The sequence below is a fragment of the Panthera pardus genome, unplaced genomic scaffold, assembly GCF_024362965.1.
Source record: "Panthera pardus isolate Hobbes unplaced genomic scaffold, ASM2436296v1 HiC_scaffold_1, whole genome shotgun sequence".
In the NCBI taxonomy this organism is placed as follows: Eukaryota; Metazoa; Chordata; class Mammalia; order Carnivora; family Felidae; genus Panthera; species Panthera pardus.
This window is the reverse complement of record NW_026526654.1, coordinates 89881479-89952800: the sequence shown is the minus strand read 5'-3', so window position 1 is coordinate 89952800 and position 71322 is coordinate 89881479. Positions and strand designations below refer to the sequence as shown.

Below are 71322 nucleotides of genomic sequence, written 5' to 3'. Positions count from 1 at the left end.
GAAATGGAGCTTAACGACATGAAAGTTATTCCCTTTGGAGAGCAACAGGATGGCAGACGGGAGACTGCTAGTTTTCATTATACGGCTTTTAGTACTGCTCCATTTTTAAATTATTTAAATGTGTTACTTAAACATTTTAAATTTATTCACAATAGCCAAAAGGTGGAAACTCTCCAATTGTCTGTCAACGGATGAATGGATAAAAAAAATGTAATCTACGGATACGAAGGAATATCATTCAACCTTAAAAGGAAAAGCAAAATACTGACACATGCTGTAACATGGATGAGCCTTGAAAACGTTATGGTGGAACAAAGCAGACACAGAAGGGCAAATGTCGTGTGATTCCACTTACATGAAGTACCTAGAATAGGCAAATTCATAGAGACAGAAAGTAGAACGGGGTTGCCAGGGGGCGGGGGGAGAGGAGGGCAGGGGATTATTGTTTAATGGGTACAGAGTTTCAGCTTGGAAAGGTGAAGAAGTTCTCAAAATGGACAGTGACGATGGTTGCACATCTATGCGCATGGACTCAATACCACCGAACTGCACATTTAAAAATGGTTAAAATGGTAAACGTCATGCTGTCTATTTTATCATATCAAGAAAGTTCCAATTTCATAAAATTGGTACGTTCAAGATATGGGAACATGTCTTGAAGAGGTAGAACATTAATTCATAGCCGATGACTTGGAATATTAACACCCCCGAGGAAATAATTGCACGTTGGTTTGAGAATGAGGTATTTGGGGAATCTTATTTAATCATTCAGCATGCAAAGTTATCTACCTTGTCTCTATCTCCCACGTGAAATGGCCACCACCTGGTTTCTTCTGCCTCAGTCGTTCCTTCGCTCCTGAGAAAAACGTGCGTATCAAAGAGCCGCGTTCGCCACGCCTTCCACGACTGGCCGAACGGGCGTTTCCACCTCTTTCAAGGACGATTCAAAGACCTACGACGGTTTCGGGCCTGCCAGGCACTGGGTCAACAAAGACGAATGGTATTCCCTCAAAATGTTCCTCATAATCTAACAGGACGGACAGGGAGAAGAAACGAGACACAACGTGAGCGAAGGCCAGGGAAAGCGCGGCGGCCGGAGCCGGGTCTTCCGCGGCGGAAGCGAGTTTGTCGTGCGGCCGCGGGGACAAGGGAGAAGTGGCCTCGTGGGCGCGTCGGGCCTGGGACCGCCTGGCGCGCCCGTGCTTCGCTCTGCTCCGAGTCCGCCACGGCCGCGGGTCGGCCGATCCCGGCCCGGCACGTCCGAGCCGCCCCGTTCACTCGAACGCGGGCTGTGAAACGCCGACCCCCGGGCTCACGGCCGCGGCGGAAGGCCGTCGGGAGCACCGCCGAGTCTGTCTCCGGAAGCGTTCGAAACGGAGCCGCAGGGTCACCGGGGACATTAAACGCGGCGGCGGGGCCTGAGCCAAGCGGGGCGAGGAGGGCTCGCACGGGTGCCGGAGGGCGTGGGCGCCCGGGGAGGGGTGGGGGGGAAGGGAGTGGGGGGAAGGGAGCCCCGGCCCCGGGCCGGCCTCGCGCTCCGACCTCCGGCGGCGGCCGCAGTCGACGAAGAGGCGGACGGAGGGCTGCCTCTCCCGGCCGCCGGCGGGAGGCGGGGGGGTGGGGACGCCGGCAGGGCCGTGGCGCTGGCCCCGGACACGGGGCCGGCGTAGGAGTCAGGCGAGCAGCGCCGGGTGGCGTCACGATCTGGCTGGCACCCCCTGAAAAGAACATTCTTCAAACAGGAGTTACTGCAGACGCTGCCCTGGGAGTGCTGGTGGGTAAACAGGAGGCCAGGAGGGAGGACTCGGCCTCTCGCTGAAGGTCCCCCGGGAGTCCGCTCGGGAGTCCGCTCGGGCCTCCGACTTACACACCGCACTCGGCGGACCAGGGGTCGCCCGGAGGCGCCCTCCAGAGGAGGCAGTCTGGGGGCCATCTGTTGCGGTTTGCGTCTGTCCTTGGGGGGTCGCCTCAAGCCGATCAAATGGCCGACCGAAGCCCATCCTCCCGCCACCCTTGCTGCTCTTGCTGAGAGGCGGTCTGCAAACACCGATTCTCCGTGTGGTCGTGTAAGCAGAGAGAGAGAGTTAGGGGTCCCCCCCCCCACCCCCGAAAAAAAAGACAGACTTAGCTTTTTGGCGATACAAGAAAAAGGCATGTTAGGCCCCGGGCGTCTTGTGAAAGAACGTAAGAATAAAGAGCCCCTATCGGGCCAGGAGAAACCCTAATCACATCGGGGACAAGAAATCGGTGGTAAAACTCCCAGTGCTGATTCAAAAGTGGAGACTGACCTGAGGCACATCCTTGAGTTATCTCTGCAAGATCGAAACCCCTGTGAGCACTCAGATAATGCAGCGACTGGAGCCAGAGACTTGTTGACATTGACCCTTGCTGGCCCTCCTGACTTTGACCTGTATTCTCTCACCTTGGGATGACTTCCATGCTGAATGCCTCCCCCCCCCCCCCCCCTGCACTGCCCCCTCCGTGAATATGTATGCCCCTTAGCCTAAAACTTCCCCTGTTTTATTGTTGGAGGAGACACTGCTTTGGGAAAGATCCCTGGTGCTTTCCTTTACTTGTTGCAAGTAAAACCCTTCCTTTTCCTATTCTTCGGCCTGGTTGTGTCGCTCGGCCTGACACTCACCAAGCACCAAATGCAGTTTCCGGTAACAGTTACATTTCTGGTCATGTTTTAGTGCCCTTTACTGGACTGGCATCCCAACAAGAGGCCGCCTGGCCTACCTTGTCTCCAGTTCTAGTGGCGAGGATGGGCCGTGCGGCAGGCCTCGATGTCCGGCACATGGTAAGTAGTTGGTAAGAGCAATTATTATTATTAATTATTGGAAGTTGACTAGGCTTACGAAATTCTTCAGTTGAAAAGCAAGAGTAGGGGCGTCTGGGGGGCTCAGTTGATTAAGCGTCCGACCTCGGCTCGGGTCATGATCTCACGGTTCGTGGGTTCAAGCCCCAGGTTGGGCTCTGTGCTGACAACTCAGGGCCTGGAGCCGGCTTCGGATTCTGGGTCTCCCTCTCTCTCTGCCCCTCCCCCTCTCATGCTCTGTCTCTCTGCCCCTGTCCCCCCCCCCCCAAATAAACATTAAAAAAGAAAGAAAGAAAAGCAAGAGTAAAACTATGTCCATTTTTTCTGAACCTGAAGGAAAAGGATCTATATTTAAGTGTTATCTGTTGTCACCTGAGCCCAGCCGGGTATACTTGAATTTGTTCCTTTGGGTAAGAAAACAGCATGTGTTGACTTAAGTTGGTGGGTAATTCAAAGAGCTTCATATCCTCACATCTTGAATAGCTTGTGTGTGTTGGTCAGGCATCACGTACAACTATTTTTTTCCTCAAGGTGTACACGAAGGAGAGTTTTCTCTTTGGCAGTGTGTGTGGGATTGCTCTGTTTGAGGGACGTTTCAGCTAGTGATGAGGACGAGCGTCACTAAAGAAAGAATTGCATTTATTTTATAACTGAAGTCTCTATGGTAGCTTCGTAGAAGCCCTCAAGACCTAGCCGAGTTTTGCTCAAAGCTTTTTCTATGAAAAACCGCGCCATCTGAAAGAAGAGGTAATTGTTTAAAGTTTCCTTCTTCTTTCTTCTTCTCTCCCCCCAGTCTGATGATGTTGACCAGAAGCTTCTCCATCCTACTGAATTAAATGTCTGAGACCGTCATGTGGTCAAGCTTTCAGCTAATACACAGCAAAGAACTGCAGGCCACGCACTGACACTGTGTAATGAAAGGCTGATGGAAACACATTCTGGGAACTGCAGGAAGTCGAGGACATGAGGGAAAAAGACATTAAAGACTTTCTGTGTCAGAGATAGTAGAAAATGATTGATTACCTTTTAGAGGTAGGATTCTTGCATAACGGCTTTCTGGACAATTCATATTCTTCTGGGTAAAATACTCTGCTTTGGACTTTTTAATTGTGGGGATCAGATTATTTTGTAAGAGCAGTAAAGAATATTAAATTGTAACCAGGAGGGAGAAACATCTTACCACAACAAATAGATCTGAAATTTGATCTTTTAGCGTGTGATTTCCCCTATCCGGTCCTTATCTGTATGTTCATATTCTTTGTATATAAATACAATTATGTTTATATTCCACATTTTCATTGAAATATGTGTTTTTATATAGTTCCTTTGATGGTTTTTCATTATGTACAATATTGCTGTAGTTACACACTTAAAAATGTTTTTAAGCATAAGGTCATTGGGAAGAGGCTGCCATTCTGTTTTACTTGTTGCTGTTGTCAAGGTGAATTTCATATTTATTAAGGCCCACCAATGAAATTCATGTCTGTGCTAGTCTTTGAAATAAGTTAAAAGATACAAAAAACTTAACCCCCCAAAGACTTTTGTGGATCTTTTCTCCAGAAATGGCAAAAACAATACTCTTCTCTCATTAATGCTTATGTATTTGATCAATACTCTTAATTGGATACACACAATGGGCAAGTCAGTTTCTGCCCTCGGTGAGTTCATTATCTACAGGAGAGGTAACTGGCTGTCTTATAGTGATGTGTCTCAAATACCATGCTTTCACTCATATGTGGAATTGAAGAAACAAAACAAATGAGCAAAGGAAAACAGAGAGAGAGAGAGCAAGTCAGGGAGGGGCCGAGAGAGAGGGAGAGAGAGAATCTGAATCAGGCTTCAGGGCTGTCAACATAGAGCCTAATGTGGGGCTTGATCTCATGAACTGCGAGATCATGTCCTGAGAGTAGGACACTTAACCAACTGAGCCATCCAGGCACCCCTAGACAGAAGACATTTTAGTATCAGAGATAAGTAAAAGCAGTCACTAAAGAAAGGACCCCTAGGCATGTCAGAAGAATAACGAGTGGTCCACATTTGTTGAAGTGTAGAGTTCACATGGGGAAATGGTGCTGAAAAAGCCAACAACAGCGTGGCTCTGGGTTATGGAGGGTCTCGAGGATTTGTTTAAATGAAAAGCCACAGATTGGTTTTCAATAGGTAAATGACTTCAACATGCAGCTTTAAAATGTTAATCTGGGTGGTTTTGCTCAAGATGGGCTGCACAGGGGCCAGTCTGCAGGCAGAGAATACAGTTAAATGGCCAGGAAATGAGTGGCAGAAATAGAAGGTGAGGGTTGCCAGGCAGAGGAGCTGGGAACAGAAGAATGGATACAATTTGGATTGAAGAAGAGGGAGAAATAAACGATTATTCTGGGGTTTTGAGTTTGGGATGGTGAAAGATGCCACAAACTGAAAGGACCCTTAGGACCCTTAAGACCCTTAGTACTCAGTTTGAGGCAGTTCCTAAATCCAGCTTTGGACATGTTGAGTTTGGGGTCTAGATGAAATATTGAAGCTCAAGCGAAAGGCAGGAAGAGACGGGGGTTGATCACAAAGACATAACAGACCTAGAAATGAATGAGTTCTCAAAAGGGGAACTGTATACACGGAAAGGAACAAAGGACAGAAATTTTGGGAATGACCATATTTAAGGTTAATAGAAAGAGACTATAGGGCACAACCAGGAGCCTGGAGGTCAGTAAATACATTGCTGTAAAGCAAGGGTGGGGATTAAAAAAGATGGGGATGTCTAGGATGTCAGAAGCACTGGGGCAAACACAGATGTTGAATTAAAAACACAGACTAGGAACTTGAAATTTCAAGTTCCACTGCCCCCTCCAGAGAATTTTGCTGGTGAAAAGGAAGAGGAGATATTGGAACTCGGTTTCCCTTTTGAGGCTGCCCTGGAAGTAGGCACTTCAGTTGTCAGAGGGTGATTCATCCTGACTCATATTCCCTGTAGAAGAATCCGAGAGGTGGGGCCGGACTTCAGCCGCGCCCCCGCCCCCCTTGGGTTCCCAGCCCTCTGCGCACTTTTGCCTTCTGCCTGTCGTCTGAAGAGCTGAAAGGTTCCACTGGCCACTTCTCATCACAACACAGTCTAGGAACACATTCAGCACACCTTAGAACTGGAAGATGCACCCGTGATTGAAGAAATTTAACAGGAATTGAATTAAAAAAAAATTCAAATGGTAACATCTGAGCCAAAAGAGAAAGGGAGAAAACCCTATGTTTGGCCTCTTCCAACTGGTGGTTTTTACTGGCCAGTATACCGAATCCATTTGCATCTGGAGATTAGCAGAACTTCCCTCTTCCCCACCCTCATCCCAAACAGCAGCCCACGTTGGACAACCCAAATCCAAAATGCCACATGCCCCAGAAGTCCAAGCCCAGTGACAGATTCGAAGAATTTCAGAGTAGGAAAGACTTCAGAGATAAGTAGTAGGTTGTAAACTACTGCCTGGTGGTCGAATCCTGCCATGGCCCTTTTGGGTAAAGTTTTATCGGTACACAGCCACACCCATTGGGTCCCATAGCATCTATGGGTGCTTTCTCGCAACAGTGGCAGAATCGAGCCGCTGCATCAGAGACCGTCTGGCTGGCAAAATCTAAAGTGTTTACTGTTTAGCTCTGTACGGAAAGTTTGACGAACGCTGGATTATAGGGCTGGCTACCTAGCGAGCTGTGCTCTCATTGTGAGCGGACAGACCCCTCTCTTTCAACCTGGGAAAATTGTGATGCTTCTAAAAAGCACCAGGAACACTTTTTGGAAGTCAGAGTTTTCCATCAAGTGGCTTTGGCTAGATTCCAGATAGTTTCTATTCATCCGGCGGTAGAGCTGGACTGGGGCACATGGCATAAAAACAATTCTCAGACCTCACTTTTGTTTCTGCTCAATCCCTTGTCCTTTTAACCAGCACAATAAAAGTGCTTCAATAAGCAGGGTCAAGTAGGATATGCCAGAGAGAGATGTGAACACGAGATTACAGGCTGTGATTAGAGGCTCCGACGTGTGCTGAATGCCCTTCGATCACATGGTCCGAACTAAGGCCACCATTTATTATAAAACAAACTGCCCAGCTCTTGGAGGCATGGAATAGATGACAACTGCATTTTAAAATGTTTTGTGCAAGTAAATGAATAGTCATTTTGGAAAACAGGGAAGCAAAGTTTCAAAACAGCTGAAAGTGTTTTCAAATGTCCATATTTTTGTGTTCTTGGGGATTTTGGTTCTTCTAGTTCTCAAGCGGCATGTGAAATGATGCTCTCACACCAGTTCACAAGCACCAGGGTCTTTTGGTTTTGGACAGATGGAAAAATGAAAGCCCGTTACCTTTTGGGGATTAAGTTCACCGAACTATCCTGAATTTACTTGAATAAAGTCAGGAGAAGTCCTCCCATGTGGTGAGACACGTGTGCTCCTGGGCTGCCGAGAGCGGAATAATTCATTATGGTGTTTTGGGGAAGCAGTTTGACAATATGAATCAAAAATCTTTTTTTTACTTTAAACAAGTAATATTTTATGAGCACATATTATTTTTATAATTTTTATTCATTTTATTTTATTATCATTATTTTTTTCATCAGGACAAATGTACTCTTTAGTTTCCCACCCCTTATTTCACCCATCCCCCCACCCACCTCCCCTCTGGTAACCCTCAGTTTGTTCTCAACAGTTAAGAGTCTGTTTCTTGAGTTGTTTCTCTCTCTCTGTTTTCCTTTGCTCATTTGTTTTGTTTCTTCAATTCCACATATGAGTGAAAGCATGGTATGTGTCTTTCTCTGACTGACTCATTTCTCTTAGCATTATATTCTCTAGCTCTATCCATGTTGTTGCAAATGGCAAGATTACATTCTTTTTAAGGCCGAATAATATTCCATTATATATACATACCACATCTTCTTTATTCATTCTTCTACTGATCAACACTTGGCTGCTTCCATAATTTGGCTATTGTAAACAATGCTGCAATAAACATAAGGGTGCATGTATTCTTTGGAATTAGTGTTTTTGTATTTTGGGGGGTAAACAACCAGTGGTGCAATTACTGGATCATAGGGTAGTTCTATTTTTAGTTTTTTGAGGAACCTCCATACTGTTTTCCAGAGTGGCTGCACCAGTTTGCATTCCTACCAACAGTGCAAAAGGATTCCTTTTTCTCCACGTCCTCACCAACACGTGTTGTTTCTTGTGTTTTTGATTTTAGCCGTTCTGACAGGTGTGAGGTGGTATCTCATTGGAGTTTTGATTTGTATTTCCCTGATGGTTAGTGATGTTGAGCATTTTTTCATGTGTCTGTTGGCCATCTGGATGTCTTCTATGAATCAAAAAGTCATAATCAAGTTTATGTCCGTCAACCCAGCAATCCCACTTCTAGGAATTTGTCCTAAAGAAATAGTGGTGTAGGGGCACCTGGGTGGCTCAGACGGTTAAGCGTCAGACTCTTGATTTCAGTCCAGATCATGATCTCATGGTTTCGTGAGTTTGAGCCCTGAGTCGGGCTCTGTGCTGATGGCACAGAACCTGCTTAGGATTATATGTCTTCCTCTCTCTCTGCCCCTCCCCTGCTCATGCTCTTGCTCTTTCTCTCAAAAACAAACAAATTTTTAAAAAAGTAAAAAAAATAAAGAAAGAAAAAAATAGTGATGTGGAAGATATTTACATATAATATGCATTCTTTAAAATAAACAAAAATTGGAAATAATTTAAATGTCCAACAATTAGATTCTACTTAAACAAATTGTCATACATTTATTTATACGGTGGAATATCGTGGAACCTTAAAATTAGGGTTTTGAAGAAAATGCATTAACATGGAGAAATGTTCATAATATATTAAGAAAAAAAGTATTTTTTTTTTTTGTTTTAATGTTTACTTATATTTGAGAAAGAGAGAGAGACAGAGACAGAGCATGAGCAGGGGAGGGGCAGAGAGCGAGGGAGACACAGAATCTGAAGCAGGCTCCAGGCTCTGAGCTGTCAGCACAGAGCCCGACGCGGGGCTCGAACCCACAAACTGAGAGATCATGACCTGAGCTGAAGTTGGACACTCAACCAACTGAGCCACCCAGGCACCCCCCAAAAAAAACATTAATGAATGTTAGCAAAGTTTATCTCTAGGTAGTGAGATTTAAAATTTTATTTTTATTTTTTACATGTATTTATTTTTGAGAGACAGAGTGTGAATGGGGGAGGGGCAGAGAGAGAAGGAGACACAGAATCTGAAGCAGGCTCTAGGCTCTGAGCTGTCAGCACAGAGCCCAGAGCGAGGCTCAAACCCACGAACTGTGAGATCATGACCTGAGCTGAAGTTGGACACTCAACCAACTGAGCCACCCAGGCGCCCCTAGGTAGTGAGATTTTAAATGTCTTTTATATTTTTCTTAATGCTTTGGTGTTTGTACTTTCAGTATAATGTGAAGATTTTTTTTTTTTTTTTTGGACTTGGGATTTATTGGGATTTTAATCTACGGATCAGATCTTTCATTAATTCTGGCAAATTCTTAGCTGTAATCTTTTCAGTTATTTTCTCTGCTCCTTCTCCATTTCCTTTCCTTCTAGTATATTGGTTACATATAAGACCTTCCCTATTCTTCCTGTCTCTGAACCTCCTTTTCATACTTTCCATTTCTTTGGCTCACCATGCAGCATCCTGGATGATTTCTTCAGCTATATCCATATTGTTCAGATCAGCAATTCTTTCTTCAGTTTTGTGTTAAATCTCTACTGAGTTTTAAATTTCAATTATTATATTTTTAATTTCTAGAACTTCTGTTTGGTCATTATAATTTCTTGTTCTCTGCACATATATTTTTTAAAGTTTATTTATTTTTGAGAGAGAGCATGAGTGGGGGGAAAGGCAGAGGAAGAGAGAGAGAATACCAGGCAGGCTCCACACCGTCAGCATGATGCCAGATGTGGGGCTCAAACTCATGAACTGTGAGGTCATGACCTGAGCCAAAATTAAGAGTCAGATGCTTAACTGACTGAGCCACCCAGGAGCCCCTCTGCACCTATTTTTATCTTGTCTTTTAGTTGTTTAAAATAGTAAATATAGTTATTTTACATCCTGTGTCTGATAATTCCAAAATCTCCAGTCTTTGTAGGTCTGTTTCTGCCATCTGTTGTTGCTGTTTATTGTCACATTTCTTTTGTGCATGTAATGAGTTTTATCTGTGTGCTGTATAAAGGTAAATTAAAAAACGGATTTTTGTGCTGATGAGAGGGAAAGGGATGATTACTTCTCCAGTAGCTACTCATGGGAAAATCATTCAAGGGTTTCTTTGAGACGTAGGATGAAGATAGAGAGATTCCTCTACAAAGGATTTGAAGATGTTTTTCCCAGTTTGAAGACACCGTAAACCCAATTCTCAGTGTGAAGAGGTTTTTTCAAACTGCTATTGTGAATTCAGGCTGAAAATTGCATGAGAACTAGCTGTGACTGTAAGTCATCTGGGGCATGATGCCCTGTCCACTGAGCTCCAAGGACCAAAGCAGACAAAGTTTCTTGTGGTCTTCGAAGAGGGGAGGGATTTTTAATTCTTTTTTTGTTTTCTTCTAGTTTATAATCTATAGTCGTTTGGGGTGCCGAATTTTGGGTACCCATCAGATCCCTTGGATGGACTTTGTCCTTAGCCCTTGTGTTCCCCATCAGGCCGTAGAAATTGAGGCTCAGATGAATCCTTGACCCCTTTCTTTCTCACCGTTTTGCACGATGAATCTGGCAGGATATCATAATGGCTTTATCTTTAATTATAAATAAGATCTTACTACTTCACACCTCCGCGACTGTTACCTCTGGTCTGAGCCACCGTCACCCCTAGCCTGGGTTGCCTGAACCTCCTGCTTCTGCCCTCGCACTCTAGCAGTCTAGTCTCAACACGGTGGCAAGAGTGACCTGTTACAGGTCAGATCATATTACTTCCCTGACCCAAACCCTGAAATGGCTCACTTCCCTTAGAGTAAAGCAAGTTTTTACAAAGCTCCAATTAGACATCTTGCCTCTCCAACCTCATTAACTGCCACTGTCCCCTCCCCCATGTCGTTCAAGCTACACGACCCCTCTGGGGTTTCCTTGGCCGTGCAAACTCGCTCTTCACTCAGCTGTTCCTCACCTCGTTTAAGGCTTTTCTCAAGTGTTAGTTTTCCAGTGAGGCCTACCCTGTTGAATCCATTAATAATTGTGAACTTAGCAACACCACCGGACATCCAGTTGCTTTATTCTGATCTAAGTTTCCTTTTTCTTTGCATGCGCTTGTCAGATTCTAAGTATTGTCATTTTCTCGTGTTCGTGTTTATTTTTTATTATCCATATTACCTTATTAGATTTCAAGTTGCTTCATGCAGGCAAGAATCACTCTTTGCTGAGAAATATAAACCACAAACCCTCATTCACATGGTGTATGGTCAGAATCTACACTATTTGAGTGGTTTGAGAAAACCTGAGCCACCTGAGACACCACGACCACCACCCCCAACGACGGCAAAGAGAACAAAACGTTCCTGAGTTAATAATGACCCCAGAACTCAAAACTAGACCTCAAACTATTCCAACAGAAAAAATTCTAAACAACAAAAGCTCACAAACTCATGTCGCTAAATGTGTGGAATAGGAGTGAGAGCGGAATGAAATTCCTGAAGCAGACCCATGAAAACTGAAGAGACTGGAATTATCATATGAAATCATAAAATGAATGTTTAAAGAAATAAAAGAGAAAGTTAATATATGGCAATCAAAATGGAGTTATAAGGAGCGCCTGGGTGGTTCAGTCGGTTAAGCGTCCGACTCTTGATTTCAGCTCAGGTCATGATCTCGCAGTTTGTGAGTTCGAGGCCTGTGTCAGGCTCCACACTGACAGTGTAGCGCCTGCTTGGGATCCTCTCTCTCCCTCTCTGCGTGCCCCCTTCTCCTGCTCATGCACGTGCTTTCTCTCTGTCTCTCTCAAAGTAAATAAAAAGATGGACTTATAAGACCAGAAAATACATTTTTAAAACCCTTTAGGACTGAAAATCATAATGATTGAAGTTACAACTCAGTGGATGGGTTAAATAGCAGATTAGACACAGCTAAAAATGTACCAGGGGAAACTACGCAGAAAGCCATTGACAGAGAAAAAGAGATGAAAATAAGACAAGGAGTTACAAAGAAGATGTCTGATAGAAGTTTAACTGGAGTTCCAGAAGTTGAGGCAATGTTTGAAGAGATAATGGCTGAGAATTTTCCAAAGTCAACAAGGGACAGCAATCCTCACAACTCAGGAAGCAGAAATCTTAAAGGGAAATCCATTCATTATAATAAATATGCTGAACACCAAAGAGAAAAAATTCTTTTAAAATACATGCGGTAAGGGGCATCTGGGTGGCTCAGTTCGTTGAGCGTCCGACTTCGGCTCAGGTCACGATCTCGCGGTCCGTGAGTTCGAGCCCCGCATCGGGCTCTGGGCTGATGGCTCAGAGCCTGGAGCCTGTTTCTGATTCTGTGTCTCCCTCTCTCTCTGCCCCTCCCCCGTTCATGCTCTGTCTCTCTCTGTCCCAAAAATAAATAAACGTTAAAAAAAAAATTAAAAAAAAATACATGCGGTAAGAGGTGTTCTTAAAGGCCTCTTTACAAAAATGGGGAATGACCTGTGCTTAACTGCCCCAAATTACAATTTGCTTCAAGTGATATTCATGTGCCCCTTAGAAACATATAATGAGAAAATGTCCATAACTTCTCTATATAAACTCTAGAGAATGGTCTTGTGCTTATCTGCCAAAGTCTACACTTTCCTCAAAGTGGGTTTCAAGAGAATCCGTGGAGAAGTGAGGTAAGAAGTTTTTAAAACAATTTCGTATAGCACTGGGGCTCCTGGGTGGCTCAGTCGGTTGAGCGTCCGACTTCGGCTCAGGTCATGATCTCGTGGTTTGTGAGCTCGAGCCCCGCGTCGGGCTCTGGGCTGACAGCTCAGAGCCAGGAGCCTGCTTTGGATTCTCTCTCCCCTTCTCTCTCTGCCCCTCCTCTGCTTGCACTCTGTCTCAAAAATAAACATTAAAAAAATGTATAGCACTAAAAAGTGGCCTTTTCTTTGACTTCCTGACACTGCACAGGGAAGGGAGAACAAGCCTTAAAAGCAGTTGTGAAGAAAGAGGAACTTCAGGGAAGAAGGAACAGTTATGCTTAGAGCAAGTCACTTTTCCCTCAGTAATGGGGGCAGAAGACAGCGGGACGACATTTTCAAAAGTACGTTAGCCTAAGCTTCTGCATACATTGATGTTTTTAATTAGAAGGGGGAAATGAAGATATTTTGGGTAAATAAAAACTGAGAGTTTACCAGCATTAAGTCTTCCCTTAAGGAATTTCAGTGCTTCCTTCAGGAAGCGGGAAAATGTCTGAGATTCAAGAAAGAATGGTTAGTAAAGAAATGATAAATACGATTAATCCAAAAAGTTACAGTATGATTAAAAGAATCTCTTCCATAAATGGTAGAATTTTCCTACGGAGCCATCCTACGAACCTAACTAGAAAACCGGTGTTTTCTTTGCGGTGAGATTTTTAACTACTGGTTCAATGATTTTAAAATGGTTATAAAAGCATTCAGGTTTTCTTTTTCTTCTAGAATCTATTTTAGTAATCTATATTTTTCTAGGAATTTTTAAATTTTATTCTTAATTTCTTAAATGAATTTTTACTTTTCTTAAATAGCTTTTAATTTTCATTGCCAATACCGCTCATTTGTAGCTTGTCTCATTTTGTAAAACAAGTGGGTATTGCCTAATGAAACTGAACGTGTAAATGCCAAGCAAGTTCACTCTCAGATATATAAAGTAGACATACTCTTGCACTTGAGCTCAAGAGACATGTGCAAATATGTTTGTAGCATCATTGCTTAAATTAGCCTACAGCAGAAAACAACCTGAATGCCCACCAACAGTAGATTAGATAGTAAATACAGTGGATACAGCAATATAATACGCAGCGATGAAAATGAGCTTAATGGATAAACGGTATGGATAAATCTCAGAAACAATTTTAAGGAACAAAAAGCAACGTTCAAAGCAATATATGTTCACTGATTCTATTTATATGAAGTCCAAAGTAAAGGAAAATTAAGCAATGTTTATTGTCTAGGGATAGCTACAAACGCTGTAGAACCATAAAGACAAGCAAGGGAATTATTAACATGAAATTTAGGCTAGAAGTTACCTCTTGTGGGGAGGGAGGGCATGGTGATCACAAGGAGGCAAATGAGAGCTTCCCAGGTCTTAGTAATATTGCATTCCTTACTCTGAGGGTGTATGCTCGAGTGTTCAGCTTTTATGATTCTTTACGCTGGATAGACGGAACTTTCACCCCCTCTTCTCTGTGTGTAAAACATTTGGCAAAGTACAAATACCAAGGGGACGAAAGGCGGCTCCCGCGACTCCAGCGCGGGCTAAATTGCTGAACTGTGGATTCAGCTCTCGTAGCAATCAGCTGCGCTGAGATCGACGACCCTGGGGGACAAGGGCGTGCTTCTGCATCCCAGTCCCGGGCCTCTTGATGACTTTGTTTTCTTGAAGGGTCTCTGATTCTCCAGTTGTAGTAAGTGTGATACACTGCGTGTGAAAGATTGATTGCCTTAAGGACCCTGCCTGCAGCTGTGTTCCTTCCCGTGCGAGCCTTTGGTTCTCGCTAAAGAGAGGATGCAGCTCCCCCTCTCCCTGGTTCTGAGTTCGGCTGTGTCACTTGCTTTGGCCGCGGAAAGTGAGCAGATGTGACACAAGCGAGGCTTAAGGAAACGCTTGTGTGTCTCTATTTCCACTCTTACTCCTCACGTGCCCTCAAGGGCATGCCTCGGTTAGCCTACTGGGACCTGGGGCACGCAGAACACAGCAGAGCCACCCAAGTTTCTGCCAGCAAACTTGTCCTACGTCAGCCAACAGCCAGCGACTGTCAACCATCCGAGTGGCCCCAGCAGCGATAAGAAAGCTTTCTGGCCCTACTGGCTGGCCTGATTGACACCAACAGTCCAGCCCAGATAAAGTGAAACCTGCGGTCTCATAAATGAAACAAATGTTTCTTGTCCTATGTCACTGTTTGTTAGGCAGCATTATTGTGGCAATAAATGACACACCCAGGTTCCTAAAAGGTAACTCTGGATTTTCCTTTTCCACTGATTCAACTGCCAAGGATGTAATCAACTAAGTAATGATATTAAAAAAGCAGATGAGGGGCACCTGGGTGGATCAGTCGGTTAAGCGTCCGACTTCAGTTAAGGTCATGATCTCACGGTTCGTGGGTTCCAGCCCCGGGTCAGGCTCTGTGCTGACAGCTCAGAGCCTGCAGCCTGCTTTGGCTTCGGTGTCTCCCTCTCTCTGCCCCTCCCCTGCTCATGCTCTGTCTGTCTCTCTCTCTCTCAAAAATAAATAAACATTTAAAAAAAGCATATGAAAAATCTGAAATGTATTTGTGTACATTTCATGATTTCTCTGCGAGGAAAATATTTATCTTCCATGTTAAGTTACCAAGAATGTGGCAACTCTACCTGAAACTCTCCTACCCTGTTGGCACAGATATAAAATTGTACAACCACTTTGGCAAACACTTTAAAGCTTATTTTAAAAGTTAAATGTACACTCACCATACAGCCCAGCCATGGCACTCTTAGAACTAAAAATATGTCTCCATAAACGTTTGTACACAAATGTTCATAATAGCCCCAAACTTGGTTCAAACTGGGTTGAAAAATGAACTATTCATGATGGTTAATTTTATAAGTCAACTGGACCGGGCCGCAGGATGCCCAGATATCTGGTCAAACATTATTCTGGGTGTTTTTCTATGAGGGAGTTTTTGGATGAGATTAACAGTTAGATTGGTAGACTGAGTGAAGCAGATTGCTCTTCCCAATGTGGGTGGGCCTCATTCAACCAGTTGAAGCCCTGAAGAGAACAAAAACGCTGACCCTCCTGTGAGTAAGAGAGAATTCTCCTGCCTGACAGCTTTCAATTGGAACATTGTTGTTTTTTCTTGCCCTCAGACTTGAACTGGAACATTGGCTGCTCCTGGGTCTCAAAGTCTACTGGCCTTGGAACTAAAATTCACACCTCAGACCTCTCTGGGGTCTCCAACTTGCCAACTGCAGATTGGGACTTGTCAGCCTCTATAATCATGTGAGGCAATTCCTCATGATACACACATACATACGTACATAAATCCCCCCTCTTCCCGGAGAACCCTAACACACTACCCAAAAGTTCATTAACAGGTGAGTGAACAGATAAAGGAATTCTCAGCAAAAAAGGAACAAGCTATTGAAACCTACAACAACAGAGATGAATCTTGAAAACATTATGTTGCGTAAAATAAGACAGACATAGAGAGTTGATTCCCACTGTATAATTCCATTTATGTGCAACTCCAGAAAAGACTATTCTGTGATGTCAAAAAGCAGATCAGTGATTGCCCAAAGTTGGTGGTGAAGAAGAATTGACTAGAAGGAGCTCAAGGGAAACTTTTGCGGTGACAGAAATGTTCTTGAGTGTGGCAGTATACATTTGGCATAAACATGTGGTGGACACAAATTATATCTCAATGAAGCTGGATTTAGAAAAGGAATTAGCTCTGGCAAGGGAATAAGCTTCTCTGATATCTATTCTGTGTCAGTTTAAGTTTAGAACCCAAGTTTTCATTCAGTCATTCACTCATTGGGTCACTATTAAGGGCCTACTATGTGCCAAGCCATGGTTCAGGCAGACACGGTCCCAGCCCAGCACAGAGGGGCGAGGAGGAGCTATCCTCACTGGGTCCACTTCGAGGCTGTAACCCAAAGTTCTTACCCTCCTAAATGACTCATTCTAGAGGCATATGGAACGTTAGAGGTTGGGCTGGAATCAGAAATTGGCCAGTGCTTACCTTTTGGTCTTCTACCAGTCAGCACCATACTTACATACACAAAATCGCCTGGATGTCCGAGTTCAGTTTGGTGTCTATATTAATACAAACTCTGGAGGACACCGTTTCAGTGTGGACAAGTAGGTTTGTACCTGGAAAAGCAGCTGAAACCTCCAAGCAGGTTTTCATTAGAGAATGTTTCCCAACTTTAGCTCAGGTCGTGATCTTGTGGTTCATGAGTTTGCTGCCTACCCGCCCCCTCCCCGCCACCAGTCTTCATGAGTTTGCAGCGCCCCCCATCACCAGTCTTCATGAGTTTGCTGCCTCCCCACCACCAATCTTCATGAGTTTGCAGTGCCCCCCATCACTAGTCTTCATGAGTCTGCTGCCTCCCCACCACCAATCTTCATGAGTTTGCAGTGCCCCCCATCACTAGTCTTCATGAATCTGCTGCCCCCCCGCCACCAATCTTCATGAGTTTGCAGTGCCCCCCCCCTCACCAGTGTTCGTGAGTCTGCTGCCCTCCCACCACCAGTCTTCATGAGTTTGCAGCGCCCCCCATCACTAGTCTTCATGAGTCTGCTGCCCTCCCACCACCAGTCTTCATGAGTTTGCAGTGCCCCCCCCTCACCAGTGTTCATGAGTCTGCTGCCCCCCCACCACCAATCTTCATGAGTTTGCTGCCCCCCAACCACCAGTCTTCATGAGTCTGCTGCCCCACCACCACCAGTCTTCATGCGTCTGCTGCCCCTCCACCAGTCTTCATGAGTTTGCTGCCCCGCCTCACCAGTCTTCATGAGTCTGCTGCCCCCCCACCAGTGTTCATGAGTCTGCTGCCCCCCCATCAGTCTTCATGAGTTTGCAGTGCCCCCCCATCACTAGTCTTCATGAATCTGCTGCCCCCCCACCACCAATCTTCATGAGTTTGCTGCCCCCCCTCACCAGTCTTCATGAGTTTGCAGTGCCCCCACTCACCAATCTTCATGAGTCTGCTACCCCCCACCACCAGTCTTCATGAGTTTGCAGTGCCCCCCATCACTAGTCTTCATGAGTCTGCTGCCCCCCCACCACCAATCTTCATGAGTTTTCTGCCCCCCCTCACCAGTCTTCATGAGTCTGCTGCCCCCCCACCACCAATCTTCATGAGTTTGCTGCCCCCCCTCACTAGTCTTCATGAGTCTGCTGCACCCCCAACCACCAGTCTTCATGAGTTTGCTGCCCCCCCACCAGTGTTCATGAGTCTGTTGCCCTCCCACCACCAGTCTTCATGAGTTTGCTGCCCCCCAACCACCAGTCTTCATGCGTCTGCTGCCCCTCCACCAGTCTTCATGAGTTTGCTGCCCCCCCTCACCAGTCTTCATGAGTTTGCTGCCCCCCTCACCAGTCTTCATGAGTTTGCAGTGCCCCCCTCACCAGTCTTCATGAGTTTGCTGCCCCCCCTCACCAGTCTTCATGAGTTTGCTGCCCCCCCACCAGTCTTCATGAGTCTGCTGCCCTCCCACCACCAGTCTTCATGAGTTTGCAGTGCCCCCCCCACCAGTGTTCATGAGTCTGCTGCCCCCCCACCACCAGTCTTCATGAGTTTGCTGCCCCCCCCCACCAGTGTTCATGAGTCTGCTGCCCCCCTGCACCAGTGGAACTGTTTCCTGTCTGTGCAGACCCTGCTTCAGATCTTCTGTCCCCCACTCTACCCCACCCCCACTCATGCTCATGTAATCTCTCCTTCTCTCTCAAAAATAAATAGACATTAAAAAACCAAATTTTATGAGGTCTTGAATAAAAAAAATAAGAAGCAACTATTTTCCATCTTAGCTGGATTTGCCAAATGGATAAACTCCAAATTTTTAGTATTCTGTCAGCTGCTTTGTGTCTTACCCAAACCAGCCACATCTCTGCCTACTAAAGGCAGTAATAAAAGACAGTCTTGCAGCCAATGTTTGATAGTGATCTTGTTTTTGTAGTTAAAGAAATAGTTTTTCAACAATCCTTTCAGCGATATTAAAAATGCTTCCCAGAATTGAGAACTCACTCAAAGGAACATATCATAGCATTAATAATCTGATTTTTGTCAAAAACACTATATTTAAAATTCGTTTTTATTTTTTTAATTTTTATTAAAACTTTTTTAATGTTTTTATTTTATTTTTAAGAGACAGAGACAGACAGGACCCGAGCAGGGGAGGTGCAGAGTGAGAGGGAGAGAGAGAAAATCCCAAGCAGGCTCCACACTGTCAGTGCAGAGTCCAATGTGGGGCTCAAACTCAAGAACCATGAGATCATGACCTGAGCTGAAATCAAAGATCAGATGATTAACCGAGTGAGCCACCCAGGCGCCCCTAAAATTCACTTTGAATAGAAATGTATTTTTTTGTTGAGGGCTTTATGTCGCACCCTATGGTATGAAAGAGGCCAGGCCCCACCGGAGTGCACAACTCACTTGCCAAAGATGGGACACTTTCCTACGAGTTCTGAAAGGCACCTGTGGGCTCAGACACTGCGGGTGGTCAAGAGAACCAGCTCTGAAGCCAGATCGTCTCACTGGAGTCCTGGCAAGTGTCCTCCTGACTTCAGGTCTCTGTGCCTCAGCTCCTTTCCGTGAAATGGAAGTACCTGTAGGACCCTCCTTATAGGGCTGTGAAAAGGACTCAGAGCAGTGACACTTACGTGGTAGTGTTAGTACTAATGTCTTTACACGTGGTCTAATTTGCAGCTTCTCCCGGGTACATCGGCGATGATACTATCTTTCTCGAATGGTTGTTGTGAGGCGTAAGTGACATGATTCACGTAAGGTGCCTGACACATTCAGTGAATAAAAGTTATTTATTTGGGAAGTTTATAGCTAAGTATATACTTGTAAAAATAATTGGGGGTGGTCATTTTAAACCTAAAATTATATATTTGCCTATTTTCAATTTGGAGATAGAGACATTTGTTTTTTAAAAAACTTTTTTTTTAACGTTTATTCATTCTTGAGAGACAGAGAAACAGAGCATGAGTGTGGGAGACGCAGAATCCGAAGCAGCCTCCAGGCTCCGAGCTGTCAGCACAGAGCCCGACGCGGGGCTCGAACCACGAACCGTGAGATCATGACCCCAGCCGAAGTCGGACACTCAACCGTCTGAGCCACCCAGGCGCCTCATGGAGATGGTCACACTTGGGTTTTACATGTTCTGTCAATTTCACCGCAATCGCACGAAGTAAGGGTCTCTCACAGCTGAGGGAGGGAAGCTCAAGACGTTTAAATACCTTGTCCAAGGACACATGGTGGGTAGTGGTGAGCAGGGCCCGAAGGGTGGCCGGGTCAGTCTTCCCAAACCTGGGTCCTTAGATGGGAGGCCGGTCCGCTTCCACATCACTCCCATGTTTCCACGTGGACAGTGAAAACCCAGAGTTGTCAGATGGCTGGTCCGAGGCCTGCAGCTGGCCGGAGGTGGAATTCAGATGCGAACTCAGGCCTTTCCGGTTCTGATGCCCAAGTTACTCAGCCCTGCCTGGCTGTTTCAGCTAGGATGAGGATAGAAGGGTTGACCAAAAGCTAGAGACAAGACCAAGGAGAGAGGGTGGGGAGGAGCAAGGAGAGAAAGGGAGACGGGAAAGAAGCGGAAAAGGTGAGGCCAGAGATATACCGCTCCCCTCACAGCTGCCTGCGTCAACCTGGGGCGCACAGTGGGCTTGTAAACTGACGCCACGGGTGGAGAGGAGATTAGAATTCACGTTTTTGTCTGAGCACACTTAGGAGTCAGTGTAGCAAGTGGCTCTGATCATCAAAAAGCGTTCAACATTACCCACACTGGATTACTATAGGTTTGTGGTATCTCTTGAAGTCTGGGGTTGTGAAACCTCCAGTTTTCTTCTTTTTCAAGATCACTTCTGTGGTTCCATACAGGTTTTAGGGTTATTTGTTCTAGTTGTGTGAAAAATGCTGTTGGTGTTTTCACAGGGATTGCATTGAATCTATAGATTGCGTTGGGTAGTATGGATAAATATAGACACATAGATCAATGGAACAGGATAGAGAGTCCAGAAATAAACCCACAATTGTATGATCAGTGAATCTTCAACAAAAGAGGCAAGAATACACAATGAGAAAAAGACAGTCTCTTCAAGAAATGGTGTTGGGAAAACCGGACAGCGACACGCAAAAGAATCAGTTTCTTACACTCTACACAAAAATAAACTCAAAATGGGTTAAGGACCTAAATGTGAGACTTGAAACCATAAAAGTCCTAGAAGAGAGCACAGGCAGTAATTTCTACGTCAGCTCTAGCATCGTTTTTCTAGATATGTCTTCTAAGTCAAAGGAAACAAAAGCAAAAACAAAATATTGGGACTATATCAAAAGAAAAAATTTCCACACAATGAAGGGAACAATTAACAAAAACTAAAAGACAACCAAGTGAATGGGAGAAGATACTTGCAAATAACATATCTGATAAAGGGTTAGTATCCAAAATATATAAAGCATTTATACAACCCAATACCAAAAAACCCAAATAATTCAATTAAAATAGGCAGAAGGGACGAATAGACATTTCTCCAAAGAAGACATCCAGATGGCCAACAGACACATGAAAAGATGCCCAACATCACTAACCATCAGGGAAATGCAAATTAAAATCACAAGAGGTATCACCCCACACCTGTCAGAGTGGCTAAAATAAAAAATGCAAGAAACAGCAAGTGCTGGAGAGGATGTGGAGAAAAAGGCACCCTTGTGCACTGTTGGTGGGAGTGCAAACTGGTGCAGCCACTGAGGAAAACAGCATGGAGGTTCCTCAAAACATTAAAAGTAGAACTACCACTTGATCCAGTAATTCCACTACTGGGTATTTACACAAATAATACAAAAACACTGATTTGAAAAGACGTATGCACCCCTATGTCTGTTGCAGCATTATCTACAATAGCTTACATCATGGAAGCAGCCTAAATGTCCGTAACAGATGAATGGATGAAGAAGAAGTCATATACATACATACATACGTACATGTCACGGAATATTGCTCAGTCATAAAAAGCACGAAATATTCCATTATATATACATTCCATTAACATATTCCATTATATGTATATATTATGGAATATTAGTCATAAAAAGCATGAAATCTTGTTATCTGCAACAACATGGATGAGAATATAATGCTAAGTGAAATTAGTCATAGAAAGACAAATACAACATGATTCACTCATATGTGGAATTTAAGAAAGAAAACAAATGAGCAAAGGAAAAAAAAGAAAGAGAGGCAAGAAACAAAAGACTTTTAACTATAGAGAACAAACTGATGGTTACCAGAGGGGAGGTGGGTGAGGGGACGGGTGAATTGGTGAAGGGGATTAAGAGGACACTTATTGTGATGAGCACTGAGTGATGTATAGAATCGCTGAATCACTATGTCGTACACCTGAAACTACCACAACACTGCTGGAATTCTTAAAAAGTGTTAAACATCTATATCAACAATGATGCCGCTTCCTACACCTGGAGGTGGCTTATATGACAACTAATAATCCAGAACATAAATGAGAATCAGACTGAAGCAAGCAAAACAAAATACAACAAGACAGAAAGCCAACTTTCTGAGAAGTTATATTGCATTTGGCCTATAGAAATTAAGGCTACCTCCCTTACCCCCTTTTGAGCCCACCCTTACTTTGGTTCTTTGGATGATGCGGTAGGTAGAAACATGTCCCCCCAAAGATGTCCACATCCTGACCCCCAGAACTTGTAGATATGTTAGCTGAAACAGCAAAGGGAGAATTAAGGATGCTAATGCAATTAAGGTTTCTAACAAGCTGACTTTAGGATAGGTAGGTTATCTGGTGAGCCCGATGTAATCACAAGTGTTCTTAAAAGTGAACGAAGGAGGCGGGAGAGGAGGTTGGAATGATCTGGTCTCAGATGGACTCAACTATTCTGACTTTCAAGATGGTGGAAGAGCCACAGGTCAAAGAACGAGGGCATCTAGAGAAGCTGGAAAAGGCAAGGAGACAGATTCTTCCCCAGAGCTTCTGGAAGGAACCAGTCCTGCCAGCACCTTGATACTGGCTCAGTGAGACTCACTTTGGACTTCTAATCTCCAGAACGATAATAAATTTGTGTTGCCTTAAGCCATGAAATTTGTGGTAATTTGTTGTGGTAGCAACAGAAAATGCATTCGGGTGTCAATGGGAAGAATATATTTCAGAACTCCCAAATTTTACTCTCCCTTTATTTTCTGACAGGAATATTGCCGAGTTATCGAAACTTCCCAAGCTTCCTTTCTTTCAATGAAACAGCGATCCTTCCTTCGCAAGGTTGTGGCGAGACTCAGAGAATATGTAAAATGACTGTAACCAAACTGAAAATGGGGAAATAATATATAATTTTAGGTTTAAAAAAATCACCCCAAATTAATTATTTTTACATTTATATGCTCATAAACTTCCCACATAAATAACTTTTACTTATTGGACATGTCAGGTACCTCGTGTGAATCATCTCTGAATCCTCACGACAGCCACGCAAGACGATAGTATCGTCGCCAATGTACACGGGACAAAGTGCAAATTAGACCACGTGCAAAAGCATTCATACTGACACTACCGCTTAGGTGACACCCACTGCTCTGAGTCCAACAGTCCCGCGAGGGGGGTCCCACTGATACCTCCATTTTACAGAGAGGAGCTAGGCACACGGTGTGAAGTCACTTGTCCAAGGTCACAGAGCCAGGAATCCAGCATGGATCTGGCCTCAGAGTTGGTTCCCTTGACCACCACTTGTATTTGCAAAAGTGCAAATAGGAAGTTAGGTATTAAGCATCACCTGGGTGGCTCGGTCAGTTAAGCCTCCGACTCTTGATTTCGGCTCAGGTCGGGAGATCAAGCCCCTCGTTGGGCTCTGCACTGGGCGTCTCCCTCCCTCTTGTGCGTATGGGTATTTCTCTCTCTCTCTCAAAATAATAAAATAAAATAAAAATAGGTAAAACCTAAATTAAAAAAAGAAGTTAGGTACGAGAATAAGTATTTCTTTAGAAATGGATTCAGTGAGGAGTGCCTTTAGAATGCCCTCCAGCACTCCACGCGCGAGGGAGGGAAGTGTGCTGGCAGTTGAGTGGAAAGAGAAATGGAGGCTGAGCCAACTGTGGTTAAGTACTTTTGTGAATTTTACAAAACATCTGACTATGTAAACAGATTGCCACTTCCTCTTGGAAGGCCTTGGAGGGAACCCAGGCAAGGGAGAGGCCTGAGGTGCATGCTTGATTAGAGCTGCAGGGCAAATCCTTCGCGTAGAGGGTGGGAGGAAGTGTGGTGGGAGGTGGTGGTTAGGAGGTTGTTCTGACCCTGTCAGTCCCTTGGGGTCCCATAGAGACCGACAATTACAATGTATTATTTTGGGGGGGCATAGAAAATTCTCAAGTATATATGAGAATATACTCAAGGACACAGGTTTTCTAGACAAAGCAAATATAAGCAGGAGATTTGCAACGTTAGAAGTTCTGTGACAATGTGGATATGCAACACTTCTTTTCTCAACGGACCCTGAGCCCCGTGGTTGGCTTGCTTAAGAACTGTGGGTGAGGTTCACTTCTGTTAACCCGCCTACTTCTCAGGAAAAGGGAAAAATAATAATTGGGTACCGTAATTCATTATAATTATATATAAAAATATATAACTAGTTAATTGTAATGATTATTAATAATAATGACTTGATGGCCCCGGAGGTTTGAAGAGGTTATTGTACCTGGGGTCTCCCGTAACAGATGTCACAACATCCGTGCATTAAAATCACACTCTTTCTCACAGGATGCTCCCTCTTGGCCACTGAATTTTATATCACAAATATGTATCCTAGTATCTGCCCTTTATATCTGATGTCACAAGTACTTAGTTTATTATAAAACTGTAGAAAAGGGAAGCAGAATTCATCTGTAGTCCCGGAAACAATCACTGTTATTTCCTTCTAGTCTTTCTTTAAGACGTACAATTTATAAACATTGCCGTTTCATTCAGACTTACTTGGACTTGTCCTACAAGCTCACAAGCTGAGGCAGGGCCTTCTGGAAGAGCACTCCTTCCCAGCAGACAGCCTCAGGGCTGGACGCTAGACCGGGCTCCCCAAGGGAGGGGGACTCCGAGCTGATGGGTAGTGCAGCTGTAGAGCTTGGCATTGGTCACTGAAGTGTGGACATTTCACCAGAAAGCTAGGCTGATGCTTGATAGAGCCTCAAACTACAAAGCCCGTGAGGCCTGGTGGCCCAGAGTGCCGCAGCAAAAAAAAAGGGAGGCCCAGTTCCCTTTGGGGCCATTGCCGCCCGGACACGGTCTTTCTCTCTTGCAAGGGAAGGGTGAACCCAAAGCTGGAAGGCTAGGGCAGGGACCATTCCAATGCAGTGAGTGGGACACAGGCACTCTCCTTGTGTCCCAGGATTTGAAATTTTAATACTGGCTTCTAATCCAGAATGGCCAGAGCAAGCCCCCTGAGGATGGGTGTAGCCCATGAGCCTTCAGTTTGTGATCTCTGCCTTTTTTTTTTAAGTAAACTTTTTATTGAAGTGTGATATGCATGCACAAATCTAATAAAGTCATTAGAAACTTTAAAAAAGTATATATATATGTATATGTATATACATATATATATATAGTGTTTGGGTTTTTCTGTTTTTTTAAAAGTTTTTTTAATGTTTATTTATTTCTGAGACAGAGACAGAGCATGAGTGGGGGAGGGGCAGAGAGCGAGAGAGAGGGAGACACAGAGTCCGAAGCAGGCTCCAGGATCTGAGCTGTCAGCACAGAGCCTGATGTGGGGCTTGAACTCACAAACTGCAAGATCATGACCCGAGCCTAAGTCAGATGCTTAACTGACTGAGCCACCCAGGCACCCCAGGGTTTTTCTGTTTTTAAATGTGACCTCAAAATAGATTTCTCTTAGAAATTTTCAGAAATGCCCTACGACCCAGAAATTGCACTACTGGGTATTTATCCAAGGGATACAGGTGTGCTGTTTCGAAGGGGCACATGCACCCCCATGTTTATAGCAGCTCTATCAACAGCCAAAGTATGGAAAGAGCCCAAAGGTCCACTGATGGATGAATGGAGAAAGAAGATGTGGTGCATATATTACCAATGGAGTATTACTCGACAATCAAAAAGAATGAAGTCTTGCCATTTGCAGCTACGTGGGTGGAACTGGAGGGTATTATGCTAAGTGAAATTAGTCAGAGAAAGACAAATATCATATGACCTCACTCATATGAGGACTTTAAGACACAGAACAGGTGAACACAAGGGAAAGGAAGCAAACATAATATAAAAACAGGGAGGGGGACAAAACAGAAGAGACTCTTAAATACGGAGAACAAACAGAGGGTTACTGGAGGGGGTGTGGGAGGGGGATGGGCTAAACGGGTGAGGGGCATTAAGGAATCTACTCCTGAAATCACTGTTGCACTATATGCTAACTTGGATGTAAATTAAAAAAAAAAAAATTAAATAAAAAAATAATTAAAAAAAAAAAAAAGAAATTTTCAAAAATGAGGGCGCCTGGGTGGCTCAGTCGGTTAAGTGTCCAACTTCGGCTCAGGTCAAGATCTCACGGTTCCTGGGTTTGAGCCCTGGTCGGGCCCTGTGCCGACAGCTCAGAGCCTGGAGCCTGTCTCTCTCTCTCTCTGCACCCTACCCCACTGTTCTCTGTCTCTCTATGTCTCTCAAAAATAAATAAATGTAAAAAAAGGTTTTTAAAAAAAATTTTTTTTAACATTTATTTACTTTTGAGACAGGGAGAGACAGAGCATGAACAGGGGAGGGTCAGAGAGAGGGGGACACAGAATCTGAAACAGGCTCCAGGCTACGAGCTGTCAGCACAGAGCCCCACGCGGGACTCGAACTCACGGACCGCGAGATCATGACCTGAGCTGAAGTCGGACGCTTAACCGACTGAGCCACCCAGGCGCCCCCAAAAAAGTTTTTTTAAAGAAATTTTCAGAAATGAAAATAGCCTTTTGAAAACTACGAAAGCAACATAAACTGAGAAAAATTAGAAAATAGAGACAAATATAAAGAATTTTATATCACCTTTAAGTCACAGACACCCGAAGGATGTTAGAATGTAAAGAACCAGGGGCGCCTGGGTGGCTCAGTCGGTTAAGCGTCCGACTTCGGCTCAGGTCACGATCTCGCGGTCCGTGAGTTCGAGCCCCGCGTCGGGCTCTGTGCTGACAGCTCAGAGCCTGGAGCCTGTTTCCGATTCTGTGTCTCCCTCTCTCTCTGACCCTCTCCCGCTCATGCTCTGTCTCTCTCTGTCTCAAAAACAAATAAACATTAAAAAAAAAAAAAAAAAAAAAAAAAAGAATGTAAAGAACCAGATAAAAAAGGTCAGGGCTTTGGGGTCAGTAAAGCAGCCCCGTGTTTGGTTTGAAGCATCGGGATCCTGTGTCCGCGGTCTGTGTGACACGGCTGACGGCGGGGCCGGAGGCTGAGTCGGAGTCCTGTGGGCCGAGTAGGGCCGTCGCCCTGACAGGTGTCCCCTGACCAGGCGGCGGGGCCTGCCGGTCTGTCGCCGGGGCTGATTCGGGGGGTCGAGGGAGGCGGTGCCAGCGGCGAAGGCACCCGTGTGCGGAGCACGCGCAGCGGGCCAGGCCGGCAGAGCGGCCCCGACCCAGCAGGTGGCAGGCAACGTTCCTTCCGGGTGAAGTGGGAAGCAGCGTCCCCTCTGGACGGCTGTGCTTGTTACAAGGACCCTCCTCGCTCCCTCAAGTCTCCTCCCACTTGGGGTCAAACGGCTGAGTGTCACCTTGACGCCAGAACGTCCGACACGAGCGTACACAGGATGGCGATCATCTTTCCTGTGCAGCCTGGCTTCTCAGCTCCTTCACCAGTTTCCTCTATGGTTTCCAGGCCTCTCTAGACTAGCTCAACACTTGCATCGCTCTGGCCGAATGCCCCCCCTCCCCCGACCCTCACGGCCATCTCGTGAGGTCCCGCCGGAACCGAGCAGAGGTGGGAGGCCTCGGGGGCTGTCGCTGATCGCGCCAGGCACGTCGCACCGCTGGCTCCCGGGGGCTGTGTTCCAGCTCGTCACACGTGCTCCTGCCCGAGTCTCTCTTACGCAGCTGGATTTGGGAGCCACGACAAGCTCGTGCCCTGACCTGTACGCAGACTCACGTAGTTGGACGCAGCCCGAGGGGCCAGGACGGCCAGGTATCGCGGGACTCTGAGCACCCCATTCAGCCAGTCCCTTCCATCTCGTGGCCTGTCTATTCCGTAAACTCTCTCTGCATCTTCATCCACTTCCGGGTACAGATGGTGAGGGAGGATGGGCGCTGGGCACACAGCGCTTCAGGTGGGCCGTGAAAAGGGCCGCTCTCATCCCCAACGCTGCCTCCTCTGTGGGGGGCTGATGGTGCTCCGTGGGTGCACAGCCCCGTCCCCGGGGCTTGAGAATGTTACCTTAAAAGGAAAAAGGGACTTGGCGGATGGGACTGCATTAAGGGTCTTGAGATGGCGGATAATCATGGGTCATCAGGCTGTGCCCTCCGTGTCACCGCCTTGTGAGGTTGAGGGGACAGAGGGGGATTTGGCAATCGCTGAGGTGAATGAAGCTGAGGTGCCCACGGAAGCAGATACTGACCGCAGTGACAGAGCCAGGAGCCGGGGCTGCCGCAGCCTGGAGAAGCGGAAGAGACGAGTGGCGGGTTCTCCCGGAACCTTCTGGAAGGGACCGGCCTCGCCAACAGCTTGGCTTTGTCGCAGTGAAACTGATCTCCGACCTCTGTCCTCCAGAACCGTGTGAGGATAAACCTGTACTGTTTTAAGCCACCGAGTTTGTGGTAACGTGTCACAGCAGCCGCAGGAGACGAAGCCGCCCACTCCGGCTCTTCAGGGATGGTCGTCCCCCCCCCCCCTCCCCCGGGCACGCGGGTGTGCGCAGTCCGGTCTCTGACTGGTCCACCAGCGCATCATGTGGCAGCTGGTCCCAAACCGGCTGAAATTCAAGCGCAGTCTTACTTTTCGCTTCTGCCTTTTTCACGCTTGATGAAGAACCACGATCCTTCCGTGGCCACGATTGCTTCCTCAGCTTGGGATTCCCTGTCGCCTCACCTCTCAGACCTACGAGAACTATTTCCAATGAAATATAGAGGTGATAGAATCAATCAAACTTAAGATCTAGTGTTTTGGCGTTAATTTCAGGTTTTGCATTCATTGAGATATATAAGTGTATGTGTGTGTGTGTATATATATGTACATAGTTTCTTTTAAATCAACTTTGTTGGCATATAAGTAATACGCAATGAAATTAATCTGTTTTAAGGGTGAAGTTTAATGAATTTTGAAGAATGTGTGTATTTGTGTCACCACCACCACAGTTCAGATGGAGCAACTGGGCGACTCAATCAGTTGAGCATCCAACTCTTAACGTCCGCTCAGGTCACGAGCCCGGGGCCGTGGGATCGAGCCCTGTGTCAGGCTCCGTGCTGAGCCTGCTGAAGATTCTCTTCCGCTCCCTCTGCCCCTCTCCCCCTCTCACACTCTCTCTAAAATTAAAATAAAATAAAATAAAATAAAATAAAATAAAACAAACAAACCCAATCACACAGAGACTCATTCTCACTTCTTTAGTTTGTATAGTGCTGGACATTCTTATACACTTCATAATTAGTAATTGCATACAGGCCTTCGGATTTCTTTACAGAGCATCAGCTCTCCCAGACTTCAAAGGTGGGGTGGGAGGGGGTGAAGGGGTTGCCTCCTGAAGACAGGGCGGCTCTGAAAGTTGAACTTGAGTGAACATCGTAAGGGAAACCTCCATACTCGTGCTTGGATCTATGATATTAGTGTTGGATTTTTCTTTCTTTCGTTTTTTCTTTTTAGTTTATTTATTTAGAGAGACAGAGAGAGGGAGAATGTAAGTGGGGGAGGGACAGAGAATCCCAAGAAGACTTGGGACAGACAGTGCCAGCCGGATGCCGGCTCCGTCTCCCCGTGAGGTCATGACCGGAGCCGAAATCAAGAGTCAGACGCTTAACCCACTGAGCCACCCAGGCGCCCCAGTGTTGGATTTTTCTTAAGACAAGAAACAAAAATTCTTCCTTTCCAGACCCACTGCCTTTTCTCTGAACATTGTCTTGATTCCAGGCACATACCCTCATCCCCCACCTAGGGGGAGATGCCCTAGGGGAGAGATGTTTTCGTAGCACCTTTGAGCAAGAGACACGGAAGCTCACCCCACGCTGGCGACTGCCGACTGCCGGCAGCTTCTAGCAGCCGTGGGTGGCACGCGAATAGATTTGGTTGTGTACCTCCTCGTGTTTTGCGTGGCTTGGCCCTGAATATTTTAAGAACAAACCCGGAAGTGCAACGAGGAAGAACAGGCCCACACATACACACTCACACACTGATACACAAACACACACACACTTGAGATAAATGCTAAAATAGAGGTGGGGATAATGTACTTTCTGAATGTCTTTTGAGGATCGTGGAAATAAAATTGTTCGTTCAGGGATGCTTTTAAGACCATTCTTCATTCTGTCACAGGGGACCTTGTCTAGGTAATCAGCACCCCCATTTGTCTCCCTGCAGACACCATAAGCTAGGGATGATCTCACGAGATGCAGGGCCCTGAGCCTCTGGGCTCTGTGTGCCCTCAATTCTGCCGTGTTAGGTGGCCTTTGTTTCCTGTCTACCGTCGTCCTGGGTGCTCGCTTCCTCCTGTCCACATGGGCTGTGGCAGGCAGTATGAGTTTCCTTAAGGTGTACTATAAGAATGTATATGCTTCTTCTGATCTCGTGCAAGACATGGCTGACTTTTGAGGATTATTTTTTCCCATTTATTTTGTTTTAAACTTTCAGGGGAAATCAGAAAGAAGGGCACCTCTTGTATTCCACAAAAAAGCATTTGGTTCCATAGTTGGGGCCTCCAACCCAGTGGAGGCCCTCTGAGCCTGTCCATCATGACTGGGGAGGGGGTGGTGGGGCGTATTGTGGTGGGGTGAATTGTAGACAGTACAACCTACAGTTCTGCGGGGAGGCAGAAAACGTCCAGGTTCGTGTCTGGACACATCACACACACACATGAATGCTGCACGTGGGCAGATGAGTACCAACTTTTCTGGGCAAAGTGGGGCCTATAGCCTGTTCATTGAGGGACTCACTAGACCTATTAGAACTGAGAGGAGGTTCTCGCAGAAGGTGTTAAGTTTTGATCCAAGGGCCTGGATGTGTTTGGCTCCTGTGGTGTGTGGTGAGGTAAGCATTCACATCGGTTTGTTCAATACCTAGCACATATTTGCTGAGACCTTATCCAATAAAAACGATAAATCATGAAAAAAATAAAGTCTTTTGTTCTTCCCACTAAAAAGGCAATGAAAACTCATCAAATGGCTCAAAGAAGGTTCCAAATTAGGGGCAATTGTAGTGTTCTGGGGTATGCTCAGAGCTTGCCAAGTGACTTCTTTCTACGACCAGCACTCAACCAGATGGCTGTCCTTCCTTTTCCCTCCCTTGGTCTCTTTTGTTTCCATAAGGAATAATTTTAGCTGAATAGTGACAACAAGAAAAGGGTGAGGAGTGGTGATGTAAAAAAGAAAAAGGGGAGACTTCTGGAATAAAGAAATGTTCTGTTTCTTGCTCTGCATGTTGCTTACCTACGTGTGTTCAAATGCATGTGTTTTATTGTATACCTAGGTGTTGCGTCCCGTACGTGTCTATTTTAGTTCCATTTAAAATGATTTTTAGCTTTTGAAAAAATATATCTAAAGTTCTAATTATGGCAAAATGCACATAACATAAAATTTACCGTCTTAACTTACCACTCAATGGTACTAAGTGCATTCAAACTGCTGTGCAGGTATCTCTACCATCCATCTCCGGACATTTGTCATCTTTCCAACTGCGCTGTCCCCAGTTCTCCCTCCCCATCACAGTGCAATCAGTGCAATCACTCAGTATTAGTCTTTCTGTGACTGGCTTATTCCCTTAGCAAAATGTCCTCAAGGTTCACCCATGCTGGAGCCTGTGCCCGGATTTCTTCCCTTTTTAGGGCTGAATAGTATTCCGCCGTATGTGTAAAACCGTTTTGTTTTAAAATAAAGGCAGAAGGTGAAAGTGTGCAGGCCCCAGAACACTGTGGCGGGGTGACTTTTATTTATTCTCACTGAGGCTGATTAAGTGTTGTCATGGGTCAGGCACGATGCACGTGGTCCGTTCTCACTTCCGCCACACAAATCTATTTCCATTTTTCGGAGGCGAAAACCCGTTAACAACGTCAGAGGCTGACCAGCGTCCCTGAAGTCACGTGGCTGGAAAGGAGCGGTGTGGAAGCCGACCCCGGCCCTGGGGCCCGGGACGGGCCCTCTTACAGGAACTTTGTGTGTCCCCAGACAGAGGCTGCCTGCTAATTAAGGTACCATGTGCTTTATAAAGCGTCACCGAGGCCCGCAGCTGACGGGCGCAGTGTCCCATTCCTGTCCCCGAGGCCTGGCGGCAGCCAAGTCCACACGGCGTGTCTGCGGGAAAGCCCGCCCGCACCGGCGAGGGGACAAAGGCTGCCCCTGGTTGTCGCCCTCTTGGAATCCCCGGGGCACCATCCCTCCCGCCTTCCTGCCTCTTCTCCTCCAAGGGGTGCCACCGGGTGGGGTCGCGGGGTGCACGGTCGGCCCGCCCCCTCCCCCTAGGGCCGCCCCGCGGGGGCCCCAGCACCAGAGGGCAGAGCCTTCTTTCCATAACCTGCATCCAGAACAGGCTTTCGCGTCTATGGCCTGGAATGGGGGGGAGGAAAGAGGGGGGACTTTTCACCAGTTCGTGTTGGGGGGGTTGACTTTTGAATGTTGTGTTACTTTAGAGCCTCGAAAGCAGCCAGGCCCCTCCCGGTTTTTGTTACACTGCGTCCGTGGAGATCATGCCCAGAGTGGATTCATAAAGCAGGAGCCCTGTAAATGGGCATTGCATCTCGGGTAAGGACAGGGTCGGACACATTACAGGTATTGCCAGAGGTCATGAAAGCAAAGACGGCAACCACACGGTTACTTAAATACAGAAAAGTCTCCCCAAGAAGGATAAACTCCAGGCTTGCTAAAGTGACCTCTCCGCTCTTGAACCCCATTACAGCCTAGCAGGACCGTGCACGAAGGAAGAGTGAAGGGGATAGAGTTAGCATGCACATTATTTCTTCTGCCGAACACATAGCAAGAGGTAGCAGCAAAGCTACAAGAACCCTTGGAAGGCACTACTTTAAGTTCCTAAGTACCTGTGAGGCCTGAACAGCCACTGCAGAAATTTCTCAAGCTTCTTTTGTACAAAGAGGTTTTTGCTCCTTGTTCTATGTAGATGAAAATTTTTACTTTGAAAACCTGCTCAAGGATTCTATCAATAAAAACAACCAGGAGCTGGTGATTTAAATTTATGGCCACTTTTTATTTCTTAGCTTATAAAATGCCTATTTTCAGTTACAATCTAGGCTACGAAAGATACTATTATAACACAAAAAATAAAGTTTTAGTAAGAGTTTTGTAAATATTATGATCTAAATTACATTTACATACCAAACATCTTCAAATATCGTACTAGAAACAGTGCACTGCTCTTAGAGTTATTTAAATTCCTCACTGACCATAAAAAGTCTTGCTAAGGCATTCTATAATGCAAAGAGAAGAAAAATATTTTGAGGAATAAGAAATCTTAGAGCTTTGCAGTGCAATAATATAAAATTAGAGTGAGAAATCACATTTTCGGACTTTAATGAACAACGTCTATGTGTTATCCTGTATTTAAAAGTGATTTAGAGGGCTCCTGGCTGGCTCAGTTGGGAGAGCATGTGACTCTTGATCTTTGGGTCATGGGTTCGAGCCCCATGTTGGGTGTAGAGATTGAATAAATAAACTTAAAAAAACATAAAGGTTATTAAGAGAATATCCTGGATTCCATGGAAGTGGGGGTGGGCAGTAATCTCCTGATCTTTACAAAAACACACTTTGAAATCATGCACCACTTTGTATAAGAATTTGTTTGGTGGAGATCCACAAATCCATGTTACAAATATCAGAAGAAAAAGTTCACAAGAAAAAAAAATTCAGAAAAAGGATTCTTCTGAAAAAAAGGAATTATAGTGTTAATAGGAAAAAACTGAAAAGAGACTAAGTCTCACGAAGTTAATTTTTTTTTAAAGGATGCGTGAATTGTATTCATAGTTCTAATTCTAGATGTTCTTGCATAAGAAATCCACAACCTAGTCACTTACTTAACAATCAAGGAAAGCCAGGATGGATCAGAGATATTCTGGCTTGCTCTCTCCCCCTTTCTATTTTCTTTTTAAACTTAAGGTATCTTTTTTGTTAATTTCATGGGAAAATAATAATTCAGTAAAATGAAGTTTAAAAAGGAGAAAGTGAATGATTATATAGAAGAAATGTTTTAGAATTTTAATACATGGATCTGGGGATGGATTAGTAATGATGGACATTTTAGAATTATCACACATTGTGTAGCGTCAACCGGACAACTGAGCTTCTGCAAACACAGATGCAAAAAGGAATTGTCTTGTATACTGCAGATTAAAAGATAACACGTGTTGTGGGCGCCTGGTGGTTCAGTCGGTTGAGCTTCTGACTTCAGCTCATGTCATGAGCTCACGGTCTGTGAGTTCGAGCCCCGCGTTGGGCTCTGTGCTGATGGCTCAGAGCCTGGAGCCTGCTTCCGATTCTGTGTCTCCCTCTCTCTCTGACCCTCCCCCGCTCATGCTCTGTCTCTCTCTGTCTCAAAAATAAATAAACATTAAAAAAAATTTTAAAAAAATGTGTGCACTACTAGGTAATTATCCAAAGGATACAGGTGTGCTGTCTCAAAGGGACACATGCACCCCAATGTTTATAGCAGCGCTATCGACAATAGCCAAAGTATGGAAAGAGCCCAAATGTCCATCGATGGATGAATGGATAAAGAAGATGTGGTATATATACACAATGGAATACTACTCGGCAATCAAAAAGAATGAAATCTTGCCATTTGAAACTACGTGCATGGAACTAGAGGGTATTATGCCAAGCGAAATTAGTCAGAGAAAGTCACATATCATATGCCTTCCCTCATATGAGGAATTTAAGATACAAAACAAATGAACAGAAGGGAAGCAAAAATAATATAAAAACAGGGAGGGGGACAAAACATAAGAGACTCTTAAATATAGAGACCAAAAAGAGGGCTGCTGGAGGACGTGTGGGAGGGGGGACGGGCTAAACGGGGGAGGGGCATTAAGGAAGACACTTGCTGGGATGAGCACTGGGTGTTATACGTAGGGGATGAATCACTGGATTCTACTCCTGAAATCATTATTGCCCTATATTCTAACTTGGATGTAAATTAAAAAAAAAAAAAACAAACGTGTACAATTATTAGGTAGAGCATTTGAGTTTTAAAATAAGCTTTATGGAATTATAATTTATTTCCTTAAATCAAGAAAAAATAATTTTAGTGAAATTTCCACATAATTAACAGGCTAGAGAAAATATATCTGGAATCTTAACCATAGGGAGAGGTGACTTCTATCCTATTGCACTTACTGATGCTTCCGGTGATGGAAATACTTTCTGCTCATGCCCCCAGGGCAGAGAAGGGCTCCAGCCTCCAGGGCCCTGGATACCTCACATAGCCACAAAACGTAACACATGCTTTGATATTTTACGTGAATGGAAATCACAACAGCCCCCTGAAAAAACACCATCGGCCCTGTTGTATTGCAGAATTCTACTTCTTAATAAATTTGTGATTTTCAAGGAGACGAATCTAATTTCACACTCCTACCCATTCACTAAATGGGCCAATTAGACTACGGTCAATTCATAATACTGGCATCTTCATCAACGTATGGTGAAGAAAATCCAATTTTAAAGTGCAGAAACTTAAAAACTTTTTTAAGATGACTGAAATGTAAAAACTATAATTATAGTTCTCATTCTCATCTCCAACCCCACTCAGAATTCAATCCTGGGTAAGTCAGAAGGTTATTACTAACATTTATAATGGTAGGACTTGAAGAACCTGTGGCCACATCCCCTGAATGAGTTGTGCTTTCGCCATTAGCTGCAGTCGCGACCAAAGCTTTTTTTTATCGGAATGCTTTTCAAACTAGGGTTTTCCGGTGCCCTCCTCGGCCAGGCCGGCTGGGCCCTACTGCCTGAGCCTAAGGCGTCCACTGTATGTGACGAATGTCTGCGTCTACAATGGCACTAGCTATGCCCAGCCGAGGGAGAACTGGGAGAGCAGTCACTCAAATAGTTTTGTGTAAGGCTCAAATCTGAGAGAGGCTGAACGCGAAAGTATGGAAATTAGCATTTCTCAAGCCGTGGAGGGGCGATTGTCCACGTCTGCAGCAAGCGTTGACCCTCTAACGAACATGCTGCACCCATTCATCTGAGAATGGGAATCACAGTCTTTTTCATCAGATGCTAGTGGGTCACTCTTTATGATATAAAACACCAAGTGCGTTTAGAGTGTGGCTCCAGAGGGATTGTCAGGAAATTGGAGTTCATTCATATAGAGAAAGGAATCAAGTTGGCGAGTGTTTGGTGTTTTGCTGAATAAGGGCTGACACTACTCAGTGGAAGTCGGAGGGTGAGAAGGACCAGGCTCAGCATGACTACTGTTCATCGGTCTATAAACAGAGACGAAGACAGGACAGCAGAGTGTGCAGTACAGAAAATTCTGCCGCCTTCCAGCCACAGCCCACAGAGAAATAGCCCTGTCAGTGCAGCGATCTGCATGGGTGACAAATGAGGCGAACGCACATCCGAAATCAGCACATGCACTTACACAGGAAGTAAAACCCAGATACTTTTATTTACACTTTAGAAAGCAAACAGGCTGCCCACAAACAATGGTTAGGAAACTCTAAGAGGTTTTTTTTTTGTTGTTTTTTTGTTTTTGTACTCTTAAAAAAATGTAGGTCATTGATTCATCTGTATAAATCATTTTTCTGGCAAGAGTGGTTAACTTTTAACCTCCCATTCAAAAACTTCACAACTTCAAGTATTTGAAATGCACTTAAAATTTCCCCTGCTTTTATTTTGTATCGTACATTCTCGTAGCCATTAGCTGACTCCTGAGGTCGAAGAGTTTCTTTTAAAAGAAAATCCAAATCTTTACTAGTATGTAATGGGACAAATTAGCATTCTCTCAGTCACTATTCATCTTAATGGTACTATTTTTCCTTCATTTTTCCTGAAAGAAAGTCGGGGGGGGGGGCGGGGGGATAGGCATACCTGTACAATTCAGATCAAAGCACAAAATATCATTTAAAAAATAAATACCTAAGGCATACCTGCCACACTTGTATTTCAATTTCCTCAACTGTTTAAAAATTACCCCAAGTGTCGCTGCGTTTCTACCTGCTCTCTTACCAGCAGCCTCCGTGGCTCTCGCCTGCTGGATCTCCGCCCCTGGAGGGTACCTGCTCATCGTCACTCGTCACGAAGCGCACAGTGTGGAATCCTGGGCTTCCCAGGCAATTTCAGAAACTCAAATGACAGTCTATGGACTCGCTCTAGGTCTTTTTTTAGTGCAGTTTGGCAAATATCCCAAATGAAATTCAACTCTAAGTTAAAAGTATCAAACAGAGATAGTGCTAAGGGCATCTGTGACTTTGTGGGCTGCCCAGAGGCTCTGGGGAAGCGTAGGAATGGAAAACCCAATTGCCCCCCGGGTAAAGACACCTGTCGCTTTACCACAACGGAACAGTTACCCACAGAGACGGCGGAGCCCAAGGCTGGACAGCAGCACCTGCAAAGGCGGCCCAGGTTGTTGGACTCTTGGGTGGCCGTGAACATCTTTCAAGGTCAACAGCCCCTGCACCCACGTTGCCCCCACCTCCCCATCTCAGCAAGCACTGACGTTCTCCCCACTCTACCTCACAGTGTTAAGAACAGCAAGCATGGACACACAGAAACCTGCTCTCCTCCTCGTGATCTTCCCCTTCCGCCACTGCAGTGCCCTCTCCCTTCCAGGCTCTCTGTCTACCTGCAGACCGGAACTGCACTTCGGTTTTGGTTGCGAGAAGAAACGGTTATTACAAAGCTGTCTGGAGAGACGCCCGCTAGATGGCCAAGTCATTCGGTCTGGCCCGGCCGCCGCTGGACTTACTGGCCTTGCTCGACCGCCCGGGGTCTGCGGGGGGCAGAGGAGGCGCGAGCATCTCCACCTCGGGGCTCCCCGCCTGCTCCCCGTCCAGGTCGGGGGTCCCCGCCGATTTGCCGTCGTCGCCCAGGCTGCTGCCGGTCCCGTCCGCCAACGGGCCGGGGGCGCTGCCGCCCGCGCCTGCGTCCTGCGCCAGCTGCCCGGTGCTGCCCGCAGGGCTCGGGGAGGCAGAAGCGGACACCGGCGGGGAGGCCTTTCTCCCGGCCGTCTGCTGCTCGGCCTCCTGGTTGGCCCAGTTCTGCTCTGCCGCTAGCAGGTGGTGGTTGCCGTTGTGGAATCTGGCAGGGCGAGCCTTCTCGCGCGCCTCAGACGGGGCGGCCGTGCCGAGGTCGGTGGCCGGCGGAGGGGCCCCGGGGTAGCCCGCGGCGGTGGCCGGTCCCAGGGAAGAGGCGGAGTGCGTGTAGTAAGGCGGGAATCCGATGGTGACCGTGGGCAGGGCGGACGGGGAGGGGAGCGGCAGCGGGCTCACGCCGCCAGGCTTCGCGGCCCCCACCCTGGATTCGGGGGAGTCTGAGCGGTAGTGGTTGGTCATCCCCTGTTTGAGCTTCTTCCAGCCCAGGTGGTAGATCTCCAGCATGTTGAGTACCAGCGACACGCAGGCCACTGCCAGCATGAAGATGATGAATATGGTCTTCTCCGTGGGCCTGGAGATGAAGCAGTCCACCGTGTTGGGGCAGGGCCACCGGTCACAGCGGTAGAGGGGCTTCAGCTCGAAGCCGTACAGAAAGTACTGGCCGGCGATGAAGCCCACTTCAAAGAGCGTCTTAAAGATGATGTTGAAGACATAGGTCCGCAGCAGGGCGCCGGCGATGCGGATCCGGCCCCGGTCGTCGCGCACCGGCGGCCGGTCCTTCTGGCCGTGGCCGCCGGGCCCGCAGCGCGCGGCCGGCCCGGGGTGCGGGCCGTCGGCCTTCGGCAGCTCCTCCTCGCGCTCCTTCTTCTTCTCCTCCATGCGCACGATGTGCAGCACGTGGCCCAGGTAGATGAGCGTGGGCGTGGACACGAAGATGATCTGCAGCACCCAGAAGCGGATGTGGGAGATGGGGAAGGCTTTGTCGTAGCAGACGTTCTCGCAGCCGGGCTGCTGCGTGTTACACGTGAAGTCCGACTGCTCGTCCCCCCAGACCTCCTCCGCCGCGGCGCCCAGCACCAGGATCCTGAAGATGAACAGGACCGTCAGCCAAACCTTGCCAATGACCGTGGAGTGCTCCTGCGCGTTCTCTAATAGTCTCCCCAGAAAGCTCCAGTCGCCCATTGCTTCAGCTTGCTAACCTGCAAGGGAACATCGCAGGTTAGTAGGAAGGAGGCCGCGGGGGGGGGGGCAGGGGCCGGCGGGCGCGGGGGGGGGGGTGGGGGACCCGGCACGCGGCGCTGGGCGGTCGCTCCCCTGCGAGGCCGTCCTCCCGCTGCCAAACGCGGGAGGCGCTGCGGAGCCCTCCACGGCACGCGAGTGCCCGAGTGTGCGTGTGCCTGCGTGCGTGTGCGCGCATGCGCCCGTGTGCGTGTGTGCACGTGCGTGCACGTGCGTGCGTCTTCCCACGGGGGCCCCGAGCCGGGTTACAGCCACGCCCGCAGCGCCGGTGTCCCTCGGAGCTACTGTCGCAGGACACGAGTGCGGCACGAACCAGATGCCCACAGGTGACCGAAGCCCTTAAACCCTGTGTCTCCATCTAAGATGGGACGATGGTCATTGGGTCATGCGCAGTAAGCTGCTTCCTAGATGAGGGACGGAGGGCCCGTGGACCCCCCTGTGGAGGTAGCTGTGGTCCTCGGACGCGGGGGCCCAAGATGAGAAGGGGTCCTCCGTGTCGCTGCTGCCCCAACAGGCCTGACGCTTCCAACCGGAACTGAAAGGCAGCTCCATTCTTTGCGTCAGGAGAGCCGTCTACGCGGTGAGTTCCGGCAGCACTGAAGGACACTCTTCTCATTTTGAATTTTAAAAATGTTTACAAATATTAATTTTTATGAACTGGTGTGAAGACCAATAAAACATAACTTTACTCACCATGATCTAAAGAAACAAATGTTAACGCTCTCTTGGAATAAACTTCCAACCCTTTGTTTCCGTCATTCGAGGTCTTTGGAGAAACGTTACTATTCACATATCCTACCAGCCTCCTTGCCCCTGTTGTGACTGGCGTCTGTTCTATTTGGCATGTTCTTACAAGGGAAAATATTTTAATGTAGAAACTGAATTATTGGACATGAAACAACCCACTCTCGCATGAAGGATGTCCGGTGTCAGGGAACCGTTCTAGATGACATCCTGCTTACCCTAAACCCCGGATGTCATGATGTCTCTGACCGCCCTCTCTGCCCATAGCCATGGCCCTTCCCTCCACTCTGCTGAAGCGTTTCCCCTGGAGCATAGGACAGAAGCCTTGACCGTGCGTCCCAGCCCTCCGTCCCTGATCCAACACCCTGGTGACGCATGCTTCTTGTGATCCCGAGATGGCCTTTATGCCTTTGTATGTCCTGTTTCTGCAACTTCAGACTTGGCCCCAGGCCAGGCGGGGACTGGCCTGTTGACCTCCACTCTCCCTTCAAGAGTGGCCAACTCAGGCTGACACGGGTGCCCTGTGTTTTCTCTTCCCCTTATCATGGCCTGGCTTAACGACTGTTGCCCCCTTTGCATTCCAGGAGGTTCTCTCCGTCCTCCCACACCTCCCACCTTGCTAAGCTGCGAACAGCATCCTCCCTCCTTGCTGTCCCTGGACACACAGCCTCCAGAGTTTCTACAGAAAACCACCTTTAAGCACCTTGACTGCTTGTGGACTTTCTCCCTAATTCTAGTTCTGAGGTTGGGGTTTGCATGTGCACCCTTTCCTCCTTGATGTCTGCAGGCAGAACAGCTGGGCAGTAGCATTTCTGGAAGTCTCTAAGGAAAGGTCAGTGCAGGAAATTTATTCTTCTTCCTGCCACCCTCCCAGATGTGCAGGTAGGTTCTGCCTTGTCCAGCACAGCATAATGTGCTAAATAAAAGGGAGTCAATGCGATGTGCCTGGTGGGTTCTCCCCACAAGGCTGGTGGCACAGAATGCCACGAGGGAGGGCCTGCTTGTCACAGGGCCTGGGAAGTGTTGCTGGCATTGCCCTGCAGGGCCAGGGAAGCAAAATGTTCCATAATGATTGGGGCGTCCCCCACAGTAAAGAGCTGGCCCGCCCCAAATGTCCATTGTGCACCTGTTGAGAAACACGGGGCCAGGGAAACATTTCTTCAATCAGTAAATCAGACGAGGGGGGTACGGCTGCTGACTGTGGCATCTTGTTACTCACCTTTGCTGGCCCAGCCTCTCCAGAGTTCTTTAGGTCCAGGTGCTGCAAACACTTTCAGATAGGTACCCTTAAAAGGAATTGTGACCTCTGGGTGCAGCTACGGAATCACAACGTGTTACCATCTGCATACTTCGCGGGTACTCTGGCATGTGTCAGAGCTCAGGAAATCCTAAAGAGGGGACAACTAAGAATGTGTCCGGTGGGGGGGGCGGGGGAGAGCCCACGGCTCACGCACTGCGTGATGGCACACACTGACAAGGTCTTTCTGCAAAGGAGTTCAGTAATATGTAAGAAAAGATATAAAAAGCATGATACCTTGGGGCGCCTGGGTGGCTCAGTCGGTTAACTGACTTCGGCTCAGGTCACGATCTTGTCATAAGTGATCTCATCTCAATCTCATGAGTTCGAGCCCCACATGAGGCTGTGCACTGCCAGTGCAGAGCCTGCTTGGGATTCTCTCCTTCCTCTCTCTCTGTCCCTCCCCCGGTCGTGCTTTCTCTCTCTCTTAAAAACAAATAAACTTAAGATCATGATACCTCTAACCTCTAATTCTACTCCTGGGACATCATACCAAGGAAATAACCAGAGATTTTGATGAATGGATGAACATGGATATTGACTGTGAATTATTCATAAGAAGGAATAATTGGAAACAGAAGTGCCCACTAAAGGATGAGCAATTAGACACATAGTGCCCAAGGCTGGCATCGGGATCTGGCTGACCCCGCTCCTACTCCCATCCCCCTCTCCCTTGCCTGCCCGTAATGTAATGTGACCGGGAAGGGAAATTCTTGCTTTCCCACCTCCTTTTGTTGTCTCCAGTGGGGAACTTCCGAGAAAGCTTTTGGTTTCCTAATAAAAGGGCAGGTGGCTACCTTTGCCGTCACTTTCCCTATCCGCCTATGGTGAGGACAGATGCGATGCCTGGAGTGGGGCAGTCACTTTGCAGGCATGTATCAATAAGCACGAGGGCATGGTCAAGAAAGTCCCAAGGCACCTGTTGTGACACTGTGGACGTGCTGAATCAACCGCAACACAAGCTCTAGACTTATGTGAAGGGAGAAAACCCTGTTTGTTCAAGTTAGGTTTCCTATTGCTTGCAGACAATTCCTACACTCTCTTAAATTACTTACAGGTTAAGGCCAGCTATACATGAAAAGCTGTGACTCATTCATAACGACTAAAACACAAGGTATTCATCAGACGGAACTTTTAAGATCATTAGTGACTTGAAGATACGTTCATGCCATACTGATAAATGACAAAAACCTAATACAAAACCATAGCCTTTTACCCGCTGTTTCCCACACATTCATACATGCAAAGGAAGAGCGGAAGGATGCTGAAATGTGAACCACGGCGTTTCTAGAACTGGGTGATTTTTATTCTCTTTTCCCATTTCTTTGCATTTTCTGTAACAACTTACTACATTTATGGTCATAAAGGATTAATGACCGTGACTCATGTTTCAAAGTTCTAGTTTTTGAAAAAACCTGATTCTTTGTTCATTGTTCTTTCATTAAGGTGTCTACTCCTTCGACCTCTTTAATCGCGTCCCTGGTAAGCGCTCAAAAGACAAATTGATACATGGGACATCAGCCCAATGTCAGATTGGAGACTGACCCTGGGGTCTCTGAGATGCATCACAGATCCTGACAATGGCTGTCGCCGATGACACGGAGCTTAAACTGGATTCTCCCGCCACGGCGGTCTGCCGAGTTCCCCCAACGCAAGGGCCGGCCTCTTTGTATCCTGATGTTCGCTGCTGGGTCTTACCACTACCGCGCTTCACAGTTTGGGTTTTCTTCCGGAAAATACGTGAATGAGTGAATAAAAACATTCACCAGAGGAGTGTCTATGACAAGGCCTGCAGTGTGGGTCACGGTCAGATCGAGACGGGAGACTCCACGGTAGAAGTGACATCCCCTCCCTTCGGAGTCGCCACAGTCCGCTCCAGATGCCACGCAGACGTTCTTAAGGTGTTTTATCAACACCGCTTTGGGATCCTACCCCTCATACCAGTTCAGTAAGAAGACGCCAGCAGAGGAGTGAAGACGCGCAGTCTGGACAGCAAGCCTCTGCTGCTACGTAAGGGCCAGCAACGGACCAGAGGAAGCCTCACGATCCACTGAGCGTTGCCAGCCAGTGACGCGACCACAAGGTGAGCGAGTGAAGCAGCTCCCTGCTTGAGAAAACGGGTTTCTTCTTAGTGGCAGTGTATTGGGCCATTTCGGGGCGAAAGCAGGGCCGCTGCTGACAGCTCCCAGGGCCGAGCGCTTAACTCCGCGAGGTGCCCGTGAGCTCACCGCAGAGCGTGCTGCACTCTAGGTGACTGCTCTCCCACGGCGGCAGTGGGGTCCCCGATTACCCGGACGTCACTTACCTGCACGAAGTGGCATTTAATTGATTTTTGCTTTTATCTCCAGGGAAACTTTGGTTCTGACACCAACACAGAACAAGAGCTGATGCTGCCGAGTGTACACGTGGCTGCTTCCCCGTTCTTCTGACCGTCCTGCTTTCCCTTTCAGAGGTAAACAGGTTCCCCTCGGCCTTCGGGAGGTGTTAAGTGCCCCTCGGATCAATCAGTGGCTGTCTGTTCAGTGACCGTCCTGTGCTCAACTCTGGGCCACAGGTTCCGTTGAATACAGTGGAAGTAAACACATGGCGTCTCTCTGGGAATCTGCTTGTGGAGATGGGAGAACTCAGGAAAATGGGGAGCTATACAGGTGCGGAGGGATCTCGGAGAAAAAGGAGATTAATATGAGGACATGCAGGCGGGGAAGGCTGGCCAGGGGAGAGTGGAATTTGAGCGGGGATTGAGAGAGGTGGCTTCGGGCAGGGGACAGGAGTGCACTTCAAGGCCAGAACGACGTTCCCTTGGCAGCGGGAATACGTGTGACCTGGTGTTGGGAGGCGGCTGCTTCTGCACAGAAGAGCTGTGTGGCCTGCACACAGTAGGCATTCAGTAAACACGCGTGGGACGGATGAATGAAGGACATCGAGGGCCGCCAAACCACTTGGAGAGCGGGAGATAGGCCGAAAGTGCTGTTCAGGAAAGAAGGGGCCCCTCTAACGGCCAGTGGGGACTCAGGAAGAGTGATAATCTCCAAGTGAGTGCTGAAGGCCTGGGCTGAATGACAGCAGCAGCAAATGGAAAAAGGAAGGACAGAAAGGAGACACAGTCTGGAGACAAAAATAAAGCAGGATGTAGAGTCTGCCGAGAGTCAGTGAAAGGGAGAGGCATGAATTAAAGACAAAGCTCACATTTCTGAGCCTGAGTGGGAAAATCAGGGGGTCGTTTGAAGACAGAAACATTGAGGGAGGCTTGCTAACTTGGGATTGGGAGACAAGGTGAAGACTGGTGGTTTTGTCTTTCCGGATCAAAAGCAGCGGTGGGAGAGATGAGCGAGCTGCCCAGGAGGAAGCTGGAGACACAGAACTGGAAGAGGCTGGAGAGGGTCCGCAGTGTAGCTCCACTCTCCCGGGGGAAGACGACAGAGCAGAGAACAAAGGACGGACGTCTGTGGAAAATCCAGCGAAACGGATGAAGACAGCATGGGAAAGGACTCACCGCCCTCGGCGTGTGTGGTGCGTGTTCGATGAAGGATCGCGGGACTGGCCAACTGGGTAAGAGCCTGAGACTGAGCAATGACGGAGAGCGGCGATGCCCGGACAGTGTGGAGGGAAGGGACCTTCCCCAGCGGGGGCCCGATCAGCTCTGCCAGACAAGTTCACCTTGTCTGGCTTGTAGTTGCTTTTGCTTTCAAAGTAATGTCAGAAGACCCTTCCTTCTTTACCGAATTGACCCCAACACAGAGCCCTGTCTGAGCTACTAAGATGCAAGATTACGTTGGGCGTCAGTACGCAGCACGGCCCACGTCACTGCTGGAGCGCTGTTCGTGTCTCCGAAGGCACATTCTCTGACCGCTGTCAACACGACCGGAGAACGAGGGTGACACGGAAGCGAGGAGGCCGAAGGAGGACTTTGAAGAAGGAGGTGACGACCAGTGTCAGCATTCTTTGTGTGTTCGAGATGGATGGGAATAAAGCAAAGGCTTTGATCTCACAATAAGAAGGCCACTGATGGTCTTTAAGTGCCCAGTCTAGTGGGAGCGTTGGGGCAGAAACAAAAGCCTAGACTGGGAGCTGAAGAGGCAGAGTGTGGGAGGGAAATGGAGGCATGACACAGAGAGTCCTGTTCAGTAAGTCTAGAACCTAAAGGAAGGGCGACACGAAATGGGTAACAAGGCCCAGTGGAGGTGTTTTCAAGATAGGGAAGGCTGTGGGTGCTTGGCATCAGAGAGGCGGAGTCACGGGGACAGGAGGAGGGGGGGAGGGTCAGGCTGCCCAGCAGCAGGACGGGGCAAAAGGACGGGAGGGGGTGCTGCGAGGGCAGACGCAGGACGAGCATCCTCCGCGGTGATGACAAGGCTCTTCTCGGCAGGGTCGAGCAGGCGGTCATCTTCTCAGGCAAGGGCAGGACTTAAGCCCCCGAGAAGAAAAAAGGTTTGATGACCAGGGAACGGAGGGGATGAGAAAGGGACCGGGCTCCCCGAGTTCCCCGCACAGCCAGACCACAGGTTGCGGCCACTCAGTGAGGACTGAGCAAAGGCCACACTACCTGTGAGGTGCTCAGTGCTGAGCAACACAGAGCACTGCCTGGTGCCACGTAGGCTGTGGCGGGAAAGATGTGGGACAGAAGAGAAGAGAGGTCAGGTGCTGCGTGCTGTGGGTAGACGGAGAGCTGGGGCGGGGCAGGGGGAAGCACAGAGGGCAGTGCGGGGGCTGCTGAGGGCTGGCTGAGAGGGTGACATCACAGTGAAGAACTGGGCCTCAGATATGAGGGACGAGTCCAGGCAGAGGACGAGTCCAGAGGAGCAGACAGGTAGACACAGGTCAGGGAGGAAGTCTGGAGGTGGACAGATCGCGGCAGACAGCGATGAGAACTTTGGCTTATGCTCCAAGTGAGACGAGAGGGCACTGGAGGGTTTGAGCAGAAGAGTGACGTAATCCGGCTTCCATCTTCACAGGACCCTTGTGGTTGCTGTGCCGAGAACGGCTGTGGGGCGGAGGGGGTGAGGGTGATCGCGGAGGGTCCAGTGAGGAGGCTGTGCTGTGATCCAGAAACGTGACAGTGGTGACAAACGGCTGAGTTTGCACAGACTCTGAAGGTCGGTCCAGCATGATGTGCTGATGGGTCAAGGATCGGGTCGTGCCGAGGAGAGGCCAAGGTTTCCGCCCCGAACAGGAGGAAGGATGGGGAGACCAGAGGAGGTACAGGTTTGGGAAAGGCATGGAAATCAGGAGTCCTGTTTTGGAGACGGTAAATGTGAGACATCTATCAGACATACAAGTGTCGAGGCCAGAGATAAACATTGGGGAGTCATCACCAAACCCCAAGACTGGACTGAGATCGTCTGAGGGCAGGGGAGAAGGACAGGGGGCTGAAGACCAAGCCGTGGGGTGCTCCAGCATTTGGAGGTTGAGTACGGAAGGACAAGCTTACAGAATAGCTGCTTATTAGGAAATGCAACTTTTAGTTAGCACTCTGGGAGATTAACACCCAAAAGGTGTCATTTGTATTTTTACTTGATTCCCTTTTGTAACAATACATTGACACTAAAAATATTGGTACTTGGTTTTTAAGTTAGAGGTAACGAAACATGAAGCGTGGCTAGGCAAATTAATTTTGTGTTACCTGTGACCGCCTGGAACATTGTTGAGTAGGACCAAGAGGGTCACATACAGGCTTAGCCGGAAAGAGTTCTATGTTCGGTTAGTAATATCTGCTAAGGTTTGGTATGCGGCAGTGTGGCCCAAAAGCCAATTTTTGCCAGCCCTGAGTTGGCACAAATTTAAAAGAACACGGAAGGCTGAACCAGTCACGAATATGATACAATGAAAGTGGCTTATCTAATTATCTTTTTAGCAGGTGGAAAAACTGTTTTCCATTAGCTTTAAACCTTCCCTGCCTATTTCAAGCTTTCACATTTAAAATAGTAATTTCCAGATGCCATGGGGACCGTACCCTACGTTATTAAGTACTTACCACAGTTTTCCATAATTCTCGTCTCTTCAAAAAGGAAACAATTCAAAATAAGTTCACCAAAATAACAAAAGACCCCTTCTTCTTTTACACTATAGCCTCACCTCCAACATTTAGTGTTGTCTGAGCTCCTAAGACTAAAGAGCAAGATGGGGACTAGGCTTTTAAAAGCTGGCTCGGTGCCACTTATAATTCAGTGTCACAGCAACGGGAGAAGTTCAGCCACACAGACAAGCATAACAGAGGAAGAAACCGAACCCCTGAAGTTTCAGACTGGGTAACGTGTGACTTGTTTTCCATCTCCAGAAGAGAACAACCGGTCACACCAACCAGCAGGGCACCAATGGCAACAGTCCTACCTACACGTGACTGTCTGGTAGGACGAGTCCTCAACTTTGTTCTTCACAAAGTTGGCTTTTTCGTTCTTCCCTATGAAATTTAGCTTGTCAAGGTCCACAAAAATCTGAAACGTGATTTTGTTGGGAGAAATGACATTTATGGTGGCATCAAATTTAGCTCTTTGTGAACTAGTTTCTCCGCCAATAAAGCACAACTGATCCACCGCACAGACCTTCTTCATGCCCTTCAACGTGTGTTAGGACACTGGAGCTAAAGGTCTTACACGTCTTTTGTTAGCTTTATCCCTAATTTATACTTGTTCGATTTGTTGTTCCAAATAGTTTTTTTTTTTTAATTCTTTAATGTTTATTTATTTGAGAGAGAGAAAGAGCAACAGACAGACAGAATGAGCAGGGGAGGGGCAGCGAGACAGGGAGCTACAGAATCAGAAGCAGGCTCCAGGCTCTGAGCTGTCAGCAGAGGCTGATGCGGGGCTCGAACTCACCTAGGTGCCCCTTAATTTTTTTAAGGTTTATTTTTGAGAGATAGAGAGCGAGCGAGCATGAGCAGGGGAGGGGCAGAAAGAGAGACACAGAATCTGAAACAGGCTCCAGGCTCTGAGCTGTCAGCACAGAGCCTGACACGGGGCTCGAACTCACCAACCGCGAGATCATGACCTGAGCAGAAGTTGGATGCTAAACCGACTCAGCCCCCGCCAGGCGCCCCTGGAACATTGTTTTTATAAACTGATCTCGTATCCAGAAACTTGTTAGAAAGCTCTTACTAGTTCAAATAGTTACGAGACTCCTTTGGATTTTCTATGTAACATATACATATAACCATTTCATCTGCTATTAAGGATAGATTTGTTTCTTCCTCCCCTAATTCTAATTCCCGTTATTTCTTTTTCTTGTCTTGTTTTCTTGTACTGACCTGCACTCCTAGCACAATGTGATGATGGTGAGATCTTTTCACATTTTTGTCTTAAACATGAACGCTTCTTAGGTTTTAGCATTGAGTATGATGTTTCAACTTTTATCAGGCTAAGGAAGTTTCCTTGTAATCTTTGTTAAGTTTGTTGGGTTTTGTTTTCTAAATCATGAAAATCATGAATGAGTTTCTGAATCATGAATTTACTAAATTGGATTTGGTACTTTTTTCCCCACTGTTGTGAATTTTTTAGATGGTGAAGCACCGTATTACTCATTTTATTTTTAATATACTATCACATTCAATCTGCTACTTTATTTTGGATTATTTGTTCATACCTAAGATTGGTATCATTTTTTTGGTACTACCATTGGATTTGGGTAAGAACATTATTTTAGCCTGAAAAACTAAACATTTCCCTGAATAAGCTTGTATAAGAATGTCCTATAGAAGAATCTGGAATTAATGTCTTTTTTTAAGGGGGTCAGGAGGAAGCCTAGATACAAATTCAGCTTCATTAACTGTTATCGACATAAATAGGGCTGCTATTACTCTTAAGTCAATTTTGATAGCTTATATCTTTTAGAAAATTTTCCATTTCATCTAAGCTTCAAATTTATTGGCATAAAATTATCCATGGCATTTTCTTATGATTTTGAAACTGTATGGTATCCGTACTTAGATCCCTTGTTTGGTTCCAAATATTGTTTATTGGAAGTTTTTAAAGTATAAGTCTTGCTAGAAGTTTTTTTTACAGAATTATGATATGCTTGAAAAAGAATGAGAGTTTATTTTTGTTATTTTTTCCAGTGTCTTATCACATATGCTGTATTTACAGTATACAGAGCAAATCTCCAAAGATCTCCTATGGATCTTTTAAGTAGGGAATGTAGATTTTGGGATTTGCTAGTATTAGTATAAAATACACATATATAATTTAAGGGTATCCTCTATCTTAGTGTAAAATTATTTATTACCGTACAGTTCCAGGGGATTCCTTATTTTAAATGGAAAATGTGCATGGGCTCTATTACTTAACTTTTCACTAATCTAATGCTCTGGCAGGAGACATCACTATCGTACAGACGGATTTAATGAAATCGTAAAACACCGATTTTCCAACTTCTTTATCAATAACTTTAAAGCACCGCTAGAATTATATATTTTTGTTGTCAGAGAATCAATCTCTAGAAACATGAAATTGTTTTGAAATTATACTTCAGGGGCGCCTGGGTAGCTCAGTCAGTTAAGCGTCTGACTTTGGCTCAGGTCGTGATCGCGCAGTTCATGAGTTTAAGCCCTGCGTCAGGCTCTGTGCTGTCAGCACAAAGCCCACTTCAGATCCTTTGTCCCCCTCTCTCTGCCACCCCTGCCCCCCACCGCACATGCCCATGTGTTCTCTCTCTCTCTTTAAACATTTCAAAAATTATTTTTTAATAAAATTATACTTTTTTTTTAAAGATTTTATTTTTCAAGTAATCTCTACATGCAACATGGGGCCCGAACTTACAACTCCAAGACCAAGAGTCACATGTGCCACTGACTGAGCCAGCCGGGCACCCCTTAAATTATACTTTTATTTATTTTATTTATTAAATAAGAATGTATGGAAAACACCTGCCATCCATGTATTATTATTATTATCTCTATATTTTCTCTTGTATGCGGGGATTTTAATTGTTTTGGGGAGGGATTTAAATTGTTTATAAACACCTGAAAAGTCACATGCTCTAAAGTCTTTACTTGGCTAAGGTAAATATGGTCAATACTTTTCATTCTTAGTCAAGCGAAAAACTCAGTTTTTCTTTTGTTTTTGACGTTCTGTAATTTAAAAGCTGAGCGAGAGCTGATTTTAAGTTGGGAGCAACTTAAACAACTGTTATTAGTTTAAAAACAAATGTCTTCAAATTTTATATTCAATATTTTTTTTAACGTTTATTTATTATTGAGAGACAGAGCATGAGCATGGGAGGGACAAAGAGAGGGGGAGACACAGAATCGGAAGCAGGCTCCAGGTTCCGAGCTGTCAGCACAGAGGCCTACAAAGGGCTTGAACTCCTGAGCTGTGAGATCATGACCTGAGCTGAAGTCGGGCGTTCAACAAACTGAGCCACCGAGGCGCCCCTATATTCAAGAATTTTATGTTGGAGAATTTTATATTCAAGAATGACAACACTAAAAATACCCTTAACTTTTTATCCACAGTATTTCTTCTTTAAATACTGTGAATAAAATAAATATTCCTACCAGAAACCAGTATTAAGTCACCATTTCCACAATTAGAGTTCTAATATTAAGCTAGAAAATTAACAGCTGGTTGAGCTTCAGTTCAATTGACAGAAAAATGTACAAAGTCTGGAGCATAATTAGAAACGCGACTGTCTTCCAGCACTATTCATGCCTTCCTGGCTTCCTTTTTAAACCCTCCAAATGTCTGCCCTGTTCTATCACCCTGTGCAGGCCTCCAGTGTCTCCTGCCGATTAGTAGATGGCATTAAAAGTTTTAAACATCACTTCGGTGACAGACCTAAGAATAATACCATTTGAAATTTCGCTTATTTAAACATTTTATGTACACATTTTGGTGTCATTTAGGGTCAATTTTAATGTATTTCCGCATCAGTACTCAACTTTTAATTAGTGAATAATGAAAACAAAAGTCCTACTCTTGAAATAAAGCTGAATTTACCAATACCTCCTGAAGGGTGGCTTGGGGCGCGGGTGAATGACAATAAAGAAAATTCCAAAATATGGAGAACAAACAGAGGGTCTCTGGAGGGGTTGTGGGAGGGGGGGGCGTGGGCTAAATGGGGGAGGGGCACTAAGGAATCTACCCCTGAAATCACTGTTGCACTCTATGCTAGCTAACTTGGATGGAAATTCAAAAAAGAAAAAGAAAATTACAGGGGTGCTTTCGCGAGTGCTCTGAGCAGGCTCTTGTCCTAAAACACAAGATGGGGCACTCTGGACACTATGCCAAGTACTGACTTCCTAGAGTCTGGTCAAGTAAAAGGTAGTCTCCCTAAATAAATCCAAGCGACATCCTTCAGGAGTCTTACTCATCCACCGAGGAGATACGGAATCACGGCATTTTGGAGCCAGAAGAACCTGGGAAGCCGTCTGGTTTATCTATCCTCTTCACTTCACAGACTGGGAAATGCGGGCCCCGAGAGGGTACCGTGATTTGCCGAGGGCGACACAGCCCGCTGAAGCCTGCACGAAAACTCCTGACTTCTGCCTCTGGGTCCGGCCCACCTTCCCCTTCCGCGTGACTTCACGGGGTTATGCACCAGGCAGACTGTTCAGCTGACTACAGCTGCCTTTGCTCTTTTCTCCCAGTCCAAAGTGGCTAAAATTTGGGCTAAATATTATTAACATGCTAACAGTCCCGTTACTCCATCATATAAATTGGAATTGTCATTTAAAAATGTCTTAATGTTTATTTATTTTTGACAGACAGAGAGAGGCAGAGCACAAGCAGGGGTGGGGCGGAGAGAGAGGAGGACACAGAATCCAAAGCAGGCTCCAGGCTCCCAGCTGCTAGCACAGAGCCCGACACGGGGCTCAAACTCACAAACCGTGAGATCGTGACCTGAGCTGAAGTCAGACGCTTATCTGACTGAGCCACCCAGGTACCCTGTAAATTTTTAATGTTTTTTTTTTATTTTTTATTTTTGAGAGAGAGCACGAGCAGGGGAGGGGCAGAGAGAGAGGGAGACACAGAATCTGAAGCGGGCTCCAGGCTCCGAGCCATCAGCACAGAGCCCAATGCAGGGCTCGAGCTCACGAGCCGTGAGATCATGACCTGAGCCAAAGTCGGAGGCTCAACGGACTAAGCCACCCAGACACCCCTGGAATTGTCATTTTGAAGCAAATTCAGATAACTGTCTTTACTCTTGCTTAGTGAACGAAACTTCTCGGCCTTATACTCATGGTATTTTATGGTTACATTTATATTACTGGCACAGATGACATCTGTCAAAATGGTTTCTATTTTTGCAATAATAATTTCCATAGTATAAATATAATTTCCCTTTTATTCAAACCTACTTTTATTAGGATATAACACGGAAATCTCATGTATGTTCTAGAATAAAAGATTCATTTTAAAGCTAATACAAAATGGAGGTTCATGAATAAAATGAGTGTTAGTTCATGGAGATAATCAGGTGTCGTGAATGAAAAAAATTAAGTGATTTTTACATTTTAGTATCATTAGTTAACTCTAAGTTTAGAGCAGACCACTAATTCCTCAAATTAAAGAAACGTCAGAGTGCAGGAACTGCTCACATTAACCATTATGAAGTCATACTTTTGAAGATGCGAGATTTTAAAAAAGGACCAGAGGACGAATAGTAACCCAGTTATTATGATGAAGAATTTCCCACCACTGTAAGAACGAAAATTCAGATTGAACTTTATCTCTATTTTATTCCTTTTACGCATTATATGGAAATGGCAAAAACATAGTGTTTTTAGAGACCCACGCATGCTGTTTAGGGCCATACGCGTTGGACTTTTTTCTGTCTTCGATTTGGCGAACATTTAGCAAACGCCTGTCGTGTGTGTGCAGTGTGCTAAGTAAGACACGGCCTCACCCTCAGGCGGTTCATTCACAGTCTGTGGGTGAGACAGACGTGACAAAACTAATCGAAATATGGTGTGACAAGCGTCACACAGTGCTGGTGATGGCCACACCACATCGGAGTGGGGAGAGACTCCCCAATCCTTGGGTTTGGCTGAGTTTCTTAATACACAGATCCTGAGAGTCATGCTATCTGCACAGGGCGAAATACCTCTCAAGGGCCGTTCCGCTGTCTAGAACGTTCTGGCAATATTTTAGCACGTTACAAAAACCAAGTGTTTGTTCATGCATTTACATGTGATACTGAGGTAAAATCCTAAAAACCTAATCTATCCTATTTACTGTGTTAGGTGCATGTTCAAGCAATGGTAGCATCTGGAAGACTAATTATAGTTTAAATTCTTTACATACATGAGGCCAAAATGGTAGTGATACATACACATAAAGTTTCAAGTGTGTATGTAAAAGTTGTTTTTGTTAAGGAAATGAACACAACTTAAAATTTAAGTAACATTCAAAGAAACTGTCAAAAATAAAAAAAAAAATTTTAAGTTTATTTTTGAGAAAGAGAGGGAGAGAGAAGAGGGAGAAAGCGCGCCCACGGGCGGGGGAGGGGCAGAGAGAGAGGGAGCCACAGAATCCCAAGCAGGCTCCAGGCCCTGAGCTGTCAGCACAGAGCCCGACACGGGGCTGGAACCCAGGAGCTGTGAGATCACGACCGGAGCTGAAGTCCGGCAATTAATTCACTGGGCCACCCAAGAGCCCGCCAAATTCTTTTTCTTATTGGCAAACGGTGACATTTTGTTACATTTCATTATTTCGAGGTGGCTTTAAGCTGGTCAATATAAATAGCACCGTCTAATTTGTTACAGCAGTAAAATTTTCCTGAATTACTTTATGCTACAGGAGCACGTGCACTGCCCTCCCCGGATGCTTATCTCGACATGAATCAAACTGCTGCACCAGCGGAATATGTGCCAAGTTAGCTGTCGTTTACTTTGAACACACCGACCGTTGGAAAACAAAGCCCCCCTTTCCCTCTGTAATCTTTCAATGTTTGTTTTGCAGCACATTTCACAGCACATCGACGGGCCGTCGGTGAAGCGATGCGCGTATCATAAACCACCAATTTGAATTCCCGAGTAACACGAACCGAGGCATAATTCCCGTCTCGGCTGTTTTCACACGGCCATTCTTAAATGACATATTTTGACGCTCTCTTGGCAAAACAAACACTGGAGGACTCCACTTGTCCCTGGAGTCTCGGTCACACATGTTCCTGAGCCGAGAAACCTGGGTGGATTCTGTTCACTAGGGCGTCCACACTGCCACTCACTGTCAGAAGCACCTTCGGGAAGGGGTTACTACAGAAGGCAGAGAAGGGTTTCCCCGCTCTTCCGCGAGTTCTTTCCCCTTAAGCGCACCATCCCAGGCAGAGGGGCCAAGAAATGAGATCCCAGGCCCTGGCCCTTACGACTAAAGCACTTCTTAGGGGAAAAAAAAAAAAAAAAAAGACTCCCGAAAAGTTTCTTGGAGGAAGTAGGCGAGCCAACGCCGTCCCTACAAGACGCCGACGCCCCTGCACAGCGGCACCCGGCCGCCAGCCGCACCCCAGCCCCGCGCCCTGCGTCCGCGGCTCGAGCGCCCGCAGCGGCCTCGGCACCCCGCAGGTCTGAGGCCCCAGAGCCGCGCCTGCTCGCCCGAGGCGGAAAACGCCGCCGAGAAGCACCCGCCGGCCGGCCTTCGGCCGTGCGCCGGCGCTGCGCAGACACCTCGGGGCGCGCGGGGACGCCGACTATTCCCGAAGTTTCCCGAGCCCCCGTCTCTGACCCGGTCACTCCCACAACTCCCCGGACATCCCCCCCGGGGATCCGGAGAGGCCGGGGGCCGCACACGAGCGGCGGGGCTCGCGCTCCGGCCGCTCCGCCCCGGCCCGCCCGGGCGGGTCGGGGCGGTCGGGGGCGCCGGCGTCCCGCCCGTCCTTCCGCCCCGGCGCGGCCCCGCGCTTACCCCGCTGTGCCGCGGCGGCGACCCGGGTGCGCTCCCTCTCGAGCAGGGCTCCCGGCCGCTCTGAAAAGGAGAATCTTCTCTTACACGTGCGGTGCAACTTCACGCGTGCGCCCCGCGCCAGGGCCCGGCCTCCCCGCCCCGGCGGCCATCCCCGCGGCCCCAGCGCGCCCCGCGCTCGGCGCCCCCACGCCGCAGCCCCGGCCGCCGCGCCACGCCCCCCGCCGCCTCCCCCCCGGCCCGGGGGCCGCGCGGGGGCGGTGCCGGGCAGGGCGCGCAGCGGGGGCCCCCGCCCCGCGGCCCGCCCGGCGCCCCGCGCGCTCGCCCCGCACCCGCGCCCCGCCCGCGCTCCCCGTCCGCGCTCCCCGTCCCGCGCCCCCGCGAGCAGCCGCTCCCCGCCCCGCACCGCCTCTCGTGCGCCGTCGGTCGGCACTTGCCCCCGCACCACGCGTGCCGCCACACCGCGCCTGTACCCCGCGCTCCGCCACAGTGTCCGCATTCCCACCCGCACCTGCACCCGTCACCCCGCACCGGGCCCGCATTCCCACCTGCACCTGCCCCCGTCACCCCGCACCGGCCCCGCATTCCCACCCGCACCTGCCCCCGTCACCCCGCACCGGCCCCGCATTCCCACCGCACCTGCCCCCGTCACCCTGCACCGGCCCCGCATTCCCACCCGCACCTGCACCCGTCACCCCCGCACCGGGCCCGCATTCCCACCTGCACCTGCCCCCGTCACCCCGCACCGGGCCCGCATTCCCACCGCACCTGCCCCCGTCACCCTGCACCGGCCCCCGCATTCCCACCCGCACCTGCACCCGTCACCCTGCACCGGGCCCGCATTCCCACCCGCACCTGCACCCGTCACCCCGCACCGGCCCCGCATTCCCACCGCACCTGCCCCCGTCACCCCGCACCTGCCCCGCATTCCCACTGCACCTGCACCCGTCACCCTGCACCGGCCCCGCATTCCCACCCGCACCTGCACCCGTCACCCCGCACCGGCCCCGCATTCCCACCGCAACTGCCCCCGTCACCCCGCACCGGGCCCGCATTCCCACCCGCACCTGCACCCGTCACCCTGCACCGGGCCCGCATTCCCACCCGCACCTGCACCCGTCACCCCGCACCGGCCCCGCATTCCCACCGCACCTGCCCCCGTCATCCCGCACCGGGCCCGCATTCCCACCTGCACCTGCCCCCGTTACCCCGCACCGGCCCCGCATTCCCACCGCACCTGCATCCCGCGCCCCCACCCACGGGAGCGCCCTCCCACTCGGGATGTGGGCCCCGGGGCTTTTTCCCCGCCGCGGGGCTCCCGCGGGCCTCGGGTCTGTTCTCCACTGAAAGTTCTCGGCGCGCGCGCGAGGGGCGGAAGCGGGATCGAAGGGCGCCCGGGTTCCGCCTCGGCCGCCCCCGGGGCACCCCTCGCGCGCACGTGCGCCTGCCCTCGCGGGGCCGACCCGCGGCTCTGGGGGCGCTGCTGAGCCGTGGGGCGCGTGGGCGTTGGGGCGCCGCGGCCCCGCCCGCGTCCCGCCGCCCGGGGACGCAGGTTCCAGATGGCTGGCACGGGACGGGGCCACTGCGCATGGGGTTCCCAGTTAAGCTGGCCACATCGGCCACAGAAAAGCCAGAGCCGCGGCGTGGATGCTGTCGGGGGCCGCGCCCAGGCGCAGGCTGGAGCGCGTCCCGGAAAGGGAGCCGAGGAGCTATAAATAGTGGCCGCGAGCCTGGTTCCCATCAAACACACTTAATTTAGCCGGCGGCCATAGGGATTCTTATTTATTTATTACTTATTTTTAAAGCACTTGTTCCGATGCACTTGAGACTTGGCCCTGCCTGGGGGACAGGGAAGGTGTCCCCCTAGGTCACTCATTCCCGCCGGTCCTCGTGACCAGATGCCAGGGCGAGGCCTAGCCTGCTTGCCCAGACTGGGGTGAAGGTTTTCGTATCTTCTTTCCTCCCCACGGTTGGTATCGCGCACATTTGAAAGCCTACCACGAAAGCCCACTGAGCAAGAAAGGAAGCCCGTCCTTGTCTATGATTGTCTCAGTTTAAGTGTTCTCTCCGCTTCTCAGGATTCGCTTTTGCATCCCCAGGGTTTAGCACGGGACCTGGCCTGGACAGGATATTTAATAAATATTAGTTGACTGAATTTTGTTGACCCTTCTAGAGGCTGAAAATGATCTCGGAATTCCCTTTACGAGTGATGGACTTATTGCGGGAATGTGGCAAAATCAGAGTCTCTGATTGTTTTCAAATTTCCACGAAGCAGCTTCCGATCGCTGCTTTATTGGAGTCCGGATCTGCTCTGATTAGCCATCTTCTTTCCCTGGAGAGATCTGAACTGAAGGTTATATCCTAGGGAAGAAAAAACCCTAAGCTTCTGAAATCACATCTTAAAATATCTTCTCCCTTGTAGAACGTGAAGGTCTATGTATGTAGCAGGTGATGGTCATGTAGACTTAGTTTGTTTTTTTTAATTGAAAAATACTGCTCTACCAGGTCTTCAAATAATTTTCTGTTTAATTAGTTAATTAATTGATAGAGTTTATCCATATTGAGATAGATTGAGAGCGCACGAGTGGGGGAGGGGCTGAGACGGAGGAGAGAGGGAATCCTAAGCAGGCTGGGGGGGGGGGGGGGCAGCAGAGTCCCTGTGCGGCCTTGATCTTACCAACCAGGGGATCATGACGAAGCTGAAATCAAGAGTGGGAAGCTTGACCCACTGAGCCACCCAGGTGCCCCTATTTTTTATCTTCCATTGAACTATGGTTGACATACAGTATTAATATTAGTTTCAGGTATAAAACATAGTGATTTGACAATTATGTACACTGTGAAATGGTCACAGCAGTAAATGTAGTTACCATCTGCCACCATACCAAGGTATTGCAGTCTTATCGACTGTAATACTTTATGCTGTACTTTTCATCCCTGAGACTGGTTTATCGGATACCTGGGAGTTTGTAAGTGAAATAAACCAGTCACAAAAATAAAAGACAAATACTGTATGACTCTACTTGTATCAGATGCCTAGAGGAGTCAGAATCATAGAAACAGAAGGTCGATTGTTGGTTGCCAGGCACTGGGGGAAAAGAGAATGGGGAGTTCGTGTTTAGGGGAAACAGAGTTGCAGTTTGAGAAGATGAAAACGTTCTGCAGACAGACGGTGGTGAAGGTTGCAGAGCAAACAATGTTCTTGGTCCCACAGAACTGTATAATTAAAAATGGTTAAAATTGTAAATTTTATGTTATGTATGGTTTACTACAATAAAAACATTAAAAATGATAGCGTATAAAGACTAGCAAAATTAAGAAAACACTAGTTTGTCTACCTTACCTGTCATATTGTGTATTTTCAGGTCGACAACTAAGATCTTAACGATGTGACTTACTTTTTTATTGTAAAGATTGTTTGCTTCTCATTTAGTGTCAGGAAAGATGGTATTCGGGATAATTTCAGGGGGAAATGTCGATGTGTATGGACATATGCACATACGCCAAACTGATTCGAGCTGGATTTTCAACTGGCAGGTCCTGTTTCCATGTGCTAGTAACCTTTCTTGCAGGAAAGGTGTACCGTGGACAGACACCTGACTGCACAGTGGCTCTCTGAGCTAGGAATGCTTCACACGGGGGTGCTGGAGAGGCGCCACTCGGTCCTCTTTTCCTCTCTACGAACCACTCAGATGTGCTTGCTTAGGGTGCCCCCTGGTAGTCAGGGCCGGAATTACTTTTCTGAGACCTGTATGGAATCTGCCTAAATCTGCACTTTGCAGATGTTAATGGAAGTTCAACAAATATTTGTTGAGTATTTATCTCCTTGCTGGAGGTGGCAGCCCAGAGTGATCTTGTGTGTGATCATGTGAGAGCTCTTCTTAAAGCACCCAAGTTTAAGATGGGTAAAAAACCCTTATTTTTTCTTTTGATTTAAAATTACCAGTACAGGCAGTACCGTTCGTTACCTACTTAAACTAATTGGCAATGCATAGTATTTTACTTCCTCTGTGAAAGTATTTATTTTTGTAAATTAATTCAACTACTATTTATTAGAATTCTGCTCATACAAGACCGTAGGCTGGATGTTGAGGGAGATGAGAACTTTCTCCACCCCAAGAATTGATTGTGCTGAGCTCTATGCCAATCTCTGTCCACTGGAGGAATTGACAGCCTGTTCTGAATTACAAAGTATTAATTGAAAAATGAGACACAATTTACTTCATATGAAGACAGTAGTGAGTAAATAAAAAACATAGTAATTTAAATAGTTTCTGGCACAGTCGTAAATGTTCTGTGCACACTTTTTTAAGAGATGTAATCAGACACCTGGTGGAGGCGAGTGTCCTTTGGACACTTAGGAGCAGGGCTCTGTTTTGTTGTGAAAGCCTACATGTGTGTGAGTTTCTGCTGAATTTCTTGGCAACGGGGTTTGATTCCGTGATTTTAGGGCATTTCTGTTTTTAAAAACTGCCCTACCTTGATTAAGTCCAAAGTTTACAGGTAGCGTCATGTACTGAAATTCTACCCCAGACCAGTATTTTCCCAAGAGCATTTAGGAGCCGAATGCCTTCAGAAACATTACTATCAGTCACCTTGGAGCCCTCCCCACTGCTCCCCAAACACTTTGGGGCTACTTAGCAAGTGACAGTGTCTGTATTTGCTACATAGCATTATTGTTGGTGTTTTAATATTTCTTGAGGATTTCTTAAGACAGAGCCAGAATCTTAGCAGTTTATATATGAGATGACTGTCTTGAATAAACTCTCATCTTAAGGTTTTCGAACCAGCGTGAAGAGTCATAGTGTTGATCTTCTTCTGCCCTTGACTCCACATCCCCCACCTCTCTCACTGCAGACCCCAGCTCAGCGGGTCTGAGTCGTTAACTTCTCATCATCTCTGGTGAGTATTCCCAGCACAGGTTACACTGCAGAAAGGAAGGAATAGATAATGGAGTTTCTGCTTCTGAATTTAGCACTTGACCTGTCTCAGGCTTCGAAGTGTCAGTCCTCATGATTCCCCATCAAACCAGACGGCCCAGGTTTATGATCCAATAACCACATGCTCCTGTTTTGCTAGGTGATTGTTCTTCAGTTTCCTAAGCATCTGTTTTCTTTTTCAATTCTTGCAAGGTTATGAGAATCTGTGAGATAATTTCTATAAAGTTCTTGCAATTGGGAGAAAAGTATAAACGTACAGTTGTCAATTTCTTTTTTGCATTAAAAAAAAAAATAGAGATCCGTCGGTCCCATGCGGGCTTTGCAGGCCTTGGGAATGTGCGTTGTGGAAATTCTCTGAGCAGTTGCATGAGCTGTACATAACTTTAGTGTCAGTACTTTACTTAATTACAGAAAATTTTGGGGTCAGAAGAGAGGGCAGCAGAGATATCAGAGCAAGTCGAGTCAGTAGAAGTAGAGCTTTTTGGAACTACTGGAGTGAATAAAACGTTCAGGGATATGATTTTGCCCAGATTTAAAGTATCAACAATTTTAAACCAGAACACTGGGGTGATAACATTTATTTATCAACATAATACACATTTTAAAGAATGTTTTTACTTTCTGGCAGAGAGTTAAATCTAATAATTTGAGATTCCATCTCCTGTGGGAGTTTGCTTTGTAATCCTAGTGACGATAAGGCAAATAAATTGGACTTGACTCCTGGCCTTATTACTGCAGCATACAATTTCATGAATACTTTAAGAATTACACGATTCTTACACGAATGATTATATTCAACTAATAGACACATCTAGAGTGTATTAACTGAATCCTCTTTGGTGAAATTTGTGTGTTGTAAGCAGAAATTTTAGATTAATCTGCTGAACTGTTCCTTTGCAGCTGCTCTTTCTTTTCTTTGGTTGCGTATTTTCTAAGAATCTATAATCTCTTGGTTGGCCAGTCAGGATAAAGTAAGGCTGGGAAAACCATGCTGGAAAAGATGTGCAGGAAAGGCAAAAGGAACAGCATGCTGTGGAGGAATAGCAGGCTTTGTGGGAGCTGTGCACAAAAGGGCCTGGCGCAGGAACTAGAAAAAGAAGAACAAATTAAACCCAAAGCTAGCACATGGAAGGAAATAAAGGGTAGAGAAGAGACAAGCAAAATAGAAAATAGAAAAGCAATGGAGAAAATCAGTGAAAACAAAAGTCGAGTATTTTAAAAGATATCTAAAATTGACAAATCTTTAGCTACCTTGACAAAGAAAAAAGAGAGAACACTAAAATTACTAAAATAAGAAATGAAAGTGGGTCATTACTACCAAATCAACAGAAATAAAAAGGATTTTGAGAGAGCACGATGAACAGTGTATAAGTTGGGTAACCTAGATGAGATGGAGAAACTCCTAGAAACCACTAAGACCAAATCATGAAGAAAGAAAATCTGATTAAACCGAAACATTAAAGAGATTGAAACAGTAATCAAAAACCAACAAAGAAAGCCCTGAGCCTGACGGATTTTCTGGTGAATTCCACCAAACATTTAAAGGAGGACTAGTACTAAGCTTTCTCAAAATTTTCCAAAAAATTGAAGAGGAGGAAGCACTTCCTAACTCATTCTATGAGGCCAACAGTACTCTGATCCCAAAGCCAAACAAAGACCCTACAAGAAAGGAAAACCATAGACCAACATCTCTTATGAACATGGATGCAAAAATCCTCAACAAAACACTAGCAAACAGAATTCAGCAGCATATTAAAAGGTTTATACAACATTGACCAAGTGGGATTAATTCCTGGAACGCGAGGATGTTTCAACATATTCAAGTTAATCAGTGTAACGCACCACCCCAAGAGAAGGAAGGAAAAAACCCACATGACCATCTCAGTTGGTGCAGAAAAATCATTTGGCAAATGCAACATCCTTTCATGATAAAAAAAAAAAAAAAAGACACCAAAAAAAACGAAAAAATGAAAAACAACCACACAATAAACTAGGCTATGAAGAATCTACTTCAACATATTAGAAATCATATACGAAAAACCCATAGCAAACATCCTACTCAATGGTGAAAGACGGAGAGCATTTCCTCTAAGATCAGGAACCAGGCAAAGATGCCCACTTTCACCACTTCTGCTCAATATAGCACTGAAAGTTCAGGACAGAGCAATTAGCAAAGAAAAAGAAATAAAAGGTATCAAGATTGTAAAGGAAGAAGTGAAGTTATCTCTGTTTGCAGATGATGAGATCTTATATGAGAAAACCCTAAGGATTCCACACACTCACACAACACACATGAACTATTAGAACAGATAATAATTCTGCACATAATACATATATATATTATATATATATATATACATATATACATATGCATACATATTCACGTAGATGTGAATATGTATGCATATGCATATATATATATAGATATTCCACAGGGGCAGCTGGATGGCTCAGTCGGTTGAGCGGCCGACACTTCAGCTCAGGTCATGATCTCATGGTTTGTGAGTTCAAGCCCCACGATGGGCTCTGCTGACAGCTCAGAGCCTGGAGCCTGCTTCGGATTCTGGGTCTCCCTCTCTCTCTGCCCCTCCCCTGCTCACACTCTGTCTCTGTCTCAAAAGTAAATAAACGCTAAAAACAATTTTTTTCCTTAAAAAGTCAACAATTAAAAAAAAAAAAGCAACCTGATTCAAAAATGGGCAAAGGACTTGAATAGATGTTTCTCCAAAGAAGATGTACAAATGAAGTAAGCACATGAAAAGGTGTTCAGCATCACTAATCAGGGAAATGCAAACCAAAACTACAATGAGATAGCACCTCACCCCCATGGGGATGGCTACTACAAAAAACAAAAACAACACGCACAGAAAGCAACGAGTGCTGAGAAGCACATGGGATAACCAGAACCTCTGTGCACCCCTGGCGGGAATGTAAGAGGGTGCAGCCGCTGTGGAAAACGGACGGCAGTTCCTCAGAAAAGTTAAAAACTGCATCATCTTCTGATCCAGTCATTCCGCTCCTGGATACACACCCGAAAGAACCGAAAGCTGGGCCTCAAAGAAGTACTTGTACCCCCGCGTTCATCGCCGCGTTGGTCGCAACAGCTGCAACGTGGAAGCAACCGAGGTGTGCACTGATCCATGGTTAAGCCAAACGCGCCATACACGTCCGATGAACTGTGATCCAGCCTTCGGAAGGAAGGAAATGCTACAACACGGGGGAACTTTGAGGGCATTACGCTATGCGAAATAAGCCAGTCTCAGAAGGACAAATACTGTACGATCTCACTTATAGGAGGGACTAGAATATTCGAACGCATAGAGACAGAAGATGGAAGCGGTGGCCAGGGTCTGGGGACGGCGGAATGGGGAGTTAGTATTTAATGGGAACAGAGTTTCCGTTTTGCAAGGTGAGAAGAATTCTGTGGATGAATAATAGTGATGGTTGAACAACAGCGTGAATGCGTTTAATGATGCTAAACTGTACACATGGAGATGCCTACAATTTACATTTTATGTTTTGTGTATTTCACCACAATTTTTGCAAAGTGGAAAAGACCCCCGTGCTTTCTATAGGACCCTACAAACTGAATGGAGCAGTTACTGGGGGGCGATTCAGACAGAGAGCTTGGACAGCTGTCTTTTCAAGTTGAAGGGAGGCAGCGTGCTTTCGAAAGCAAGTAGGAAATCGGTTGATAAACTTAGCAAACACGTAGGAGGTGCTTTCTGCTCGGTGCATCAGGTAGCATTGGTGTTTGGTGCGGCTCAGAAGTAAAGATGCTCTTGGTGGGAGTGAACTTATTTCTTTAAAAAAAATTTTTTTATAATGTTTCTTTATTTTTGAGAGAGACAGAGACAGAGCACGAGCGGGGGAGGAGCAGAGAGAGAGGGAGACACAGCATCGGAAGCAGGCTCCAGGCTCCGAGCTGCCGGCACAGAGCCCAACACGGGGCTCGAACCCGTGAACTGTGAGATCATGACCTGAGCTGAAGTCTGGCACTTAACTGGCTGAGCCAACCAGGTGCCCCCGAGTGAACTTATTTCTGATAATGATAATGTAACTGTTGACAGCTCCTTGGTGAAGGTGCTCGGTCTTCCTGGAGCCTCACAACGAGAGTGTGAGGCAGACATCGCTTCCCATGTGGCAGAGGAAGAGGTGGAGATGCGGAGGTGAAATGGTTTGCAAACGTTTTCCGCTGCTAGGAAGTAGCTCACAGGCCCAGGCCTTTGGATCGTAAATCTAGTACTTTTGCGGAACACTTGTGAGGCTTCTGAGGTTGACTGGGAATGAACTTAGTTTATAAATTGGGAAGAGTCTTGGTCTCATCTAGAAATATTACCAGCGTTAAGCTGCCAGGTTGTGGTTCTGGGATGATGGGTCTTCCTGTTACCATGACAGGCGTCAGGATGCCGGTACATTTCCGTTTCTTACTTTTTCCTGAAATGTTCTTTATCCTTTCTAATCTTCTGGGGGAGATGTTGCTACTTTTTTTTTTTTTTTTTTTTTTTCTACTTGAAAGTTATGAAACCAAGACAGAGAAAGGATGAATGACCTTTCAGGAGAATGAAATTCTTTCGTGGAAAATGGATCACACGTTTCAGACTGAGGTCTTAAAGTAGAAGAAACAGGGCAGCAATCTGCACAGTGAAGGTGAAACCTTGGAATTGGCCTCAGGCGAGATTTATTTTTAAGGAGTTGGTTTCTGTTTTGGTTCCTCTGGCCTTCCTGGTATAGAGCGGATGGGGTGTTTCATGCAGTTCGTGGGGACAGGGCTGCCCTTGGCGCGTGGGCGAGATACCTCGTTACACGTGAACCTGGATGGACCCTCGTCAAGCCTTCTTACTCAGCCTGGCTCCCGCAGTACTGAGGTCAACACGAGGGGCTTTGAAAGCTGTAGTTGGAATGTGGTCGGTCCCCTCCAAACTACTGGGGCCACCGCGGGTACCACCTGAAGGCATTTGGAGCAGCCGGTCGCGTCTCCCCTGACCACCTGGAAAATGGGGTGCCCACCGGCCGAGGCTGCAGCTTTATGGGGGAGACCCCCTTGGAAAAGCCCAAGGATTTCGTCTCCGCCAGCACCTGGGGCTGCACCTCCTCCCTGCTGTCATTCCCCTCCCCCACTGACCGCACCCATAACAAGCCCCTTCCTGAGCCCTTTGTGACCCGCGGTAAATGTGGCCTCCCTGACGACTTGTGACTTGTCTCGGTGAGACCCACTGTCCCAGGGCGCGGCCTTCGGCTGTGTCAAGAAGGGGACGCCACTCCTTTTCCCCGCACCCGCAGGCCCCAGGGCCTGGAGCCTGCATCTGTGTTCTTGCCTGGTCACTTGTCTGAAACCCTTCACTCTATCCCAATTCCTCACGTCTTCCGAGGCGGCTCAGATCGGCTTCGGTGTTCGATGACGGTCAAAGCACAAAGAAAGGTGCCTTTTAAGAGGTATAAGCATAAGTTCCTCTTTTATGCCATAAAAAAAAGATCAAGGAGGTAATGAATCAAGGCAAAATAGCAGCACGTGGCCATTTGTGTTAATGGGATGGTATTGATGGAAAAGGTCTTGCGCCACAAAGAGGGACTTACAAAAAAGCTGCTATCCAAAACAAGGAGGTGTGGTCCCTCCACTCTGCTGTGTGGACCACATTTTAAGGAGTGTAGTTAATTTTGGACACAATCCAATCAAAAGGTTGTTTAAGCGGGACACCACCCATTTAAAAGCTGGCTGACCCATGTAAAGGGATGGGACTGGGACTGAAAACCACACAACATGACGAATGGTTGAAGGCAGTAGGGATATTTTGCAAAGAGAAAGGACTCAGAGGAGACTGAGTCCATTTGGTGAGTACTTACTATGTGCCAGTCACTGGGCTAAGAGATTTACATATATTCGCTCATTTAATCCTCACAGGATGTCCACTGATGGATGAATGGATAAACAAAGTGTGGCACGCCCACGTGCACAAACCCACACCCCCCCCCCCAGGATGTTACTCAGACATATAGAAAAAAGAATTATCTTGCCATTTATGACAATATGGATGGACCTTGAAGACATTGTGCTAAGTGAAATGAATCAGACAGGAAAAGATAAATACTATATGATCTCATTTAAATGTGGAATCTAAAAAAAAAAAAAAATAAGAAAGGAAAGAAAACGAAACACATGTAAAACAACCCCTTACCACAGCTCAATATAAAGAGCAGACTGGTGGTTGCCTCAGGTGGACACTAGAGGGTGAGCCAAATGAGTGAAGGGGGTCAAAAGATACAAATTTCTTGTTATAAAATGAATAAATCATGGGATGCGATGTACAACATGGTGACTCCAGTTCATAATAATAATATATTGCATATTTGAGAGTAGCTAAGAGAATGGATCTTGGGAAGTGATCACAAGAAAAATAATTTGGTAACCATGTATAATGATGGATGTTAGCTGGATTTATTGTGGTGATCATTTTGCAATACATACAACTATTGAATCATTACATTGTATACCTACCACACTAATATGATGTTATGTCAATTATACCTCAATAAAAAAAATCCTCACAGGAACCCCGGGAGGGTCATAGGGTCCTCAGTTTTCCAATGAAGAAACAGAGGCTCAGAAAGGCTAATTAATTTGCCAAGGTCACAGAGCTAGTAAGTGGCAAAGCAAAGATAGTAATGTGAGTCTGCTGGCTCTTAAGCCCTTGCTTTTAACCAGTTGTGTGTGTATACATATATATATATATATGGCAGAAGATTTAGGCATGTTTTGTGTGTCCTCCAAAGGGACAATTATGACCCAGGACAAGGTACTGGAGAATGGCTTTTGCTTCAATCCAGTATATATGCCCTATTGGAGTCGTCAGGAGGTAGCTGGCTTCAGGAAGTGATGGCTCCTGCCTTTGGAGGGGTAGAGACCGCGGGAGTGTTTGAGGAGCGGGGGATGCCTCTGAAAGTGTGCTCAGGGGCTGCATCTGTGCAGGGCTGGCGGAAGATGGCCTTCTGGAAGGAAGGGACGAGTTCAGATCTAATGAAGGCAATATTAGCGTGTGTCAAAGCATTAAATGAAACCCACTTACTGACCCAGTTGATTTTGGAAACTTTTCAAAAGAACATCTGAGCCACCTTGTGCAACCTGCAGCAGGAGGAGAAGGGGTGTGTTTTTGAGTCACCCCATGGGAGGCCCGAGGTTCTCTGAGACTTGCCTCTGCCCAGTGGGCATGGAGCAAGACTGAGGCGGAGGAGGGGTGAGTGTGCCCCGAACTTCCGGGTCCATCTCCTCAAAATAACCTGTGCTCTTAGAGGAAGGACAGACAGCACAATAGCACCAGAAACTTCTGGAACTCGAGTTTGGAGGCGCTGCTCCTCGTGGCCTTGCCTGAACAGGTCTTGCTCACTGATTGCCTCTCCGATACCTCGTCCACTCTTTTGCTTCTTGGCACCTACTGGCTACATTTTCTTCTCCCTTGCTCTTCTGGAATCCTCTCGTCTTAATTTTTCTTTTCCCTAACGTGTAATTTCTTCTTTTCCTCACCTAGTCCCTCATCACTGATTGTTCTTCTCTGCCTCCTCCGCCATGAGTCTTCCTCCCCTGTCCCTTGCCGGCTGTGTCGGGAGCGAGTAAAGGTGGTGCGGACAAGCCTCTCCACCGAATTCCTGCCGACAGATTCCCTGCCATCAGTAGCAATTACCACACAAGTATATTTTTATTTTTCAGAATAACTAAGAGAATGTCTGAGTTCAAATCACTGTCTGCCCCTCATTAGCTCTCTAGCATGGGGCAAGCTTCATGGGCCCACATTGGTGCAACTTGGAGATTATCCACATAGGACTGTTTCGAAGATGATTCAAGGTGACCCACGGTGTGAAAGAGTTGAATACAGTGCCTGGTACACAGTTGCTGCTCAAAAAAAAAAAAAAAAAAAAAAAAAAAAAAAGACACTCATTATTATTACTTTGAAAATTTTGTAGCAATCTGGCATTGCTCTGGCATTTATGTTGTAATTTACAAAAGTATTAGTCTTCAGGAGATTAGGGAAAAAAGTAATCTTTTACTACGGATGGTTTCAGAAGCACTCGTCTAGATGTCATTATTTCCTCTTTGCGAAAGCTGCTGACTCTGAATAGAGGTGTTTATCTAATTAGTGAATTCTTCAAACGTTGAAAGAATCAGCTGTGAAACATAGCCTCATATTTCCCTTTGGGGAAAGAATAAACAGGTAAGAATGAAAAAGCCTTGCTTCTATTAAGAGAATCTGTATCTTCCCCTTTCTTCCTTGTGCCCCCATGTAAGGCCCTTTTTGTTCATTCGCAGGGTGGTTGTTGAAGAATTTGTCTGTACTCATCTGGCCCAAACTCCGCCTCTGTGTACTCACACTCGATGAACCCAGACCAGGATTCAGTGACCCCTGAGAAGAGGACAAACTTGATTTCCTCCTTCTTCAAGGTTCAGTGTATTTGCTACATAGGGACAATGTATTTATAAATAGTTTGCGGCTCCCAAGAGTGTAGAAGTGTGTGTCATTTTCTCAACAGATAATAGCATCAACCCTCTTGAGAAAAAAGAATGACATCACTTTTAAATGATTCCTATGTAACGTCCCCAAGGAAGAGTGTGTTGCAAAATGAAGGGTTATGCGTGTATAGAGATTTCCGAAACAGCGTTCTGTTTACAAAGGCCGAGTCAGGTGTTTGTCAAGGGAAAAAAAAAAAAGCATAAGCCACTGGGTTCTCCTGACGGGACTTTCCTGCTTTTTCCTCTAAAAGAATGAGATATGGTTAATCCTTTTATTTCTATCCGAGAGCAGCCAGGTGCTAGGTGCTATCTAGCTTGAATATTCATTCAGCAAGGGTCCAAGAGCCGGTAGTGCTGTTCTAGGTGTTGTGACCCTTTCAACATGTATTGACTAGCTTCCTCAAAGAACTTACAGTTCATCAATTCATCGAAAAGGTGGGTCAGAGACTGAGTGAGGGAGGCCTGGGGGTGCCGTGGTGAGCTGGGTTGGCCACTGCTTTCTTGGAACTTTCACAGTCTGGTGAGACAATCGCCAAGCAGGTAAATCACACAAGCAGACACATCCTGTGTTTCATCAAATCAAAAGTACCATTGATTGCAAGATATACCATTACTTATGTTTCACCAAAATAAAAGCTGTGATTTTGATGGTAAGATGTCATCAGTTGTGACACACGAAGCTCTATTTCAGAGATGTTGAAATGTTTGTCTGAGGATCTGCATGTATGAGAATTAACTTAGAAATTAATTAATTGTTAATCATGGTGAGTGCTTCAAAGGGGGAAAAACATATGGTGTTACAAGAAAGAGTCACGGAAAGGCCTACTTTAGATTGGGTGATGTTTGAGTTGAGTATTAAGGGATAAGGGATCGTGAGAAAAGTCAGATGCTTCTTGAATGAGTGATATAGGAAATGAGTGAAGTAGGAGCTTGGAGGAGGGAGAAATCAGTTTGGGTAGGAAGAGTCAGGTAGGAATCGAGCTGGAATCTGAATTGAATGATAGGTGGAAAGGAAGGCCAAGACAAGGGACACAAAAGCAGCAAACGCAAAGAGCAAAATCTATTAATTAAAAATAATCCATCCTAAAATCCATTTGGAATCTCAAGGAACTCAAAAAAAAAAAACAAAACAAAACAAAAAAAAAAACCTACCAAAAACCAAAAACCAAAACCAAACAAAACCCCAGAAACCAAAAAACAAAATGAATTTGAAAGGGAAGGACAAAGTTGGAGGACTCACACTTCCTGATTTCAACACTTACTGGAAAGCTACAGTAATCAAAACAATGCGGTATTGGCATAAAGACAGATGTATAGACCAAAGCAATAGAATAGACAGCCTAGAAATAAATCCTTGTAAATATGGTCACATTGTTTTTGATAAGAGTGTCAAGAAAATTCAATAAGGAAAGGACAGTTTCTTTTTCTTTCTCTTTTCCTTTCTCTTTCTCTCTTTTCTGTCTTTTCTTTTTCTTTCTTTCTTTCTTTCTTTCTTTCTTTCTTTCTTTCTTTCTTTTTCTTTCCTTCTTTCTTTCTTTTGTTTTTTGAGAGAGAGAGAGAGAAAGCACATGCATGAACCAGGGAAGGGCAGAGTGAGAGGGAGAGAATCTTAACCAGGCTCCACACTCAGCATGGGGGTGAGGGGGCCGATATGAGGCTCAATCTCACAACCTTTGTATCATGACCTGAGCAGAAGTCTAGAGTTGGACGCTCAACCAACTGAGACACCCAGGTGCCCTGAGGAAAAGAGAGTTTCTTTAACAAATGGTGCCTGGACATGAAAAGATGCTCAACGTCGCTCCTCATCAGGGAAATACAAATCAAAACCACACTGAAATATCACCTCACACCAGTCAGAGTGGCTAAAATGAACAAATAAGGAGACTATAGATGCTGGAAAGGATGTGGAGAAACAGGAACCCTCTTGCACTGTTGGTGGGAACGCAAACTGGTGCAGCCACTCTGGAAAACTGTGGAGGTTCCTCAGAAAGTTAAAAATACATCTACCCTATGACCCAGCAATAGCACTGCTAGGAATTTACCCAAGGGATAGTGCTGATGCATAGGGGCACTTGTACCCCAATGTTTATAGCAGCACTTTCAACAACAGCCAAATTATGGAAAGAGCCTAAATGTCCATCAACTGACGAATGGATAAAGAAATTGTGGTTTCTATACACAAGGGAATACTACTTGGCAATGAGAAGGAATGAAATCTGGCCTTCTGTAGCAACGTGGATGGAACTGGAGAGTGTGATGCTAAGTGAAATAAGTCATACAGAGAAAGACAGATACCATATGTTTTCATTCTTATGTGGATCCTGAGAAACTTAACAGAAGACCATGGGGGAGGGGAAAGGGGAAAATGTTAGAGAGGGAGGGAGGCAAACCATAAGAGACTCTTAAAAACTGAGAACAAACTGAGGGTTGTGGGGGGGTGGGAGGCCGGGGAGGGTGGATGATGGGTATTGAGGAGGGCACCTGTTGGGCTGAGCACTGGGTGTTGTATGGAAACCAATTTGACAATAAATTTCATATTTAAAAAAAGAAATAAATGGTGCCTGGAAAACGGGATATCCACATGAAAAGAATGAAGTTATACCCTTACCTAACACCATACACAAAAATTAACTGAAAATGCATTAAAGATATAACACAAACGCTGTTACTTTTAAAAGAAACCACAGGGCTAAAACTTCGTGATGTTGGATCTGGTGATGATTTCTTGGCTATGACACCAAAGGCACAGGAAACACAAGAAAAAAATAGACAAATTGAAGTTCATGAAAATTAAAAACTTTTGTGCATCAAAGAACATGATCAACAGAGTTAAAAGGCAACCCACAGAATGGGAGAAAAGATCTGCA

At 46.6% G+C, this 71322-nt stretch overlaps 2 protein-coding genes and 1 long non-coding RNA gene across 4 annotated transcripts; 2 read left to right on the top strand and 1 right to left on the bottom strand.

Annotated features, from left to right (window-relative positions):
• Positions 1–1890: 1890 nt before the first annotated feature.
• LOC128776526 (uncharacterized) lies at positions 1891–4110 on the top strand. The gene is made up of 2 exons (XR_008421636.1): positions 1891–2800; positions 3612–4110. It is a non-coding gene; the product is annotated as an uncharacterized LOC128776526 (long non-coding RNA).
• A 32351-nt stretch (positions 4111–36461) lies between these two features.
• Positions 36462–55223, bottom strand: GJA3 (gap junction protein alpha 3). Of its 2 annotated transcripts, none has more exons than XM_019436486.2 (2): positions 55019–55223; positions 36462–39105 (listed from the first exon to the last, which is right to left on the bottom strand). In XM_019436486.2, exon 2 carries the CDS (start codon positions 39086–39088, stop codon positions 37733–37735), a length of 1356 nt encoding a protein of 451 aa, XP_019292031.2. In that variant the 5' UTR covers positions 39089–39105; positions 55019–55223; the 3' UTR covers positions 36462–37732. The 2 variants fall into 2 exon arrangements, with proteins under 2 accessions (XP_019292031.2, XP_053757096.1); XM_053901121.1 differs by lacking the exon at positions 55019–55223 and adding an exon at positions 42732–43203.
• Positions 53953–56502, top strand: LOC128777326 (uncharacterized). The gene is made up of 4 exons (XM_053903833.1): positions 53953–53989; positions 54077–54120; positions 54596–54841; positions 54886–56502. Exons 1-4 carry the CDS (start codon positions 53953–53955, stop codon positions 56500–56502), a joined length of 1944 nt encoding a protein of 647 aa, XP_053759808.1.
• The last annotated feature ends 14820 nt before the right edge of the window (positions 56503–71322 follow it).

Excerpts from the sequence above, each read along its gene's own strand:
- LOC128777326 (XM_053903833.1), top strand. The coding sequence starts at position 53,953 with ATGAATCAAACTGCTGCACCAGCGGAATATGTGCCAA. Across the intron at positions 53,990-54,076 it reads ACCAGCGGAATATGTGCCAA|CACATTTCACAGCACATCGA; the intron begins GTTAGCTGTCGT and ends TTTGTTTTGCAG. Across the intron at positions 54,842-54,885 it reads GAGCCCCCGTCTCTGACCCG|AGGCCGGGGGCCGCACACGA; the intron begins GTCACTCCCACA and ends GGGGATCCGGAG.
- GJA3 (XM_019436486.2), bottom strand. The coding sequence starts at position 39,088 with ATGGGCGACTGGAGCTTTCTGGGGAGACTATTAGAGAACGCGCAGGAG.